The 72,089-nt window shown below is 23.6% G+C and overlaps 1 protein-coding gene across 1 annotated transcript; it reads right to left on the bottom strand.

Moving 5' to 3' along the window:
* Positions 1 to 70,118: 70,118 nt before the first annotated feature.
* LOC145840546 (protein FAM32A-like) lies at positions 70,119 to 71,155 on the bottom strand. Its single transcript, XM_082947843.1, has one exon. The coding sequence runs from the start codon at positions 71,130 to 71,132 to the stop codon at positions 70,800 to 70,802; it is 333 nt and encodes a 110-aa protein (XP_082803969.1). The 5' UTR covers positions 71,133 to 71,155; the 3' UTR covers positions 70,119 to 70,799.
* Between the last annotated feature and the right edge of the window lie 934 nt (positions 71,156 to 72,089).

The raw sequence follows: 72,089 nt of genomic DNA, 5'->3' as shown, positions 1-72,089 counted from the left end.
GTAAATTTTTTGAGCTAAGTATTATAAACATTAAGTATTAAGTACATTAAGTATTATAAACGTTTAAAGTATATAAAAAGTAAACAAACTTTTTAAAAACCAAGTTAAATAATTAGTTATATTAAGATGCAAAACTAAACAGCTATACTGTTAAATTTAATTTCTAATACATTAGGCATATAGTATAATATTTTTTATAGTAAATAAAAACTTGGTTAACAACAAATAAACAATTATGTTTTTATATTCGTATGGTGTTAATCACTGTGAAAAATTTTTATAAACTATTAACAAACTAAATTTTGGTATGTCTCTGTTGCTTTTAAAAGTTTGTTAAAGAATGTTTTAACTCGTTTGCAATTTATTTGTTTGTTGGTATAACTTGATAATTGTCAAATTACAATAATTTTAAATATTACCTAACAATTTATCTAACCAGGAATTTTTTAAAACAAACAAAAATATTTTTATTCAAAGATGCAACAAAAATAAAACTGTATCAAACACTTATAGATAGATTACTTTTTAGACTAAGTTTTAAAACAGTTTCTATACATAATTTCAAAAAAAATAAATAAATAAATACTATTTAAATAATCGATTTATATTTGTTATTAGAATTTAGCAACTTGTTTAGTTTCAAAAGTCTACACAGTTTAAAAATATATTTTTGAATTTTTAAGAAACTACTTACTTTGTAAAAATTTGTTAAAATGAATTGTGTACAAAACTAATTATGTTTTACTAATTTAACAAAATATACCGAATCAGTCAAAAAACCATTAGCTTCTTTTTTTAGTTTAATTTATTAACTCTAGTTTTTAATGAGAAATGTAAGTTTTAAAAATTATATATGTTTTTAACAAGTTATGCAGTATCCTTTCTGTATTACACTAACACATGTTTTTGTGTGTTAACGGATTAACACACTTCGAAGGAGCTCTGTAAAAAAAATTAATTATAGAATAGAAGTTAAAGTAGGTATAATAAACAAAGAATACTGTATCACTTGTTCCTACTTTAATTGTTATAATTTCTAACAGTTTTTTTTTACAGAGTTCCGTTTAAGTGAGTTAATACGTTTACACACAGAAACATGTATTATTGTAATTAGGAAGGATACTGTATAACTTTTAATATTATTTATTCCAGTGAACTTGTTTCGCGAGGATGTTTTGTTAACAAACGATTAAATTTATAATTTCGAATGTTTTTACTTTATTAACACAGTATTAATAGTAACCTTCATTGTTAGATTTTAGTTCTTATGTTTATCATGAATAACATTAACTAATAAAATACATGTTCTAAACTTGAAACAAAAGTTTAGTTTATAATTTATTAAGAAGTATGTGGTAAAAAATAAAACCAGCAAAACTAGTTTAAAATCTTGTAAAAAATCTAATTGGTATTTTATACTTGAGTATATTTTTATGTAAAGTAAGAGTTTTAGAACGACAAAACAACTTATAAACTTCAACTATTTATCAAGGTTTTATAATGTTTCACAGTAACATTAGTATAATTAGTTTTACAACAAACCTCTATTCTTAAGCCTTAATTAATCTTTTTTTAACATTAGATAAAAATTTGAAAATATATAACTTTACAATGTCAAATAACCTCACACTTTTCCTTACTTCTTATATACTTCTTAAAATTGTGTCACCTCTTTTAGAACCATCCTTCGCACTTTAATAGAAGGTTTGCATCTAATAGCTTTAAATTCAATTATCGCTGTCGGAAAAAAAAATTACATCTTTTATTAATGATTATACTTTGAAATATTAATTTCTATAAATACTTTTTTTGTTTAAACATTTGTAAAATTATGAGATGCAGCATTAATGCAATTATTTTAACTTAATAGATTTTTATAGTTTCAAATAAAATTTTTAATAAATATACAGCATCAGTTATACAACAACCTCAGTGGTACGTTGTCTAATTCTAAACAATTTCGATAACTTCATACCAACAACTTATTTCGTCTAGTTGTAAGCTTCCTTTCTTCAATATATTACTATAATGCAATGTTAGTTTTATATAGGTTTTTTTTTTGTTTATTTTCGTTAAAGCTTTATTCAACACCTAAAATTATTTGTAACAGTTTTTTTAAATAACATAGCTAAAAAACTATTTAGTTTCAAACAATTAAATAAAAAATCGAAGGTTTTAATGTTAAATAAATGACCGTTTTAAGACATGCATTTTTTCATATTTATAGTAATATTTTAACAAGCAAGTTTTTTTATAAATCGAATAATAGTTTTATAAACCTAACAACAAATATTTAAGTTGAAAACAAAATTTTAAAAAAACATTTCTTTTTGTTTTAACAAATTTTCTAAGTTAATTAAAATTTAAACATTATTTTAAGTAAAACTACTAAGTACCATATTTTTCAAAAAAAAAAGAAACTAAAAAACATTAAAAACTAAACCTAATACATTTTAATTTAATGCTAATATACACTCATAAGTGGTTTTGTTTTTATGTTCGGTAATAAGTTTATAAAATTGTGCTTATTAATAAAAATAGATAACTAAATTAGTTTTTAATATGATTTAACAACATAATAAAACGTTTAATACAGTCTGATTAGGTAGTAAAATGCAAATTTTATATTATAAACAAAAAAAAACAGTCTTAACTTTTTGTATTAATATTTTTAATCTTTAACTTTGTTTTAAAACTAACTTTTAAGGCTTAAATAAAATTTTATAAGTAATTTATGTTATTGTTTTAAAATTGAAATTCTAGAGTTTTATGGCCTAACTAAAGTCTTAGCAACTGAACTAACTGTATGATGTAAATCTTATTATTTTACATTGAGAATAAAAGGTTCCTTACTTTTTTTCAAATGAAATAGTTTAAACCTTTTTATAAGAAACTTGATTCAAATTTTTTTAACTAACGTTTTATAAATTTTTTTATCTTATTTAAATTTCTTTATAGTTATTTGTCTTAACCAAAAAATATTGATTAATATTTATTTTAACTTCAACAATATTTAAGAGTTTACTTAAATACCACTTAATACATTGAATAAATTAAAATTGTTTGTTTACATTTACATGTATATTAAAACTGAAAATTAATTTATACAATTTAAAGTAAACTGCGAGCAACATATCTAACATAAGTTTATACTTTCATACACAAAATGCTAATTTTTTTTTAGTTTTCTTCATGGTTAAGTTATTTAAAAATTTTTTATTTCAAAGAAGTTAAATAAAAAAAGTTAAAATTTTGCTTACTTTAAACAAAAAAAAAATTAACTTTTAATTTTATTTTATTTAAAATAATTGACACATTTCCTCCAAACTTACCAAATGTTTATAAAATTGCTATAAAATTTAATTAACAATTCTTAATTAGTTACAGTTTCGAAAAAAATATTTATAAAATTAACATACATTTTAATTTACAATTTTAAAACAGTTACTGTTTTTTCTAAAAAAATTTGATTATGTTATTTCGAAGAAAAATCAGAAAAAAAAAATTGTTTATATATAATCAGTTAACATTCAAATTGATACTAGGTCAGAAGAAAGAAATAAGATAAACATAAATAATTAGTTTAATATTAAAGAAGGTGTTGTTTCTTCTTACATAAATGTTACGAATCTGTTTGTTAGAAGAGATTACTTAACGTAAAAAATAAAATAAAAACTAAAGATACCAAAAATCAATTTTTAAAAATCGTAAAAAGCAAAAAATATTAAACTTTATACTCTTAGTGTTAGAATTTTGTCCAATCATTGTGCACATATTCATCAATCTTCTACGTTTGAAAATAAACAAAACAATTGTCAATTTAATATTTATTTAAGGCGTTAAAGTCATAGAAACGTCGTCGACTTAAATAGAAAAGCAAATATTGAACAACACTACTTTCCTGGTTTTCTCAGTACTGCAAAAATTCCGTATAAAATAATAAAAAAAAAAAATTGTAAAAATTTGATCAAAAGTACTGATTTTAGGTGCACAAATATATGTTTAGTGTTTAATATCCTGTAATTACTTTTATTTTAAAATAAAATTTTTCGCATTTTCGAGTATAGATAACAATGATTGGCACAAATATGGTTTTTTGTTCATCGAATGTATTATAAAAATAAAGAAATGATCAAACGACATACACTTTTAAATATTAAGTTATACTTTTTATCATTTGAATTTTGTTGGTTTTTAAAGTTCAAGTTAAATTCTAAAAAGCAATATATAATTTTTAATTATCACGATACTAAAAAAGTAACATATATTATCAATAGAGTTTTATTTAAATTAGTTACAAAATAAGAGAATAAAAATTACAAGATCCTTCCACTAAAATTGATAATTATTTTTTGCCATATAATTTTTTTGAATATTGAGCAATGTAATTAATATTATTTAATAATTTTTTTTTTAATTTATAGAAAGTCTACATAAAACAAGTTAAGCAACCAGTTAAATAAACAAGCAAATTTAAATATATACAGACTTAAATTTAACTTTTATTATCTTTAGCATTCAACATTTATAATTTTATACCCTTTTTTATCGAATAAGAACATAAAAAAGTGATTACCAAATAATCATTTATTTTTAATCAATAAAAGTAATCTATATGAACGCAAACTAAGTTAAGATATTTTTCTGTTGCTGCAAAAATTTTTTTAAAGAATATTTCATCTTGCTCGATTTTAGTTTATTGGTTGGTGTAACCTGACAATTATCAAATTAAAATAACATTAAATATTAGACTAAAAATTTAACTAATTTTCAAATTTCCAAATCAAACAAAATAGTATCTACATACTTACTTTCACATAAATGAATAAATAATATTTAAAAATTTGGTTTATATTTTTTATTAAAATTTAGCAAGTAGTTTAATTTCAAAAGTCTATACTGTTCGAAAAAATATTTTTAAAATATTAACAAACTACCAAACTAAACGTTAGAAAAATTTGTCAAAGTGATTGGTGTAAAGTGTACACAGTTAACTATATAATTACTATATAGTTAACTATTACAATTACTATATATAAAAACATATACAGACTCAGTTTAAAAATTTTTTAGCTTCTTTTTTGATTTAATTCATTTTCGTTCGGTTTTTATTGAAAGTTATAAGTTGAATAATAATATTTGTCACCATTCAATATATTATTCTTCTTTACAGTTTGAGTTAAATTTCTTCTGTTTATAATTATTATAGTTTAAATATAATTAAAATAGTATACTTTTTTTCTTAACTAACAGTAACTTTATTTTTCAAGTTTAGTTTTAATGTTTTAAACAACTTTGAAATAATGTTTTACTTTAAATTATACATATTAAACTTGAAGCTTTGTTGTAAACTTTAAAACTAACTAAGCAAAAGTTTTATTAATTATCTGTACAAAGTAGCTTATACTATTAGCTCAAAATAATTTATAGATACAACACATATTTTAATGTTAATTATGTTTTTATGTTTGATATACTAAAATTATATTTGGAAAATATATATTTTATTCTTTAACCAATAAAATAATACACAAACTTAAGCTTAATAAACTTCTTAAAATAATTTCGAACAATAACTCCACTATAATAAGTTGTAGTGCATAACCTTTAAACAACTATAAACTTTTAATTCACTATATTTACTCTGTATTTACTTAAATTACTTAAAAAAATCTGTTAAACATAATTTTGTATATTACAAAAACAAGTTATTTACTATGACATTTACCAATAAGATAATCATGTTAGTTAATCAAAACAGTACTATACCATAATTAAACATGATTAATTTGAAAAAATAGTTTAAGTTATATCTATTTTTGCATGAAATTTTGTTTAAATTAGTACAAAAATTTAAAAATATAAAACTAAGTAATAAAACTAAATTTCTATATAGTATAAAATTTAGCTTATAACATTATAATTATAAGAAATAACAAGGCTGAACTAAACTTAACAAACTTTTTAAAAAATTTGACAACATCCTGAACGGAATAGAAAAGTTTAAAAAAAAGTTTTTTTCTTAACCATGCTAAACCATAAAACTTTAGTGTTATACTAAAATAATTCAAACTCAAAGAACTTAAACTAGAGCAATTAATTTAACAAAAACTTTTTGTACAACCTAATTCAAAACATAATACATTAAACTGACTGCTTCTATATTCAAACGCGCTTCTACGCCTAAAAAGAAAACAAAAGAATAAAAGAAGTTAATATTTACTTTATAAAATACATTATTAGAAACGCTTTGTTACAAACCTTACAGCTGGTAATAAGGTTTTTTGTTAAATTAGTGTTTGTTTAACTAGTATTAAGTTTTAAAATTGTGGGGAAATTGTTTATGTATAGTGTTAAACTGGTGCATTAAAATCTACAACTAACTTGCAGTTTTTGTTACAGTAAAAATTACGAAGAAAAATTAATTATTAATTTTGATAAGTAAAGATATTGAAATTATTATTAACCCAACAACGATAAAGAACTTGAACAGGTCAGCTTTATCAGAAATTTTTTTCAAAAAAGTGTTTTCAAAGTTACAAGTGCTTATCTATTCAAAATGTCATAGAAAAAATATTATATTGCCTAGAAACTTTAATTGAAAACGACTATCATAAGCTTGAGCTGTTATGTTTTGTTTTATTTTGATTATCTATTTTAGACTTAAAAAAAAAAATTACCTCAGTTTTACATGAAAAAAAAACAACTTAATTTAAAAGGTTTTTTGTACATTAATATCTGATTAGTTCATAAGTTTGCAAATAAAACCGTTCGTAACAAGCGCAAGAAAAGTAACATTTTATTTGTATAAAACTATATGTTACTTTAGTTTAAAAATAAAATAATAAGTAGTATGAAACACTGGTATAGATTACACATTGTGTAGTTGTATACATCGATAAAAAAAACTCCAAATCGCTTTTAATTTAAAGATAGTTTGCACCGGTTTTAAAAATTTGTAACTCACAAAGGAATACAAAGCTAGTTAATTCACTGAGTTCAGCGCAAGTAATTTTGCTTTTTTTACGACATTGAAACGCAGTTCTTTTGCACTTTGTCTATGTTAAAAGTTTGTACATAGCATTGTGTACTTAACTAAGCTCTTACTAGTAGCATACTAACTAATTTTGTAACCCATGAAAGGTTAAGTTTAACACCGATCTAATAAAAGAAATGGGTTACAAATGCACCTACAAAATGGGTCACGTACTTTTGAATAAACCTCCATCTCATAACATCGGTGTTAAACTAAATTTTCGTGGGTTTTAAAATTTTTTTGATACTAGTAAGAGATAGGTTAAATATAAAATGCTTTGTACAAAAACTTTATAAAAAAATTAAGTGTAAAAAAAACGCGTTGTCTTGTTATTCAAGGTGCAAAAATACATATGCTAATTTAATGAGCTCAATAGTTGGGTATTTCTTAGTGATTTAGTTGTAAAATCGCTCGCAAAACCATTAGAAATTTTTCCGAAACTTTTTATCATCAACTTACAGCTTATAACAATGGACAAATGTTTATAAAACATTCTAAATTTTTTAAAACTAAATATTTTATATCCACTAGCGTGTTTAGAGTAATACAACAGCAACTAAATTAATGAAACTTGCTTTATAAAAAAAATGTTAAAACTATTTAAACTTGTTATTTCTAAAAAAACTTACTTACGGAATATAAGGTATTTAGCTAAACCTGAGACATATAGCAGGTTGTTGTAAGTTATTTTGATTTATAAAACATACTAACTAAACTACCAGTAAGAATTGGTGTATTACGTCACAAAATATCTAAATGTTTACTCAGGGTCGGCAGCCTTTTGTAGCTCGCTTTTACTAGAAAACGTTATTCTCAAAATCTTCTTTTTAGAAATAAGTTTTTAGGTCAACAGTTAATAAAAGAAATTGTAGTTAACACTAGAAAAATAATATTCAAATTAAAATTATGACAAAACAAGCAATAAAAGAGCACTATTAAACTGCATTTATTTAATTAAGATGCTAATTGTAATTTTCATTACAATAACTTTTATCTTTATAATAAAAAAAAATCTTTTTACTAAGATTTACCTCTTGGCTTACAGATTTTGACTTCAAGGGCCGCATTTAGTCTGCAGGCCGCAGCTAGCCGGCCCCTTTGTCTACTGACTCAAAGAAACTTAGTTTTTAAAAACAAAATCTAATTTATCACGACTAAAATTGGGCTTTAATTACTATTTACTCAAAATATCATATATATTTTAAAGTTCTACGTCCAAAAGATATATAGTTTTATACAATTTAACGAAACCAATAAGTGTTTAAATATTTTTTTTAGTTTATTAAGTATACAAAAATAAAAATATATTGAACAAAGCAATAAAAAGTGTTATTAAAATTTTGTTTGCAGAGGCTTCTAACATATTTATAAAACTGAAGTTCTTAGTATATTCAAAACTATAAAAACAAAGCAACATAACTCAGTTGGGGAGTATAAATAAATAAAGTTCTTTATTTTCCAAAAAACAACCAATATATATTTTTATATTGTCTTAAGTTAAATTCTATTATTGAGTATTAATTTGCCTCAAATAAAGAGTTATTTTGATTGGATTTTGAAAATGTAAGTTCAGTTTCTGCATTTAAATTATATTGCAATAAAAATCGTTACGATTAAATTGTAGTTAAACGAAGTATATGCGAAAGAGTAAAAACTAACAGTTCTAAATTTAAGTATTTTATTTTACTTGTTTTTAATCAAAAATTAACAGGTTAAAAACACTATTCTTATTGAGTTTATACTGATTACAAAACATCAACAAACTTTTTTATTTTGTTTAACCAAAAAAAAAAGTCAAACATACAGAATAAAGAACAAGCGAAGAAAATCATTTTTATTTTAATCACGCTTTTGGAAGAATAATAGTTGTTTATATAAGTATACACTTTAAAATATTTTTTCTGTATTGAATGAAAAAAAGTTTTTCATACAAAAATGTAGGTTAGTAAGATGTTTTATGTGATAAATGTAAACAAACAACTAAACAGCTCATAAACATTAAACTAAAAAAGAAAGTTCAAAAGTAAACACGTAATAATCGAAGCAATTTTAAGCAAAGCTTTGAATACAATATTTATTTTATTTTCTATTTATTATGCTACTTTCAGAAAAATTAATTAAAAAATACATTTCAATCGTTTAAAAAAATTTATGTACTTTTCAAAACTTTATAAAATAATCACTATACCAACTAAAACAAACTACGAAATCAAGTAATTGATCGTCTATACTACATATACTCTTGTTTTGTTGTTGAATGATATCCATAATCGATTCGATTGAGTCATCTTTTGATATTTGATCAGAATCTTATAGGATAATGTAGATTTTCACTGTTGAAACGTTTTGAGTTAGTAATAATAAAAACTGTTGATTTGAAAACAATCGTAAATTGTATACGTAATTTAATTGTTACAGTGATTTTACTGTTAATAACAAAAGTAGGACAAAATAAAACCTTTTTGACAGTTTAAGTATAAAAATAAAATAAGATGCAGTTTAGTTATAAATGTGCAAACGTTTTTAAACACTGTTGTTGAATATTTATAATAAAGATGATAAAACACATAATATTAAAATTTATAAATTAACAAGATAATATTTGCAAAAAAAAAAACAAGTGGCAACACTCAACAGCTACACATTAACTACGTTTTATAAAACACCGAAATGATAATAGTTGAACTTTTTTCATTCCAACACTTTTATATAACGTAAAGTATCTTTTATTACAAAACAAACTTGATTTTATAAAAAGATGTAAAAACTAACTGATCAATAATCACTGGTGGTTGTCCTCTTTTTAATTTGGCTACAAGTGAGGTAGTAATGAAAAATAAATTGATTTCAACTTCCTGTTTAAAAAAGTTATTTTTTTTTAAACATTTTATAACAATTAATTATCATACACTTATAGTAACTTCAGTACTAAACTAACTAAAATGAAAACTAACATCATTTTTAAACAATGTTTTTTTTAAACATTTTATAACAATTAAACATCATACACTTATAGTAACTTGAGTACTAAACTAACTAAAATGAAAACCAACATCATTTTTAAACAATGTTTTTTTCAAACATTTTATAACCATTAAACATCATACACTTATAGTAACTTGAGTACTAAACTAACTAAAATGAAATCTAACATCATTTTTAAACAATGTTTTATTTAAACATTTTATAACCATTAAACATCATACACTTATAGTAACTTGAGTACTAAACTAACTAAAATGAAAACTAACATCATTTTTAAACAATGTTTTTTTAAACATTTTATAACCATTAAACATCATACACTTATAGTAACTTGAGTACTAAACTAACTAAAATGAAAACTAACATCATTAGAAGCGATGTTGTTTGTTTGGAAGTTTAAAATATTTTCAAGAAATTTTCTACGAGTTCTATATTTTGTTTCATTGTTACGAAGCAACAACTTCTCGATACAAATCTTTTTAATTTGAATTCCATTGATGGAATTGATTAACAATGAAATAGTTTCATCACCAAAATTTTTATCACATGACATTCGCAATAATCCAACCTTTTTTATTATATATGACTTTACTTTGGTAAAATTTTCAAATTCATGTTATATATTTACTAATAGTTTTAGCTTGATACAAATAAAATGTCTTAAATATTGTTTTTATTTATGTTATCAAAATTGACACGATATTTAGTATTATTAAAATGTGTTTTGCCGAAACAATAAAAAACAAATAAATGTTTTAAACCTTTTATTCAGTATTTATTTTTAACTTTACAATAACTTAAACAAGAAAATGAACTTCAATAATAAACATTAAATTATCTAAACAAATATTTGTTCGATAATTTATATAACTACTACAAAAACTAACTTTGATATGTGATGGTGATAAAGCTCTTATCACCCTCCTTAAATTAATTGAACTCATATAAGATAAATCTATCTCATTTATTTGAGTTACAAAGTTTCTTATAAATAATAAGTCGGTTGTGACTTGTATGTTTCTGGTGCAAATAACAAAACTTGACTTAAATTCACTTATTATGTTTTGATCACAAATTTCATTGAAATCTTTTCTGGCTATTTCTGCATGTGGCACTGTTGTAATTTTTTATTGTTTGTTTGTTATTTGTAAATTTATGGTTCATTGAGTTTCATTTTTAATAACAAAATAACTGTGTTTTTTTTTTGCATAAAACAATATTACTATGTTTTTAATTTAAACAAAAACCTTAAAGACTGTTATTTTTATGTATTTTTTCAGTAAATTATTATTTTTATTGTCAGATAAGGTTTTCAAACAAAAAGCAATACAGTTTTAATAAAATTCTTCATATGCTTGTACGATAAAATTATGTATTATATAAGTTGAAGAAACTTAAGTTAAACACGTAAGAATAAGTTTAAAGTAATCAGATAATTTTTTTTTTCATCATTTTTACTGTACTTTAAGTTCTAATTATTACGAGCTATGGATTAATAAAATCATTTTTATCGTATTAGTTCATAAAGTTTAATAAACTTTCAAACTATATTACTAACTATCATATGTTTTATAAACTTTTAAACTATTATACTAACTAATACTGATGCTCCTAATAAATTCTGCCGATTTTTCAATAAATTTTATTTTCTTTATTCTCAGTTCATCATTATCTTAAAGAAATATTTTATAAAATAAACTAGAATAAAAAACTGTTCATTTTATATTGAAACTTGAGACTGAAGAAAATAACCACCAAATTTAATTTAAACCAAAGAATATTTTTCTGCTGTACGAATAAAAGTAAATAAAATGAAACTAACCGAATGCTAGAACGTTTAATAACGAAATGGTGAACATACGAACTACAGCAAAATCATCTCTTCCAACTATATAGCCAATATCAATTTCAGGAATAATTTCTTGCAAAAATTCGCAAAAATTGTTGAAGTCTAGCTTCAGCCAAGCATGTCGGCTTGTTAAATATTCCTATTTGAAATATTCTTTATTCTATGTCATAGTAAAAGAGTTTTTTTAATTAAATAGTTACTCTTACAAGTAAAGATACTAGTTTTATACTGTTTTAAAAAGTGTTTGTTGTAAACATTACAAACATCAAACATTGAAGTTTGCTTAATAAATGTTTAATTGAAGTGTTTAAGACACTTCAATAAAAATGATTTTAGTATTAAAGTACAAACAAATTTTGAAATTTATCTTTACTTATGATAAAACAAAAAAGTTAAACAATACAACAATTTCTGCAACAGAATTAATTTTTTAATAACTAGAAAATTTCTAATAAATGCTTGAAAGTTCTAATGCGTTTTTCATCATAATGTGGATCAATTTAGTTATTTTGTTTAATACAAACTAAAGTTTTGCAACTGTTTAAATACATATGTATATGTATCGAATACAAGTTTATAAAATCAAAATCACAAAAATTACAGCAATAAATTTTAGTATAAACCTTAAAAAATTACAGCGTATTTTATTCTTATTTGTAATAAAATGAAAAACAATAACGTAATAAAATGGTATCATTATCAATTGTTCTGCAAAATAAAATTTTATTAGTTATTAATTCTTTTTTTGTTTTGTTTCACGTAAAACTCTATTTTTATATCTTATTTTAAGTTAAATTTAATTACGTTTGAAAGTTATGATCATACTTGGTGGCAAACGGTTAAAAATTTTTTCATAAAGTTCTAAATTTTCAAAAGTTATAATGAAAATCTAAATACAGTTGAATTAAATATACTTTATGAATTGTAAATTGGTTATCTATTATATAATAATTATGTATAAAACACTGGAAAGAAATATTTAGTAACACTTTTCTTTTGCAATTTTAATATTTTTTTACTCATTATATGATCTTTTTAAAAGCGTTCTTTTTAAATATTCTTGTATTTCTTTAAGTACTAAAGTTTTAGAGTGCGAATTTAAGTTATAATTATTGACTACTTTTAAATTTGAAAGGTTTAAATTGTAAAATATTTGTACTAAGTTTGATAATACCTAATAAAAAACAAATAACTTTTGGTGTAGAAAAGAACTTCGTTTTCGTATTAATATCTAACAGTTTTGAATAGTTAGCTCTAACGGTATGTATCTATATTAAATACAACGTCTGATAAATATCAAAGATTATCATGAATCTAAAATAAACTTAGTAAATTTAAAGTACTTAATCAGAATTAAGTCAGTCGCATTATAATTCAAAACTTATAGTCAAAACCAATTATAAGTATAAACATCTAAAAATAACCTGTACACTTTGATGGGCGAAATAGAACAAACTTGGACCAATTAAAGCTGAGTTTGTATCTCCGTGAACTCCAATAGCGAAATTTTGGACTTTATTTGGATCAATTCTTAAACTAGACAGATCATTTTGATCAATGACAACCGATCTTTCCATTGTCTTTTTGTAAGCAAGTTCCATGATCTTACTCATGACATTTGTGTTTTCAATCTCTCCTGCATTGTGTGCACAATCCTAAAGCCTTCTAAGAAGCTCATCAAAAAGACTTGCAGTTGACCTTATTGTTTTCCAAACTTCATCAAGACCAGATAAGTTGACAAGCATAGCAAATAGCCGTAGAAAAAGTGGACAGTAAATAAGTTGTTGGACTCTCGGAGAATTTTCTTGAAGTTTTGAAATTATTTGCTCAATATCTCCTGTTTGGATATAAAAAGACATCAGAACCTTCATACTAGATTCAGACAAATCGTCAAGATACAATACAAAATCGGGCTTGATCAATTCACTAAAGTTTAAAACAAAATGGGGTCTTGAAGTTAAAATAATTCTCACGCCAGGTAATATTTTTCGTGTTAAAATTAGAAACAAAAGTTCTGAAGGTAGATAACTTTTATGCACGTCTACTTTTGAAAAATCTTTAATGCTAGTTATCCCGAACCTTGCCTGGTCCAATCCGTCAATCACAAGAGTAACTTTGTGTTGGTTGGATAATAACCAGGCAAGTGCTTCATCTATTTGATTTATATTTACCCTGTCGTTAGTAAAATAAGCCATTCCCAAGTTGAATAAGAAATACTTAAGATCAATCGGCTGCCGAGGATCAACAATCATAAGAGGAATGAATAAAGCGTACCGATTGCAATCAAATGTGGATAGAACACAACGTTTGCTTAGGGTGGTTTTTCCTGCACCAGCTGGGCCAATAAGCAAAATGAAGGGGTTTGGATTTGTTCATAGCTGTTCTATATAATAAGACTCATTAGATCGAGAATCACTCGGCTCAGTGGACTTTTGTTTTTGATTTTGACTAAACCTGTTTTAATTTTCTTGATTATTTTAAATTTTACAATTTTGAGGATTTTAGTATCCTTTTATATATGTTTAATTAGACAAAAGTAAAATATTATTATAAAATACCAAAATTAGTTTTGTCTAATGTATTCAGGCGGTAAAATTAATGCTAAATAATAACTTTGTCAAAGAGATTACGAACTAAACTATTATTCAGAACTAAAACTCGGAATAAACTAAAGGGCAGCCATAAAATAAAATAATGGAAGAATAATAATACGGTTTCTAATAAACAATATGTATAATTTTTATAATTTATTGAACGTTAAAAAACATGCATAAAATATTTAGTCCCAGGACCTTGTGCACAAAAAACTCATTCGTTTATCAAGTCACACACCACGGATAACACTTATTATCCATTTACTACAAGCTTTCTAATTTTTTAAGATAAAAAACACTATGTAATATAGTAAAATTCAAAAATATAGTAAATACTTAATTTAATACTTACAAAACTTTATATCTAATTATATCAAGTTACGATAAGCTCTGAATAAAATCTAACAAAATTTCTTCTTTTTTAATACAACTTAAGTTAAATTTTGAGGTTTTATTTAACTTAAGATTTCAAAAACAAAAACTAACCAAACTAGGTCATCAAAATTAACTTCAGGAGCATCTTTGTAAGCTCTTCTTTGTTCTTCAAGCACACGATACCTTCCATCAACAAATGCTGTATTCCTTCTAAAGTGATCTCTACTCACTTTAATAACAGGATGGACCACTGGCACGTTTCTATTCATCTCTTCATTGTCTTTTATTCCCATCGGATCAGCGAGAATTCCACATTTCTTCAAAAGTACATCTTTTATTTTGAGAATAATACATTGTTCTGTAATTAATTAAACTATTTAGTAATAATTTAATTTAATTAAAGAAATTTAAAAAAACAAAGTTTTAGTACTTTTTAACTGTAAGCATAAGAATAGTATGTTGTTAAATTTAAACATTACAAAACTAGTTTTTAAATCGTAAGTAAGAATGGTTTTCTTAACTAAGCCATCTTTACATTTCAGTAAGTTGAGCAATCGTTTTTAGTTCTGACAAATATTTATATTAACTATTTTCAATAAGTGCAATAAGAATTAAAAATCAATGCTACAAAGAAATAAAGTAATTCAGTACATATTTGTCAAAGAAATACTTATAAATTTTAAACAATTTGCCAAAATTTTATAATAGTATACAGTTTTTTTTAATAAAAAAATGTAAAATTAAATAAAAGTATATGTTTTTTTTTCCGTAAAGTCCATCTTTTTCATTGTAGATTGAAATGTCATTAGGACCTGTAAATAAAATTACAGTACAAACTATATTTTTAATGTTTGCTTCTAAAGTTTTGAACATAAATTAACAAGATTTTCATAATAATTATTTACTTGTGTTCTATTATATATCAATTTCAAACTATGAAACCATATTATTACTTTGAAACATCATATAATTAACTTATCCTTTTTTAACATTCTTTTTAGTCTCAAGTTGTACCTTACTCTTTGAATTTTAGAAATTTGTGGTTTTATATTTAAAAAAAACAATCTTTAATATTTAAGTGGCACAGGAAAGAAAACATGAACGAACTAACTTACCAGGTCTAACAACATCATCAATTTCTTTTAAATTGTTATTTTCTAAAGATTTCAGAAGTGTTTTACTCCATCCAGGTAACAAACGACCACATGCTCCAAAATGAAGTATCGATTCCACCATCTTGTAAATACTTTCTTCATTTTGAAGACACTCCATTTCTCGCTGTTATTTTAATGTTAATTTTATTTAACTCTGTTGGATGGATTATATAAACTTATACAACTTAACATATGTTTAGTTCCCCCGTGCAAAACGTCTTTAACATTATATAAAAAATCTTCATAAGATCATTTTAAACTATTAGACTATGGTATAAAAACTTGAGTTTAATATTTTTTAAAGTTTCACAAACTTTTACTTCATCAGTGCAATAATCCATCAAACATGATAAAACTTCTGATTTCTCAACATTCTTCAGTCTTTCTGACAAGCCTAGATCATTTGAGATTTTAAAGACAAATACTTTGTCGTGTAAATCATCAAAAGTTGTTAGTTTCCTCATTTTGTTCTCCATATTAGTTTATTTATTTAATTAAATTTATAGCTTTTAAAATCTGTGTTTGGAGCAGCTTTTAAAGTTTTTTTTAATTAATAAATTAACTAACACAATTAAAATACTCATACTGTTATTTTAATGAAAACAAAAAAAGAAAACTATACTTTTGAAAACAAAAGCTTTCAAATTATTTGTTGTTTCGCTGTTTGTTGAACGTTTTAATTTTTCTTTTGACAGTTTTTAATAGTTTTAAAATTATAATTCTCTAATAATATTTATTTAAATGGAAATTAAAATGCTGTACCAGTCTTTGAATTTCAATAAAAATAGTAAGCAGTTGTTTTTAAAGCATTCACAAATTCGAAAAACAAAAAACAGTCTAAAGTATAAAATTAAAATTTAACAAGTTCATTTTTTATTTTTTTATTTTTGTACTAAAAACCTCGCAACTATTAAGTAATTTTAAAAGTTTTACATAATAAATTTTTCATTCAAATCCAAACTTAGTAAACAAAGTCGTTTTTTCAACTTTATCTTAGCTTAAGATCTTCACCTTATAAAAATTCTTACTAAGTGTAATAAAAAGTATTGTGAGCTAACTATAAATGCTCTCTCATACGTACAAGTTTTAACTTTGAGCGAAATTTATTTGTTATAATTAATAGAAAAACGTTTTTTTTTTATTTATATAAGGTAAGTTCACAGTTATATTATAATAACTTAAAACAAATAAGGTTAACTACTCTGGTTTTTGTAAGTTTTTAAACATCAACTCTCTTGATGCTTAATAAAAATTGTGATCTTAATAGATCACGTAAAACAACTAAAACATAAGAGTATGCTAAATTTATAAATAATGTATGTTTAGATGGTTGATTTCTTTCTATAACTGAAGAAATTAGACTATTATATTAATCGCATTGATTTAGTTGGCTGCTATAACGTATTTTTTAAGTAAGTAAAGCGTTATAGTCAAACAAAAATCAGCTTTCATGTTGTTTACTTAAAATGTTGTCGAAGACTTATTTAAGAGCATCAAATGTTTTGTTATGACAACGCTCTTTATATTTTTTACCATTTAAAAAAAAATTATACTTATATACTTACAAAAATGTAGGAAAATAAAGTACATTCGAAAATTTGTTAGAACAAATATTTACTATCAGTTATAACTACTTATAAACAAAAATTATTAATACTAGCAAATCATTGCATTTTAAAAAACAATATTTAGTTTCGAACTAAAATACACGTTTTCAAAATTACTTCTATTTATTAATTGATTTCAAACAACTAGTTTCATGTAAATTTGTAGTTTTGACTTATTAGGATATATTTTTTTAGACTATTAATGCTAAATACTGTATTAAAGTATGTGCACACTTTGTGTTGTAATGATAAGTCACTTATGTTTAAACATTTAAGGTAACACTAATACTTCTGTTTGTATATTTATAAAGGGACTTTTTTTCTTAAATTATTAATTGAAGTTATAAAACATTTTAAAACAAGACACACTTATTTTTTTTTATATTAAAAATTTCTTTTTTACAGGTAGTATTTTGTTATTTATATTTAAACAACAAAAACACGCTACTAAACATTGAAAGAGTTTTTAACACCAAGTTTAGATTTATAAACTCGAATTTTTTTTGTTCTTTTGAAATAAAGATACAAGAATTTATGCAACAGATCATTTTAATAACAGAGTTTGATAAGTTTAAAACAGAAACATTTGGCAAATACATTAATATTGTTTTAAATTAGTAAACGTCAAATTGAAAACAACCTTAGTTGTAAATAGTTTTTGAAGTGATTTTTGACTGAATTTGCCGTCATAACGAGTGGCAAATAGTAGCTGAGATGAATGTTCTGCAAGATGAAGACAGCTTCTGAAGATTTGACAGAAATGCTTGTTACAGGGATTTGTTGCTTTGGAACGTATAATTGGAGATTGATGACTTTGGAATTTATGAATATTTGGTTGTGAAAGATTTAAATTATTCAGTTTTTGCCTTGTATAAGTTTTGTGTTTATGTTTATTTAATCACTGTAATTTGTTTTTTCTTTTTATGTTAGTGTCTTTCAGTTTAAGTGGCTTAGGTTTTAATGCCTAGGTCCTTCGTTGGACAATAGACTTAATAATAATAATAATAAATTAAAACGATATACTAGTAAATTTTAAACTATCAAAATATTTAAACTTTTTATCTTCATCTTTATTACAATCTTTCATAGTTTTTTTCAACAGCTCATAGACTGTTTGTATTTACTACACCTTCTTGTTACCTGATATATTTTATTAGTTCTTACTTTTTAGACAAATTATTTTTAGTACTTAATAAATTAAATCTGTGGAAAAAAGTATGGATATAATGAGATAATTTTTAAACCCAAGTAAAAGAATAAGTTTTAAAGAAAATACTTAATAATAAGAAACAAGTAGACTTAAATTAGACGTAAGTTTTGTAAAAAAATTACTGGCTTAAATTTCGAAATTTAACAAAATTAACTTTAAAATTTTTAAACATTTTTATAGATGTAAACATAATTTACTAAAATATTAAGTTTTAAAATTCAATTCAATGCTTTATTAATTTATTAACTAGATCAATCAATGAAAGATTATCAAAAAAATTCTAAAACAATTGTTGTTTCGAATCAAAATTATAATTAGGTATATAGGTGCTATATGCTATAGAGAGTCTATGGTAATAAAAAAGATACTTTACATGATATTACAGTTTAGACTATATCTAATATCAAATCTTAGTTTTACGAATATAACCAGTAAAAAAAGGGGTTAGAACTGCCTTGTTTTATTAATACATCATACAAACAAAAACTTTTTAGTACAAAAGATGTAACACAACCTCTTAAGTACTTCTAACTTCTAAAACATGATCTCGTTACTTTCTGTGGAACGTATTCATCTAGTTGTAAAATTCCACGACCTTTGAACACTTCAATCGCTTCCGGTTAAAAAAAAATCTGCATAATAAGTTTTGTTATTTATTTAATTTTGTTGTATATATAACTTGAAAAAAAACTTATTTTTTTTACTTAGAAAAAGTTTAAAGATTAAAAACAATTTATTTTTTTTTGATAGTAAATACTTCTTTTTTAACTTCCTTTTGTTCTTAAAATAATAATACAGTAACCTCTCGCATCTTTACGCACTCGTGACGTTACGTACTCTCGTTTAGTTACGCATTTAAGAATTGTAAAAAATTCAATTAAAATTTTTAATATTTTTTAATGTTGCACAAATTAGGTTTATTTTATATTTTTAATGTAAAATATGTTTTTAAATGCTAACTCACTTCACTATATCTTTAGACTTGGTAAACTTATGTTCTTTGACTAAATGATAAACATTTAGTTATAACTCAGTATATCAGACATTTTGTTAACATTAAGAGTTTAAATTAAAATTCTGAAAGAAATATGACTGTGTAAATAATGAAAGTATATTAAAATAATGAAAGATTAAAACCCAAACCAATAATACAGCACTATTGCCCTATATATGAACAAACATCTAAAAAAAATCTTATGAAACTTCATAGCAAAAAGTAGCAGTGATAGTTAATAAATTTAGAGTTTACATTTAACAAAAATGCTTAATTATAAATTGAATTTGCTAAGTAGAATAGAATATAAAAGTACAGTATCAAAAAAAACCACATAGAAATAAAGATAAAATCTACTTATTATTATTAAAATTAGTAATCATTTTCTAAAAGTATATTGTTTTATATAAATTTAAATCCTTTTTTTAATATATGTACAGTTTTATCTTTTGTTTTCATATTTATAAACAAATCAAACAAATTTTTAAAAAGTAAGAAAGTCCCCAGTCTGCTTTTAACTAGAAGCAGTATAAAAAAGCAGCCGTTATAGTAAATATATTTGGTACCTCTCGTATCTTTACGATCTCTCGTATCTTTACGCAGTTTTTCTGTGGACACAATGTGCGTAAATAAGCGAAAGGTTACTGTATTTATAAACGAAATTTAATTTTCACAGTAAGATTTTTTTGTATTTCATATCTAAAAATAAAATTTACGAACAAGAAACTATATAATAACACAATGATAGTACTAAAACGATTCCATTAGTTGCTACTCTGTTTTGAAATTCGTGGTCTAATATTTTGTATTCAGTAGTCAGACTTTACACAAATACTTTATTAAGCTTTTAGACTAAAATATAAGTTAATAAACAAAAGTTCGTTGAGCTTTCATTTGAAACTAAAAAGAGTGATATTTAAACTATTTATGTAGAGAGTCAGATAAACTGATCAAGTGAAATTAATTTTCATTGCATTTTCGTTGAAGAAACAAATAAAAAGTGCTTTCGTTTGCTTGCAATATAATTTTGAGCAGCTTTACCATTTACAAGTTATGTTTATTTTCTAAGTATGTTTTTTTTTTGTTCTGTTTTTACATACAGCCTTTAAATATCTAACATTTTTTCATTTAGGTAATTAATTTTTAAAGTCAAGCTTTTTATGTTGAGCACACATAAGTAATACAAACGCCAATAAATATCTTATCTTTTATGTTTGCTAACCTCTTGAACCAAGTACAAAGATCGCTTAGTGTTTCAAAATATTTGTTTAGTGATGAAAAGATCTTAAGTTTGAATCGTTTGCCAGTATAATTCATTAGTTTACTGAAACATTTGCTAAAACTTTAAGTTAAAGCGTCTGAGATTTTAGAAGTTTTAATTATGGTTAATTTTTAGTTTTTGTGATTCGTTTATCAAAAAAATTTTGCTTAACTTATCACTAACTTTTTTCAGTATAAACTTTTAAAGTTTTTAAACTAAATAATAAATATGTTTATAAATTTTACAACTTCATAAAATTTATCATATATCATTACAATTTTTTTAAAAGTTATAATTATTGTAATTCGTTGTAATTTTTTGTATTTTAGGCATCAGTTTTTGTTTAATTCTGAAAATTCTCATAAATATAAAAAGATTAACTTAAAAGTTTCCAGTTTCCATTTATCATATGATAATTTTTTTTAACAACAATTTTACCTAGACTAACAATTTAATTTTTAAACCATAAGTTGTAAATATTTTAAAACAGTTTGTAACATGTTAATTTTCATTGTTTAGGATAACTTTAAAAGTTCTAAACTTAAATGTGTTTTGTTGCGTAATATTTATTGATTTATGTAAATTACTTTTTGAAAATCTTTTACTAGATTCTTCAAAATCAATGAACTTTTAAACGTTTTAGAATGAAACTAATCTAATTGTAATTTTACTTTTAAATTACATGTTTTTTTCAAAAGTATCAATTTAAGATCAGGCGGCCCGCAAACACATTTTATAATTTATTTTTCTGTATTATTTTGGCATTCTAAATAAAAAAATTATCCTTCTTTATACTAAAAATAAATTTTATTTTGAAGTATTTATTTTTATAAACTTAAGGTAAAATACTTGTTTTTTTTTTCTAAATTTATATTTACTTAATATTTTAAAGATTATATGCTTAAAAACGCCTAAAACTGCAAACTACTGATATTTAATGAAAATTATTAAAGAAAAGTTAAAAAACGCATATAATTGTCACATAAGTATACAAATAGCAATTGTACTAAAAGAGTTAACATTTATACAACACAATCATTTAATCATTGATAATACTGAGCTTGTAATGTTTACTTCAACGTAGAGTAATAAAAATATTGTTAAAAAAAATTTAAATGATAAGATAATCAAAAACCTATAAGTGGTGGTAAAATCTAAGTTTGTGCATTGTACACCAACACTCTCCGTTGAAATATAATGTTTTAATAAATTCATACCATTAAATAGCAGTTTTTAGTTGTTTTTTTGATCATAATTCTATGAAAATTAGTTGTTTTAACTATATTTGTTCAGTTAATCTGACCACCTACTTAAGTTGTTAATAACTTAGTCTTTTTAGACTCAAAAAAAAAGCTCAATAAAAATTGAAAAATAAAAATTTGCACAAAATGATAATTTATTCATAATATACTGTTTTACTGTATTGTTTGTTACAAGTGATACAAATTCTAGTAAAAAATACAATTACATGCCAACTAATGTATAAAAATATCAGCGAATAAAAATGAATGTTTAATAAGTCTTTGTTTTAATCATTTTTCGTACTCAAAATAAAATTTTATACCTCGTATGTTTGTTTTTACAGCAGTTAATAGTTCACTATTAGCTTTGTTATACTTTAGAAAACTACGTGATATGCAACTTTGGTGAAGAGTTTGACTATGTTCAGAACAAATATCAGACTTTTTTGTGTGAAACAACTTTTTTACACACTACAGTTAATCAAAATTGTACGTAGTATCATTTTTGTTAAAACAATTTGAAAGTTTGAACAATATAAGACATTTAGGTATCAAATTTGAAACTTACTTTTTCAGGAGTGTAAGTTCATCAAAGCATTCACTTTCAGATAATGCAAAAGCGCTTTTAAGAAACAGACTTTTATCACTTTTCTCGAGTTTTCGGTGTTAGAGCTACTTCTTTCTGTAGCAACAAATATTGTTAATTTTTCTTAAAAAAAGCAATATACTATATTTAGAAAAAAAAAGTTTTTTTTACCCAATCAATACTAATAGTAGATCAGTATTTACATGAAAATTGCGTTTTAAAAATCGATCGTTACTTTTGAGAACAGGCAAATTTTCGTCATAAAATGAAATTTTATCATTAAATTAGTTTTTAGTTAGCCTTGTAATAACTGCACATATAAAATAAAACATTATAGATTTTTATAAGCCTTAGTTTGTTTTTGAACTTGTTCTAAGTACTTGATAACTATTGCTTTCAAATAAATAAAAGATTACATCAACAAAAATTGTTTAAATATAAAAAAAATCGATTAAAATTACAACTATTTTTCGTAACTGACAAAATGTTAAATAAAAACAAAAGCTCACAACAAGAATATAATTAATTTATAAAAGTGTTTTGTGGTAGTGATAAAATCATTTGAATAACATAATTTACATAAAGTAAAACAAAACGGTCAAAAAGTTTAATGTTAGGTAAGCATATTTTCTATCGTTCATAAACCAAACTGCATTAAAACTCAAATTATATCAACGGCATAAGTCACGTAAATTTTGGTATTCCCCAAATGTAAGAAGTTTGTACAGCAGGGACATCGATGAATTACGCATTTTGAAAATAATGCACTCGCGTATGGTGCGCACGAGATAATGTACTAGAAAAAAAAAATTTAGATAATTTTTGTAAAACTAATGAAGTTAAACAAACAAAAACATGATCTTAATATGATTAATGCAAATGTATGAATTGTTTTCAAGGCAAGTAACTTTAAAACAAACTATATAAACAGTACTTTTATCATACAAAACTAGATGATAGCTAAAAACCAGTAAATAAAGTATAATTTGTGTAAAAACTGTAAAGTACAAATTTTACGTAAGATACGCACTTCACGAAAAGTACGCACTTTTGTGTGAGTTAGAAGTTTTTGAAATATCAATATCTGTAATTGAGGTACACTAGTTTACATATTCTATGCCATTAAAAAAGTTAAAATGTTTCAAACAAAAATCAATGTTTTAAACAACTAATTTATCAACCAACTTAAATAAAATGTAAGCAACTGAGATTTATAATTATAAAAGTTTGTCGTGTATACATCTAATAAAAAGAAATTTTCGATCATCAAGTAAAGTTTAGAGGTTTGTATAAGTATGTTGTAACTAAATGTATATGCTGAAGAAAGTTTCAAACACTTTTAGATTCAACGTGAAATTACTAATATCAATAATTGTTTCGTCAAAATATTAAAATAAATCTTAAATTTTAACAACTTAATAGTTTTTTTCAGACTTTTACTCAAAAATAAATAGTACATTTTTTAAAGATACTCTAAAGAAATATAGTTTTATGTATTTATCAATTTCAATCACAAAAATTTTCTTTTATATCTTTTGTGACAAAACAAATACGTTTTTAGTATAAAATATATTAAAGTTAAAACATTTTTCCAAACATAACTAAAAGTATTTAGATTACACATTTTTCCGAATGTTTCCTTTAAGTTTTCAACCAAGTTATGTGTTTGTAAAATAAAAACTAAACAACATCAGTGTCTTTAAACAAAATTCAAAAATAACTCATATAAATATTATACAGTTTAAAATGCTTGCTGAGTAAGAATTTTTTAGTTCAGTACTCATAAATATACGGGTCTAAAGTTCAAATAATTTATAATGTATTGATTAATGTAATATGTTTAATGATACTAGTTTTCAATATAGTATAGTTTTCATTTAAAATCGAAATTGTATTTGTTTTTTTCAAAGGTTTATTTCTAAAAAAGTGATTTTGAGCTTACCATTTTTAAACAGTTAGATATAAAGTTTCTTTGATATTTTTAGGTACAAAAGTCTATTAAATCTGTGTTGAGAAGTATTTATTACAACTAGAAACACATTAAAAAAGATAAAATACAACGAGTTATTTACAATTTATAAAACTAGACTAAAAAGATGTACTTTTGAGTATTCGTTTTACAAAATTTGTTAGAAACTACATTACCTAAATTATATAAGATACTTTATTTAAGTAAATCAAATTAATTATGGTTATTGCAAGCATATTTGACATGAAGTACATAAAACAAACTTTAACAAAATATTCCAAGACATACCGTAAATATAGAGCCGTTCCCCATTTGTTTCAATTATTTTTTCTTTTCCAACTTCAACAGGTAGCAACCAACATCTCATAACGAAAGCTGAGTTCTTTAGATTTTAACATAGATTCAGTTTAAATTATGTAACCATTTTAAGTACAGAATATAAACTTAAAAACATCGATACAGAAATTTATAAAAAAAATGTTTATAAACACTTTTCTTACCTACAACAAAAGCTTTTATAAACCTCTTAAACTCTAAAGTGTAACAACGCCAACAATCATGACTTTACTTTACTAATTAAACTGCTCCTTATTAAACACACATCAGCTCATACTGAAGTAAATATACTTTGCTCATCTAGCGTCATTTTATATTTTATTTTGACAAATATTTGCTTTATGACATTGAAACGAAAAATCTCCGATGTTTTTTTCTTTCAAAATTTAAAAAAAAGTAAATATCAGCAAGATCTAAAACATTTTATTTTTAAATTAACAGAATGGTTAAAGCAGACAAAAACTAAGTTGTTTCAAAAAGTTTGATGATTTGTTTTTTTTAGTAAAAGAACTTAAAACAAAAACTTTTTTTTATTAGCTATTGTAGTTCTGTTCTTTGTTATGGTTTGCTTTTCATGTTAATGTTTTTTTTTTATTATCAGCGGCTTTTATTTTTATCTTTTACTGTTGTCATCTTATGTTGTTAAAAACAGGCTTCATACTTATGCTATTTACTCAGAAATAAAAAATATTTTTTTGAGTAATAATAAAATAGTGCATTTTTGTTTTAAATAAATTTTAAAACATTTTTATTTGTCAAAATACGTTTCTATTTGTCATAATATTTGTACTGAAAAACTTTAAAATGTATTTACTCCATTTAGAAACTGTTATTTGTTCTAATCCTCAATTGCAAATTAATAAACTGCAAATCTACGAATTCTATTAACAATTTTTATTTATACAATTTTAAGTAGTTTTTGATTAGTAAAGTACTTGCTTATTTTCTTTATTATTAAGTTGTTCTCCTTTTTCAATTTAAGATAATATAACTGCTGATAAATATGCTTAACTATATAAGTAAATACTCAGATTTTAAACACAAGAGTAGGCATGAACTTTCACGAATCAACCTAAATTTTAAACAGAACTTTTCATTAATTTCTTTTTGGTATTGTAAAATGAGTAATGTTTACACGCATTGAGACTGAGAATACATAACATTTGTTAAAACATACCGGGTTTAAGAATCCTTGCTAACAAAAAATAAAATAAAATATAACAAGGAAACTGTTAGACTTTTTCAGAATGTTTCTTAAGTCAAGGATTGAAAAGTTTTAATGAAAAATAACCATATTTGCAAAACGATTTTTATTCATTAAGGAACAAAAATGGACAACATAATAAGATAAATAAGCTACAACCAAATAATACCATCTGCTGTTTTTATTTAAAAACTGATCCATAAGAGTAGTTAAAAGTTTAAAATTAACTTTTTTCTAAAGTTTTTAGAGTCTGACTTATCTGCAAATAAAGTACTCAATAATCCTTAACTTAAAAAATGAAGTTTCAAAACTAAAAACTTTCAAACTATGCTTTTTAAAAAACTTTATACAACTCGATAATTTTTTTGATGAATTTAGAGCAAAGTTTAAGTCGATTTAAGTAAGGTTTTTATTAAATAAAAGACTAACTTTTTTTTTAATAAAACAAAAAAATATCCCAATCAATGTTTTACTATTGAGAAACATTTTTCAAACATTTTAATATAAATTTTGGGCCTTACTTTTAGTCATGGATCTAGAAAAGTTTGTTGCTTGGAAGTAGAATTTCTACTTTATCAGGAAACAACAAAATTTAAGAAACTTTAGTCAGATAAAAAATAGAGTATAGTTTAATATAATTATTATAAAATTATGCGAGTATACAGGAAGCAACAAGTGTTGAATTTATAGAATGTAAATATTTTAATATCATATTTTTCACACATTTCTCTTAAAAGTGAAAAAAATACTACTTTTTACAATTTAATCACAAATATTAATACAATATATCGTGGTATAAAACATTTGAAAAAGTATTAATAGAAAGTGGAAAAAGCCATATTATATTATAAAAATTTTTACTATTAAAAAAAAACGATTTTGTATAAATAAGATAACTCTCATGTAAGATTTAACTGATAAAATGAAATAATTTAAAAACTTAAAAACCAAATTTTTTTAAAAGACATAGTTCACATCAAATAGGAGTTATTAGAACTTAGATTGTCAGAACTTAAACAGTTGTGCAATCCATATTTTTTGGGTTTTATTTTTAAGGAATTAAGTTTGGCTAAAAAAGAAAAACGTAAACATTAGCAAAAAAAATTTAAAAATCAACAATCTTTTTGTATTTAAAATAAAATGTTAAGCAAAATATTTAAAATGTAAAACAAAAAACTTTACAGTAATAATTAAATGTACCTTGTTTAATATATTTCTCTGATATTTTTTTGTTTGTTCCTCTTACTCCAATAAACTGCACTTATTTTAACCCATTTCATCTTATTGTAAAACTCCAATTCTTTTAAAGGATTAGATCCTTAATGCATTGAAATAAAGTGTTTTTAGTATCGTCACTGTATTATTTTTTAAAATATTTTGCTTAATATAAACATTAACAAATTTTTGTAATTTAGAAGTTTACTTATTTGTCTAACGTTGTGAAAAATCGAAAGTAAATTTTAAAACTTATGAAACTGTAGTATCTAATCAAATTTCTATAAATAGTTTTCCACAATTAAACTTTTTTTTTCGATTAATTTTACTTACAAAATCTTAAATGAAATAAAAATCGGCTATTAAAATTATCGGACCAAGTTTAAAACACGAAGTTTCCTTAAACTTACAAATCTAAATACATAGTTTATTGAGCGACAAGAAAAACACGCTCAAAAAGTTAAGTCTGAGGACGTAGTGCACGAAAAAACATTTCGCTTATCGAGCCGCACACCACGGATACCTTTTATAAAGTTTTGTCCAGGACATACTTTTATTGATATTCTTAAAATAAGTTTTTATGTCTTTCAAAAACAGTAATTCTCGTAAGTTAAGAAAGAAGGGTTTCAATTTTTTTAAACATTTTTTTACATCTATACTATAAAGAAAAACTAAAAATATCGTACAAACTAGTATTTACTTTTTTTAATTAAAAAAGCTACTTTCTATTAAAAGCAGAAATTATACATCAGCCCCTACTAAACTAAATACAATTTGCTCATCTCTCGACAATTCTTGTTAACTCTACAAATGTTTGTATTATAATGTTGTTTGTGTAAACTAATGTTAATTTTATATCGTGATGTTTCAATTTCCAATAATGAAATAAACTTAGTATTCTTAGCTGCAGCATTTTTTTAAACACAATATAACTATAAAGTTTTATTGCGTAGACACATAACTTTATTTCAAATTCTTTAACTATGTATTTATTTAGGTACAAATAAATAACACCTTCTAAGTTTTTAGTGCAACTTTAATATGTTTCACTACTTGTCGTCCGAAGCTTACAGTAGATATTAAACATAAAATAATAAAGGTTTTTACGAAAACAATAGAATTTGAAACTACTTAATTGGTAAATTAGAGTAATAAATAAACATTGTGTTCGTTTTTTAAAGTTAATTGGCACTTTATTATGAAAATATTATTGTTTTTACAACTTTGGTTGTTAGAAACTATTGGTAAGTTTTATTTAAAACTATTAGAAAGTTAATACTGAAAGTTAAACTAGTAAACAACATTCCAATATAAACTTTTCCAGACATAATTAAAAAATAACCTTATAAAAGAATTGTTGATTTTTTTATGTATTCAATTCTGAAAAACCATTGTATTTATAAATGTTAATTCATAGAGTGCTAAACTAAATCATAAATTAAAAGTCATTTAGCAAGAGTCTAAATTTTTATTTTGAAAATGTTTTAAGATTTTATTTTTAAACTAAACAGGTTGACTTATAGATTATGTATATAGAAAAGTTATTTAAAAAAACCTAATGTTGTTGGCAATCAAAGTATCATAACTAAAAATAACTATAGGTGTTCCTCCTTTATAAACGTAATTTTTGTTATAAATCGTTTTGTTAAATATTTCGAATACCTATAACTTATAATTGTTTAGTTTTTAATTTGCTTTTTTTTGGTTAAGTACGACAAATCTTAATAAAAAAAACATTGTAATCATTAACCAACAAAGTCATCGCTTTCAACGTTGAACACAATTTAAGATGTCAAACGTCACGTTTGTTTGTTTTAATGTTTGCTAAAGGCTTAATTCAAGTACAAAAACTGCTTTAAAGTCATAGTTCTAAATTTGTTTTAATGTATTTTTTTGTTGGTAGTTTTTACTGATTACTAAAATAAATACTAAAAAGTTTAATTAAAGAATATTATTTTTTATTGTTACTTAAATATCATAAAGGTTTAGCTTTACAAGCTTTTACAGTTATGTATTCGAAATATGTTGGAATTAGCTTTAAAAACTAATTACTTCTTACATTATAAATAACTTTATGGTTGTATAACTGTATTCAAATCAAAGTTTAATATTAACCTCTACTTCAATTTTTTAAACAATTTAAGACTTCAATTTATGTGTAATTTCTCACATTACACAATCAAAAATGACTTTAAAACATTGAGTAGAAAGCCTATTTTATAAACAGCTGTATAACTTAGAAACTTTAACTTTTGTGTTTTTACTCAATTTATATTTACAAGAACATAAAACTAAACATATTAAAAAAAACTCCATAAATAAAACTAATTAATTTAAAACATTTTGTAATGCAGATAAATCTTTTTGAATGAAAACAGTTATTTAAATTTATTTATTAACTTTAAGAAGCACTAGTCACTTGGAGTACAATTAAGTAATTTTTTTTTTTAACAACAATTGTTTATAACATATTTTTAAGTGTAATTGTTGTAGTTTAGTGATATCAAAACGTAAAATTGCAGATTTGAAGCTTCTTTCATTCAAAATATTTTCTCTAAACTACCATTAAAACCAAATTATTTTTTTTGGTAATTTTATTTTAATCTAAGCTCAGTTTTTTTAAGTATTAAGTATTCAAACTGAAATGCATACTAAAACTACACCTGAAGAAAATAAATATTTTACAAATAAAAATTTGACAGCTAGCTGAACGGTTCCTAAACTTTGAAGATAAATATTTACAAAAAATTTAATTTAAATACACTTCCTTAAAAAATGTCCGAAAATATAACTTAAAGTACTTAGATTAAAATGCAGACAGAAGTTTAACTTTCTAGATTTTTTGGGCTAAGCAATGTATTTTATAAAATCAAACAGTAACAATATTATTTTAACCTTAATTTACAATAGAAAACTTTTAACAAAAATAAACTCTAGTTATCAAGTTTATAACTAACTAGTTTATAGGCATCTGGAATTCCTGAAAATATTTTCTTCAAAAATCTTTTTCAGAAGGACTTTTCTCCATTTCAGGTACTAAACGATTAGAAACAATATCAGTATTCAAAAATATATTAATTTATTTTTAGACGTGATATTTATTTCTTTTTATGTACAAACAGTCTAATTTTATGATAAGTAAAGCTAATCAAAAAAAAGTAAAAAGTGTTTATAAACTAACATTAGTTTGAATATACATGTTTTTGACATTTTAAAATTACTTAATGTAAAACAACCTCCATTCTTTACCTTATTTTAATTTCTTAAGTACTTCTACAAGATCATGTTGTTAAGTTTATATTAGTATTAGCAGTCTGTTAAAACTGTTTTTTCTTTTTGTTTAAGTTCAGATTCAATTAAGATTTAATGTTACTGTTAGATAAAATGTTATTTGTAAAACAACAAAATTAAATTTTCAAAACTAAATCTTATTTTAATTCTAAATGAAATTTTAAATTTAAAATATTTTATAACATGTTATATTTGTCATTTTGTAATTTGTTATAGTTAAGTTTGTTGTACAATTAATTTGTAAGTATAACAATATTAAAAGTACCTATTTAAATCTACATGAAGTTTGAAACTTTATAGCTTTTATGGTATGTTATACTTTTCAATTTTAATTGTTGTTTACATGTTAAGTTTGTTTAATAAGAGTTAACTTGTACAATAAGATTGTAAATATAAAAAAATTAATAGTACTTATTTAATTCTAAATGAAGTTTAAAACTTAAAAGCTTTTATAGTGTGTTGTATTTGTTAAGTTTTTACTTAGTATACATAATTTTTGAATAACAACTAACTTATACAACAATTTTGTAAGTAAAACAATCTTAATAGTACAATTAACGTGTTAGGGTTGTAAGTAACCACTAGAAAATAATGTTTTAATTACTTGTTACTTTACTTAATTTTTTTATAACTTATAGAAATAAAGGTGACCTAAACACATCTTTCAGTTATAATTTTACAATTTTACAGTTAATTTTTTTGAAACAAGGCATAAAATTATTAGATAGATAAAACTTTGTTGGTACATACAAATAGGTAAAATAATTATAGTTGAAGTGTACTTACTTTTGTTTTAATGTAATATGTTTATCTAAAGTACATTGTAGTTACATCATATTTGAATATTATATTTAAGTTTTGTTTTTTATAAGCAAATGTTATAAACTTGATTCTTGAAAAAAAATCCAAACAAATTTTCCAGACACAAAAAAATAAGACAATAAAGACCCAATAATATAACATTTTATGGATTACTCAATTAAAGTATAAATTAAAATATAGATACGCAAAAGTCAGTTTTTTTCAATGATTTGAAAAAATTGTTAAGTTTTTACTTTGTAACTAAACAGGTTTAAATACCAATGATTTTAAAATACATCTATATTATGCCTTCTTTAAAAGCTCTATTAACTTCTTAACAAATTTAATACAACTAGTATTAGTAAAAAAAAAACTTAAAACGTTTGCTTCATTTATATCTTACTTTGTATAAAAAATATTCACCTACTACATAAACTTTACACTATCCTTAATAGTTTTTCTTAGTTCAATTTCTTAAGTCCTTACTAAGTACTGTTGTAGTTAGTAGTTGCACTTTAATAAAACTGTTCCATCTAGTTTTTTAACTTCATGTTTATTCAAAACTTTGATTCCTACTGTCATAAAAAAGTACTTAAAGCTTTTATTAAATACTCTAATGCTAAATATTAAATACTCAGGAAAATAAGTTAAACTTTTCTTATCAATAATGGAGTTAAAAATTTAAAAGTATTTATGATGTGCTGCGTTTGTTATTTTTTTACTAAATATAAAACTTAAATAAGAGTTAACTTGTTCAATAAGTTTGTAAGTCAAACAGTTTTTATAGTACTTTTTAAATTTTAATTTTAGTTTAAAATTTAGAAGCAGTAATAAGTTATATATGTTAACTTTTTTACTTAATATGTTAAGCTTTTTTGAATAACCACTTATACAATAAGTTTCTAAGTATAATAGCTTCAACAGTAAAACTAACGTAAAAAGTAAGAAAACCACATAAGTTTATTGTTTTAAAATTGTTATTAATTCCTAATCAAATTGTAGTAGAACTATACATATATATCTTTTAGTTATTATTTTAAAGTTTACAGCTAATTTGTTTACATCAAGGAATAAAATTATTAGATACATAAATTGTGTTGGTACATACAAATAGGTAAAATTATTTTAGTTTTTGTGTTCTTACTTTTGTTTTAATTTAATATGTTTTTGAAATGACAATGTAATTACATTATTTAGTTATGATACATTATATTTAAGTTTTTGTGTTTTTAAGTAGCAAGTTTTATAAACTTAATACTTGTAAAAAACATCCAATAAAATTTTTCTAGGCAAAAAAGAAAACTTTTAAAAAGCATTATAAAGTAATATTTCAATAAAATAGTATTTATAGAGTACTCAACTAAATAAGTAATTAAAATTAAATAAGCAACAGTCGAAATTTTTATATGAAAAAGTTGTTAAAGTTTTACTTTATAACTAATCAGGTTCAATAACCAATACTTTTAAAATATATCTAAGATAGGCGTTTTAAAAATAACTTAGTACCATTGGGTTATAATTTTATTCATATTTTTTTTTTAAATCGGCAAAGTTTGAGCTTGTAATCATTAATTTTCAAAGACATAGCGTCAATTGTTGGGCACACATAAATAAATCAAACGCCCATAAATTTTTATCATTATGTTTGCTAACCTCTTAAACCAACTACAAATATCGTTTAACATCTCAAAATTTTTATTTAGTGATCATTTTTGTTTAATTTAAGTCTTGTGCACATTAGTTTTGCTAAAACTTTTAGTTTAAGTTACTGGTTTTTTGAATTTTTTCAAAATACTATACTGATAAAGCTTTACTAAGTTTTTCAACTTAATTGTTCAAACTAATTTTGCTTGAAATTTATAATCAAAAGTATAATTTTAACAAAAATGGTTTTAAATGTTTTTAGATACCGTTAGCAAATTAATGTGAATAAGAATAACTTATACATTTAATTTTCATTTTTTATTTGTAGTTATAAAACATGCAGTGTAGCAATCGTGACATCATAGGTTGAATATTCACTTGGGCGTTATTTTCAAAAATAAAAAGTATTAGTTTTTAAGGATTTAACAAAAATATAAAAAATTACCCTTTTTGTAAGTTAAGTATAAATAAAACAAACCAAAAAACTCATTGCAAAAATTCTTAAAATTTACAAACCACTAGTTTTAAAAACGCTTCATTCATAAACTTTCTGATATGCATTAAGAAAATGGCAAAAGTGGTTTAAGGACATTGCTGGTGTAAGGCATAAATAAAAATCAGTTCACAATATAAACACTACTATGAATAGTGTTGAGTTTACATAATATTTTTTTTTTAATAGAAATACAATTCAATTAAAACTGTTGCCTTAAATATTTATGCAATTACAGTTTTGTTAACCAAACATTTTAAATTTAAACACTTAAAAGCCAAACAAAAATTGCGTTATTTTAATAAAGCTTCAACATACCTTCCAATTTGTTTATTTGATTTGTTTTTATTACGATGAACTTAATTATAATTTATTATTTCTGAAAAAACCAAACACTATAGAGTAAAAAGCAAGACAACAACTGTATGTTTTTTATTATTAATAAAAATTTTTTAATTTAATCAACTTATTAAATTGTATCTTATTTTTTAACTTTGAAATAGATCAAATCTTTATGCTTATTTAATTAATTTACTAAATACTTAAAAATTTAATCATCATCAAGAAACTATACAGTTTTAAAAGTAATGTAAGTTTGTTACATTAGATTGCTTTAAAATATTCAAAGCTTATCATTTTAAAGTTTAGTATTAGAATATTAACGCATAATTTTCTAAAGTATTGTTACTACAGTAGTTTTTTGAGTTTTAATCTACATGTTCATGTTTTACAAAAACTAATAAAAAAATAGTTTAACTTACAAAAAATAATATAGATGTTTTTAAAGTAAGTATGTTTTACAGTCTATCAAACTCAGACAATTTTAAAACAATAAAAAGCTAAATCTCAAAAATCAATTCAGTTTTAAAAGCATAACACATACTCTTTTAAATCATATGAAGAAAATTAAAACGTTAAAAAAATTACAAAAAGCATTTCTTTAAAAAGAACTTTTTAGCTACTATACTAAAAAGAGCCATATCTTATTAAATCTTAAATATATGTTTACCACTTTGCAAAAACTACTTAAAATTTCAAATGTTTAAAAAGCGGTCATGTAGGTCTAACTAAAATGATGTAAAATTTGAATAAATAAAAATAAAGTTTGTTAAAAAAGATAGCTCAAATTAACTATGAGTTATTAGAATTTGAATTATTATAATTTTAACAGTGAAGCACCATATTTTTTAGGTTTTATTTTTAAGAAAGTGAATTACACTAAATATGACTAAACCTTAAATAGAAGCAAATCCTTTACAAATCAACAAAGTTGTTGCATATAATTTAAGACAATAAGCACAATATAAAAACAAAAATCAAAAAACAGAAAACGTACCGTGTTCGGTAAATGTTTGTAAATAGTTTTGTATATTTTCCTCTTACTTCAATAAACTGCACTTTTCTTTGATCCAATCCATCTTTTTGTACAACTCCGACTCTTTTGAAGAGCTAGATTGTTGCTGTATTGTAATAAGTTGTTGTTAGTACCGTCACTATGTTATTTCTTAAAAGTATTTTGTGGATATTAACGTTGATACACTTAAGTTATGCAAATTTTAACTTGTTTATCTAAAGTTTTAGCAGAAAAACTGAAGTAAATTTGCAATATGATTTAATGTTTAGTTTTTATTAATACTTCTTTTGAACGGTTGTTGCTACAATAACAATTAATAATGTTTTACTTACAAAAACTAAAATGAAACTAAAAAAACGGTTTTTACAGTTCAAAACGCAAAGTTTCCGTAAAGTAATTTAATAAACTAACTCATTTTTGTAAATATTTAAATGAAAATATATTGTTCAACAACCAACGTATGTTTTTATTAATTTTAGATAATTTCTTTGTAAGTTACTTAAAGAAATAATCATATTATAGGTAGTTTAACTAGTTGTTGTTAGCTTAAAGATAAGTCGTGAGCCGTATCCAGTTTGCTGACTTGTTTATTTTATTATTCTTACTAACTAATTCATGATTTTAGCATTTTACTGTAAATCACATTTTCAAAGTCAGTTATAACATTTACTTTAAAAATATACTACGTCACAATTAATTAATTCCGTTTTTGGCCGCCAATTCCTATCTTAAATGGACTTTTCGCATTTTTAAAAATATTATATCGATACAACTTAACAAATTATTATTAATTGGTTTTGCTTAGTACTTTATTTTATAATATAATTTTTTTATTAAAGTAAGCGTCGTAAACTAGTACTGAAAATTTTGTAACAATAGAAAATTATCTATTTTTTTCATTAACTCTATTGTATTTATAAACTAATGACTTAATAAAAAAAAAAACTTTTTAGATCAACTAAATTACTATAATATTTTTATTTTATAAACACAACTAGTTTTTATACATACATTTTCTACAAAGATTAAAATAAACTGTTATGATAGATATAGATATATAGACCTTGTATTTTATCAATTAAAATGTTTTAAATATTTTATCAAGCTCTGTTATAGATACTGTACTTCAGTATGAACAAATACAATCACTTTTTAAAATTTAATTTTTAAAACTATCAAAAACTTTAAAACAGACGGAGATAAGCCACACCAGATGATAAGTCAAACAAAAATATTTTCTAAATAATCTCAATTAAAACACTTTTTAAATAAAAGATCATAATATTTACTGTCTATTAAACTGTTAGTGAAATTTTAAACTTGTATTTCTATTGATAACTAGGCTACAATTATTTCTATGTACTACTAAAGGTAACATAGCCTACTGTATATTTTCAGGTTAGGTGGGTTATAATAAAACTCTGATAACTCTTGCTTTAATGCATTTTAGCTATAAAAATAATCTAAAATAAAGGTATAACTATATTTATATTTCAAAATCTGTTAGAAAAATTAATCAAAGATATATAATTTTTTATTTACTATAGTGCTTATAAACTGAGAACAAATTACATTTTATTTTTTTAAATACAACTCTAAAAAGCTTTAAGTTATAAAATAAAAAAAACAGTAAATTTGATTTATCTTTACCGAAAATAAACAAAGCTACTTCCTACACAGCTATAAGCAGCAAACATAAGTATATACATGTTTATATAAAGGAGTTTTAAGTTATGTAATAAATTTAAAACACTAGTGCTTATAAAATGCAACATAATAGTTTTCAACATTTAAACAAAACTTTCTTAAATAGGTAGTCAAAATAAAAACTTGTCTTTACAACTAATCAAACTACTTCTGAATAAACGCGGCAAACATATATCAGCCCATACTGAAGTAAATTTAATTTGCTCGTCTCTCGTCAATTTTTCGTTTAACTTTGACAAATATTTGTTTTATTACAGCATTTATGTAAATAAAAGATCAATTTTCCTCTTGGTGTTTTAACTTCCATTACTTTAGAAATTTAACTTTTTATACTGCAACATTTTTTCAAACACAAAATAACCATAAAGTTTTATAGCGTAGTTAGAGTACTCTATTAATAATTATTTATCTACATATTTGTTTATGTACAAGTAAATAACACTCTCTAAGTTCTAGTGACAGTTCAATATGTTTCACTACTTGTTGTCAAAAGCTTACAATAAAAACTAAACATAAATTTATAAAGGTTTTTCACTAAAAATAACATAATTTGAAACTAATTCACTTCTCATTTAGAGTAATAAATAAACAATTTGTTTGTTTATAAAGTTATTTGGCATGTATTAGGAACGATTTTAATTTTTATATTACTGGTTGTTACAAACTATTGGTAAATTTAATTAGAAACTGTTAAAAGGCTGTTAGTAAAAATTGTACTGATAAACAAAATTAAACACAAACTTTTACAGACATAATACATAAAAAAAATTTTAGATGAATTTCTGATTTTTTTATGTATTCAATCCTCGAAAAATATTGTGTTTATTAATAAAGATTCGTAGAGTACTTAGTTAAATTATAAACTAAAAGTTATTTAACAAGAGTCTAAACATTTAATCATAAAAAGCTTCTAAGATTTTAATTTAAAATTAAACAGGTTAATTTAAAGATTTTGTATATATATAATAAAACAATTAAAATAAATCTAATGTTATTGGCAATAAATGTAGTATAATTACATATAACTATAGGTGTTTCTTGTTTATAAACATATTTTAGTTATTTAACTTATGCTTGTTTAATTTTAATTAAGCTTTAGTTGTTTGGTTCGAATAATTTTAATAAGAAAACATTTGAAGAAAGAAGGAAGTTTTTTCTTGTGATCATTAACCATCAAAGTCATAGCTTTTAACGTTGAACACAATTTAATATGTCAAACGTTAAGTTTGTTTGCTTTAATGTTTGCTAAAGGCTTGATTTAAGTACAAAAACCGCTTAGAATTCATAATTTTAAATTTGTTTTAATCTAGATTTTATTGATTACTAAAATGATTTTTTAAACTTCTAATTAAAATTTATGACCTGTTTTAAATTTTATTAAAATATCATAACGGTTTAGTATATAAGCTTCCAAAATTATCTATTTGAAACATGTTCGAATTATCTTTTAAAACTAATTACTACTTACGTTATATATAACTTTATAACTACATAACTTGATTCAGTTCTAAGTTTAAGACTAAACTTTAATTAAATTTGTAGAACAATTTAAGCCAGACTCTAACATTACACAATCAAAGAAAGCTTTATAACAATCAGTAGTAAGCTTATCTTAAAAAAAGCAATAAAATTTAGAAATTTAAAGTTTTGTTTTTTTACACAGTTTATATTTTAATTAGAATGAAAAAAAGGAGGCACTTAAAATCTTTTACCAGAACATAAAACTTAAACATTTGAGAAAACTCTATGTCTAAAACTACTTCATTAAAAACATTTTGTTATGCAGCTAAAATCAAATAAAGTTAAAACATTTTTTTTAAATTAATATACTGGCCTTAAGAATTCATATAGTCACTTGGAGTACAATAAAGTAATTTTTTTTTTAAACATTAATTGTTTATCATCTTTAATATCAAAACATACAAATGTAGATTTAAAACTTTTCTTATTCAAAATATTTTCTTTACGCTATCTTTAAAATCAAATTATTTTCTTTGGTAAGTTTGTTTTAATCCTAGTTATGTTTAATTTTTCTTAGTTTTAAATATTCAAACCAAAAGTCACACTAATACTACTCCTGAAGAAAAATAACAAATAATAATATTTTTTCACATTTTATATTGACAGTTAGCTAAACGGTTCCTAAATATTGAGGATAAAAGATTTACTAATAGTTTACCATATTATAACTTATTTTCATAAGGAATAACTAAAATTTTTTTTAGTCTTTATGTCAAATTTAAATCAACTAAAAGCATTAGAGATCGAAAAATAAAACGTAAGAACATGAGACAGCAAACTATAAAAAAAATACGTTCTATGATTTTTGCCTGATAGATATTTTAGTTTTTAAGGCGACTTTAAAAATAAAAAAACTTATTAAATGCTAGTAGGTTGGTATTTAAAAGATAAGTTACATTAAATAAAAAACATAAATATGGCTAAACTAAAATAAAAATATGGCAATGCTGTAATTTTTTCGCAGAACAGGTAGAAATTATAAAACAATCAAAGTCGACTTTTAATTGTTTGGAAACGTTTACAAGAACACAAAGTAAACTTATACTTTTTAAGATAAGTGGCAAATCACTAACATAATGTTTACATAAGTTTAAAAACTATATGAATCAAAAAGCACAATAAATTTTAATATACTTAAACTTTTACATTTTATAAAAACATGAAAAACTTGGAGCATTTAAAATAAAGAAATAAATTGCAAATTAGAACTGCAAAATTCATTACAAATTATACTGTTGTAATGTTTTCGTGTAAAAGTCTTGTTAAAGTATTAATCTATAATTTTCTGTTGCTTTTGAGCTTCTGCTGAGAACAGGTGTTAAAAGCAATTACATCTTTCCTAATTATAATATTTCTTTTTGTAGGTATTTAAAAAAATAAATAAATCTTCGAAAAAAAACATCAAATATAACTATAAAAGATTAACACTTCGCTTTTAAACTATGCTTTCATTTTAAAATACTGATAATTAATTAGCTTAAAAACTTTAAATGACCACAACTTATATTGATGATAGGCTAAAAACATCTTTTAAAAACTAAATTTATACCTATTTATTCTTAAACAACCGCTCTTTAATAACAATAAATTTTTATTCAAATAAATTTTTGTTAATAAGTTGCCAAAGTTAATAAATAAAATTTTAAATAACAGTTAAACTGTTACAATTAGCTAAGCAATACCCCTCTAAAACTACGTAGTACATAACATTTATCTAAAGTTTACTACTATTTGTTAAACTGTCTAATTTATATACACTGTCTAAAAGAACTACCCAAAAATAAACTTTAAAGTACTTAGATTAAAATGCAGAAAAAGTATTTAAATTTGTAAAAAAAATTTGCGTTAAGTAACTTATTTTATAAAAACCAACAAAAGCAATTTTTTTGTAAATTTAATTTAAACAAAAAAGAAGTTTTAACAAAACGAAAATTCTAGTTATCAACTAACTAGTTTATAGGCATCTGGTTTTCCTGAAAATATTTTTTACCAACATCTTTTTCAGATACATTTTTCTCTATTTCAGGTACCAAACGATCAGAAACTATTTCACTATCTTAAAAATATATTGTTTAATTTTTGAAAAGGTATTATTTCTTTGTAGAAAAAATAATTTAATTTCATTTTAAGTTAAACTAATTAAATAATCCTTAAACAATAACTCTACAGATGATTTATAAATCATAGTGAGTTAACATGTATATTTAGTTGTATGAATTTAAAATAAGGAGTTTATATGCAGATTTGTATCGAATATCTCGATTCAGACGTTTTAAAATACTTTCATTGTAATAAAACACTGATAGTAAATAGTTACCAACTCAAACGAAATTTTAGAAATGTATTTTTTAGTAACTGTTAGCTGTAAATTTTCAGTTTCTAATATATTTTTACTACAGTACAAAAAGTTATGTCTTTCAGTATTGCACCAATAAGTTTTTGTTTATTTCATAGTTAAAATTGAGCTAACGCAACTAAACATTATCTTTTAGTTTCTCTTGAAATAGTAGTTTATTTTGAAAATTTTGTAAGCTTACAATGATGAAATCATTATTTAGAAAAAAGATCCCTAAAACTAATTATTTTATAAATAATTTTAAAATTATTTAGGTAACTGTAAATATATATGATGAATTGATAAAAACCTATTGAATTATCTTTCCATAAGCATTTTTGCAGGTTAGCAAATTACAACTACATAAAAATGAATAAACGCAATTTACAATAAGTTAAGTTTTACTAGAAATAACTACTTTGTTTAAACCAATAACTTTTTGAAATGTGATTTCATTTTATTTATTTAAAGTAATTTTGTAAAGTGTCGTACAATAGACAAAGTTTTAAACATCGAAAAAAGGTAACTTAAGTTTGACTTTAAGTTACTAAGAAGAGTTATAAAATATTAACTAACTTAGTTATCTTAACTTATTATTAACTAAGTTAACTTATCAAACGATCATAGCACTGTTAAATCAAAATTTTAGAATATGTTATGTATTCTATCTAGTTTTGTAACGACATTGCTTAAATTTTTATTTCTATTTATTCTACACAATTTAAGCAATGTATGTTGAAAATTTTAATTATTCATAAAAATTATATTTTAAAAGAAAAAAAGTTCTGGTTTTCTAAGTTTTCGATAAAAGTTTATTGATCAAATCAAATCCATAAGTTTGTATATTAAAAGCTTTTTATTTTGAAAACTTTAATTTTTGTAAAGACTGACTTTTGTTTGTATTTTTAGGTTTCATGAAACAGCAAAAATATACTGTTGATAAATATATATTATTATAAGTTGTAAATTCTAGATACTCTCCATCTCCACAACAATAAGAAGTTTTGAGGAGCTTCTGCAATCAGTTTTAACAAGTTGAAGATAAATTCTGATCTCGCTTTAAACAAACATATAGTTGCTGGTACTGGCTTATTTGAAACGAAGCGTTCATCAAAAAAAGTAAAGAAAAGTTTTGTTTGGTTGTACAAAAAACATGGATAATTGAAGTTAAAAGTATGTTTTTCAAAGTTTTAATACTTAGTAGTTTGCATTAGATGCTTTGTTTTTTCTACATTTAATTGAGTTTAGTAGAAAACCAAGATATTTTTTTCGTTTATTAATTTATTATTATTTGGTTTATTTATTTGATAAAAAGTCTACAAATGCAAAAATAAGGGAAAAAAAGTCAAACAAACTAATTAATATACATATAAATATGTATTGCTAAAATATTAGTAACCGGTAAGGATTTTAAGTTAAAAAAACACAAGCAATGTTAAAAAAAGTGTGTATTTAAATTTCGAAACTTTTTATGTAACTGTTCAAATTTGGATTTCAAAACCAGTAGTATTAGGTCGCATGTATGAACTGTAAAAATTAATAAATTAATTGACACATGCACAGTTTTGATCAAAATTAATCGTAACACTTGGCTTATAATTTCATCTACTCCAGATGTCCTTAAAATTACACAGTAAAGGTTAAACAAAATTTTAACAATCTAAACAAAGCGTGACACACTTGGTTGTAACTATATTTCAATTCTACACTTAACTTAGTATTATTGTGTTTGTGTAATATTTTTAATAAATATTTACATCCAACCATTGTCCGCTTACAATTATATGTACTTTTTTAGTTATTTTGTAATTTAAACTTTTATTTAAATTTTTGTTTCACGTTTCATGGGTTTTATTCATTTTAAAAATTATATTCATTCACTTTTTAAAAATTACAAGTGACCTTGATTGCAGTCTACACAAATGTTACCAAATACGATTTAAACATTTATAGTATACAAAACTAAGAGTCGGCAACTTTTATAATTTGCTGGTCAAGATTTTAATATAAGCAGCAGTCGCAGATTTTTGAAATGAAGAGTACTTGAAAAGAGGTGTTATAAATTTAAATCATAATTGTAACTTTTCACCACAAAGTATTTTATAACTGTTTTAACAAACTATGTTTTTAGATAAAAAATATGTAGCAAGCCGCAGTTTTCAGACCATGTACTTTTCCATTTTAATTTTTTTAATCATTCATACTTTTCGATAATATATGCATTCTAATCAATTTAGTTACGTCACAAATAAAGTTTAAATACAAAAATAGACCAGTTTTTTACTACCGTAATAAATTAACTGTCGCTGAGGGGAGCCGATCATTTCTAACCCGCTATCATTTCTAACCCGATCACTTCTAACCCGATCACTTCTAACCCGATCATTTCTAACCCGATTAATTCTAACCCGATCATTTCTAACCCGATCATTTCCAACAAGATCATTTCTAACCCAATCACTTCTAACCCAATCAATTCTAACCCGATCGTTTCTAAACCATTTTACTTATGTCACGTTTTAATTTTTTTATCTGGATTTCATGCAAAAACAAACTAGTCTTAATGAAATTATTAAAAAATATAAAAAAAAATAAATTTTCTAATTACTTTAAAGCATAATGATTTTAATGTGTTACGTAAATTTAGTATAAATTTTAACTTTAGTATTAACTTAACATAATCTTAATATATTTTTATTACCTCATTATTTTTTTTTACGTACACAAAATTTTAGTTTTTTTCTATTATTTTTTTTGTTTTTTCAATTCACTTTAAGAGACCTTTTTTGCTAATCATATACAAATTACTAAATTGTTTACTTTAAAGTATTTTAACTCTTCTTTGTAAGATTTTAAAATAGGCAGTGATAATTATATTTTAATTTGATTTTATTGTAATTAACGTGACTACAATAGTTTTAACATTAGCAAGTTTTAAAAAGTAAATTCTTAAAATTGTAATATTCAGTTACAAAAACTTTTATATTACGGTTTAAAAACTACATTGAAAGTCTGATGTATGTTTTATTATTGCTTACTAAAGTATTAACCTTTTATAGTAGAGTAGTTTTAAATTTCATCTTAATAACTTATACAAATTGTTATGCAACTTGCATAGGCCTATTAAGATAATGGAATTCAAACAAACATTAGGAAAAGTTAAAAACTTTTGTTATATTAAGTGGAAAAGCCTGGTTTTAATAGAAACTAGCTATTAAAACAGTTATGTCATATAACTAAACCGCAAAAGTTGTTATGTCGATTGACCGTCTAGATTTCACATCATTAATAAATTCCTACTTAGTTTTAGAACAAAAAAAAATGTTTAACACTTATAGTTAATAAGACAAGTTTGTTTGTATAAAAAGTTCGAGGGTAATTAAATCTCGCTTATGTTTAAATTGCGACTTAAATTAGTACTTTAATTGACAAAAATTTCTTTAAAATTACTTTATTATAAGCAGTTGAAATAACGAAAGTAAAAACAAAATAAGTATTAAAAATAAAACATTTTGAAATAGAATAATAAATTAATTATAGTTAAATTAAGTATAATTAGGAGCAGAATTTTATAAAAACTCAATTAAGTTCTTTGTTTCTTTTAATAAAATTTTTTTCCAGACGATTATTACACAAAACATATTTATATTTTATTAATTACTTTAAGTTTAAAGCCAGCTTGCAGTCTATTGACTTTATTCTCGGTGGTTTTTTGCACCTCTAAATTTCTATAAATATGATAAGTTTTTTCTTTATTAAAAATTGAAACCTATATAATAGGTTTCACAATACAAAATGGTTTTATTATTTTGTTATAAGTTTTTAAGTTATATAGTTTACTCTAATAATTTATACTTACATTTCATATCAATGATCGCTAAAAAATCTAAAGTTTTTGTGTTTTTGAAAACCTGTAAAACAATAATTTTTAATAGATATCAAGAAAATTATTTTAGAAATATTTACTATTAATCGTGAGAATAATCGTGTTTTTGCAATTTAAAATTTTGAAAACTTTTAAATTTTTATGAAAAATCTAAATTTATATGCCCTACATAAATTTTATTTCAAAAGAAAAAGAAAAAAATGCGTAATAATGAGTTTTCGAAACTAAACTTTCATAGTTAAGTTTTTTTATAATTAATTATAACTTAATTACAGTTAATCTTTATATACAATTTACCAGTTGATTCAAGAATTAAAATTAAATCAAAGTTCGAGTAAATGACAAGTTCTGAATATTTAAAAAACCTTCTACCTCTACTTTTGGCTTTGTATTAAACAGTATACACTTTAATTTAAAGAACTTAGAATTTAATGATATTAATTTCAAATGAAACCACCATTATAATTACAATTACAAAATTTTATCAACTGTATTAATTAAAGTTTCATAAACGCTGATATTAATATTTTCAAAAAGTTCTATTTCATATAAATTCTCCCTGAACTTGAAGCAAATTAGTAATCTGGTTTCTACATTTTAAAATATATATTTACCATATAGAATCATTTCAAAAGAAAGTACAGAATAGACTTTAACCGCTGCGATACTCATTATATTTCTTACATTGACGACTATCAAAACTTAATATTTAATCCTTAGAATACAAAAGACTAATATTTTTCCTATTGCTTTTTAAGAATAATTAACTGCACTTAATCAATAATCCAATTTTAAATCTTATTGTCAAAACAATAAATAAACCAATTAATATCAACAATTTAATTCTAAAAAAAGCTATCTGAATATTAGGTTTTATTTTAAACAAAATAAACTAAACTTCACAAAAAAACAAATTTGTTGAGATTAACTTGTTTTTAAAACAAATCCTTATCTTAAAAAAAAAGTAATATATTAATACAGATCAGCTAAATAAACTTCGGGTTAGATATGATCGGGTTAGAAACGATCGGGTTAGATATGATCGGGTTAGAATTGATCGGGTTAGAAATGATCGGTATTAATTGGGTTAGAAGTGATCAGGTTAGAAATAATCGGGTTAGAAGTGATCGGGTTATAAGTGATCGGGTTAGAAATGATCGGGTTAGAAGTGATCGGGTTAGAAATGATCAGGTTAGAAGTGATTAGGTTAGAAATGATCGGGTTAGAAATGATCGGGTTAGAAGTGATCGGGTTAGAAATGATCGGGTTAGAAGTGATCTAGTTAGAAGTGATCGGGTTAGAAGTGATCGGGTTAGAAGTGATCGGGTTAGAAATGATCGGGTTAGAAGTGATCGGGTTAGAAGTGATCGGGTTAGAAATGATCGGGTTAGAAATGATCGGGTTAGAAATGATCGGGTTAGAAATGATCGGGTTAGAAGTGATCGGGTTAGAAATGATCAGGTTAGAAATGATCGGGTTAGAAGTGATCGGGTTAGAAGTGATCGGGTTAGAAGTGATCGGGTTAGAAATGATCGGGTTAGAAGTGATCTAGTTAGAAGTGATCGGGTTAGAAGTGATCGGGTTAGAAGTGATCGGGTTAGAAATGATCGGGTTAGAAGTGATCGGGTTAGAAGTGATCGGGTTAGAAATGATCGGGTTAGAAATGATCGGGTTAGAAATGATCGGGTTAGAAATGATTGGGTTAGAAGTGATCGGGTTAGAAATGATCAGGTTAGAAATGATAGCGAGTTAGAAATGATAGTAAACCGTCGCTGAGGTATATAGTCAGATTGTGTCTAATAGCTCGTCGGAATGTGAGTTTTATAATTATTATTCTAAATGTAAGTTAGGCGGCTTGATTAGCTGTTTTTGGATTTTGTTATACAAAAGTCAATAAAAACTTTCAAGAGGTTCAGTTCAAACCAGACCGAGAGTTAGAGGTAACAGTGAAAGTAAAAAATGAATAAATAAGAAAAAATAAGTGGGAGTTGTGAGTATTCTAACAAGTAGATACCAATTCTATTGTGATCAATATTAGAATAGAATGTACTAGAATACATAATAATATTTTTTAAACTAATGAATTTAAAACTTTTATATAAAGTGCTTGTCTTTGTAACGTTCGAACTATACTGGTTTTTAAATGAAATTTTTTAAACATGTGAAAAGTTCACCACTGAAGTATTTACAATGTTTGCAACTGCTGAAACATTTAAAAAGTTTGATTTAAAGCAGTTGAAAACTTTATTGACAAATTACTGATATAATTAATTTGTGTAAGCCAAAATATTAATTTACGATAGGCATTTTACAAACACTATACGTTAATTTTTTTAACTAAAATTCTAGTTGAAATAATTACAGTTAGTAAAACAAATGTTTATCCTTCACAAACAATCTAACTTTATTTTTTTTTTTCAAAAGGAATTTCAATAGTAGTAAAAATATGAATGTTATAATTTAATATACTATTCGGATTTTTGTTAAGCTTCTTTAATCATAAGCGAAGTTCTATAATGGACGGAGGTTTATCACAAAAACAAGGTATTATGCTTCAAATAGTTAAAAGCATGGGTACATGCATGGTATTTTTCTGTAAAATTTAATGTGTTAGTGTTTATTATTTTTTACTTGTGAAAAGAACTGATTCTATATAACTAATCTCTATTGTGAATCAGTTTCATCAATGAAACAGCTAACAGTAGTGCATAAGTTTACTTTAATAACTGCAAGTCTTGTATTATTTTTTAAAGTATGTAGGTAAAGAAAAAAAAAGTTAAAAATATATTTAGTAAACCTTTAACTATAAACTTAAAAATTTACAAATACAAACAAAGTCTTAAATTTTTCAAAATTTGAACATTTATGCATTCTGAACTGTTTAGTGACGTCATTAACAATATTATTGGAAAAGCTTAAATTTAATTATATTTATATAGTAATAAATAGTTTGAATGTTCACCGCACAAAATATAATTATGTAGGGCAATTTGACGCTCGTTTAATGCGAGCTTTTTTAATGTTGTTAATACGAAATTCTAAAACAATTGCTGTGATAGTAAACGATATTTCAGTAAGATCAGATACAAAACTGCTCTATTTAAATAAAAGTTTTCATATGGAAGTTTACTATTGTTTTTTACAGTATCATAAACAGAATGATTTATCAAAAGAACAAGTTAAAAACATTTTTAAGATTAGAACTTCCCTTGTTAAGATCACAGATTATGAGAAACCATATGTAAATTGTTCAGCAAAGTAACTTTAAACAAAACATAAATATTAATCAATTATTGTTTAATGTTTACAATTTTTTTATTTCATACTTTATACAGTTTTATTTTCTTATACACATAGATTAATTAAACAAAAATGAAAGACTGAGCTGGGCTCACGATGGTATTTACTGTTTTTTTAATCTGAAGTTTTTCAAAAAGCGTATTTCTAAAACGATTTTTGTTGTTTTTATACCTTATATAAATTAACAAAGTTAAGTTTTATCATTCAATGAAGACTAACACAAGTTTTTAAAAGCGTTATTTTTACAGCATCAAAAAAAACAGTGAATAGATTTTCTAGCAACTATAACATTAGCATTTACTGTAATGTGTTGAAATTTTTAAAACTAAAATTTGTTTCTAAGACTTGTAATTCAATATAAGATTTTCTATCATGATACATATTGTATCTAATCTGCGTTTATATTTAGTTAGTGTTTACTAATAATAGGTTTTGTTTAGTTTAAACAGTCTTATTTTGTCAAAAATAGCTCATATTAAACCTTTGTTATATTTTTTTCCTTGTTATAAAGAACTGAAAACTTTAAATTAAAAAAAAAAACACTTATCTATTCGTACTATTCCTAAACACATTTGTGGATACCCGAATTTATCACCAAAACTAAGATTATATTGTATTTGAAAGCTGATTTAGAGCTCATGGTGCAAAAACTACAACTAAGCTGTTTCAAACTTAGCAAAAAGTACGTGGTTTAGATAAAAAACTCACTTATAATGAACTAAATAGGCAATCAATTCACGTAGTTATTGAGCAATTTAGCGTATCTAGCAGTACCTAACTATAAAGTTTATATTAAACCTTAGAAAAATAGATTTATAATTTTTTTCATTTTCATGAGCTTATCAAAGTCTAATTTGATGGTTTTGTTGTTCTCTAAAACTGAGTTTTTTGCTTATGTTATAAAGAAGTGCTTGTTAAAAATGTTTGTTTTAATTTTTTTAAAAATGTAACTTGTTTCAAACAAACTTCTTAAATTTTAACAAATATGCCAAATGGTATAATGTTTGGTAGTTTTGTAAAATATTTTTTTCATTGAAAGATTACTTTATTGTGACTAGAAATACTTCAAAAGTCAATAATTTACCAATTGACAAGTATCTTATTTCTCAAGTATTTAATTTGATATAACTGTTAGTTTTTAATTAAAAATTTTAAATTACATTCATTGATTTTTTTTAGCTTTTATTAACTACTTAAAGAACAAAAAAAACTTGTTTGATTAAAAGAGTAAAACGTTTTCCAAACTAACTCTTTTACGACAATTAGGCTTTTTCTAAAGGAAATACATTTATCCAAAATCGTTTAAAAAACAAATTATTATCTTCCCGCATATTTGTTATTTTATTAGTTTTGATGTTCGGTTTTTATAAAACTCTAACTAAATTATAAATATTAACGCTTAATACAAGTAATCTTACTAAAATTGTGTTAAAAAAATTACGTCAGGGGTCGGAAAGTTTGGCCCGCCAAGTTTAATATTTTGGCCCACAAATCTACAAGTGTACTCTTTTGGTTTACTAGTGAACTGTGCTGCCTATTTGTGTTTATCAGATTTGTTGTTGTATAACGTTTTTCAAGTAAAGTGTTTCCAAAAACTATCAACCGTTAAGAACTTTTTTATCATCTAGCGCTGCCACTCTGAATGCTAATGAGCGGCCAACTGAACATGAAAGCTTAATAAGTTTGTTTTTACTTAAGTAGAATGCCACAGTACTTTTTGTAGTTTTGTTGGAATGACAAATGACATGTCTGCTGCAGAATCATGTTACGTTCTTTGCAGTAAAATCAAAAGCTAAATTGTCAAGCGCAGTCAACAAATTTAGGTATAATTATGCTATTTTAATAAAAAACGTGAATACTTATCTTATTTTCTATGGCAACGTAGTAGATTTTGTTGATAATTTAAAATTTTAACAAATTTTCACACAAAATTCAAATTCATTGGAGTTAGGTAAGTGTTGGGTATTCTATTTTCTAGATTGTTGATAAATGTTAGTGATAAGTTATTTTTTAAGCTTATTTAGGTAGCTTGTTTAGAAGTTAGTTCTTTGAATGAGAGCACATTTAAGTTTAAAACCAAAACGTAAATTAAAGAAAAATATATAACAACGCATACAAAATTAGTTGTTCGTAAATAAACTAGTTTTTTAATAATTTTTAAAAGACAAAATTTTTAATCACAGCTGTATAACAAAGAGTCATGTCAAAAGTCAACCAGACAAGTACTTACGAAGAACAAAAAACTGATGCAAACAGAATATTTCCTGAAACTAACGAAAGTTATTTTGAAGACAGTTATGGTTAGTATTTTAATAATCTTATCTAAATTTTAGTTTTTTAATGTAGTAGAATTTCTTTTTAATAAAATTTTAACTAAGTAATTTTTATACAAACTAACACCATTACTGATTATTGAAAATGTATTTATGTCTGCATACAAAACACTTGAAGTCGATGTTTCAGTAGCTTTTATAGTTTTATTTTTTAATAAAAGTTGTACATACAATAAAGCTACTTTATCATTTTTTGTGTTTACATGAACTTTTGTTACTAAATAAATGGTTTTATAAACAAAAATATTTGACAAGGCTAAAATTTTATTTATTTAAGAAGATCACGAAGTAAGAAAACGAGAACTTACCGCTTCAAAAATGAAAATCTATCGATACAACTTACACAATAGTTGGGCCGGTTAGTTTTTTTAATATTTGTATAGAGTTTCAGTTGAAGTTTATTAGTATTATAATTAGACTCTAATAGGCATATATTATTTTATTCATTAGTGCCTATAGAGTTTACAAAATTGCTGATAAATTAAATTTAATGAGTAGTTGTTATTTAAAAGTTTTAGGTAACAAAAGTTTATGATTTTTTCTATAAGAAACTTCATAAACACATCTCTTAAAAAACTGTTTGCAGGTAAATTAAACCTTGTCAGCATGGTTCTTGCCTTTACTACATTTATCTTGTCGATATACGAATCAATTATCACATCTTTTGAGGAAGGATATGAAATTTTCTACGTATTTTCATTTGTAAATGTTGTTTTCAGTGCTTCAATGTTTCAAGTTTACAGAAGTAAAACTGCTTCAATGTAAGTTCTTAACTTACCTGTACTTTTTAATCTTCAATTCATAAGCAAGCACATTTAGTAAAAATACTTAATTATTTCGTTCAGTTGAGTTTTCGATTATTATTTTTCTTGTTACTAAATCTTGCACAATTACTTTGAATCTTATATGTTTGTACTCTGGCAGATTACTTATAGTATTTAATACAATTAATATTTATAGTGATGTTTTACTTTCAGGGACCCACATTTTTGGAATTTTGTATCTTTATCAGGAAGTGTTGTGTTTTTTATTATTCAGGTTTCTATTGGAAGTGTAGGAATTTCCAGACTATCTACTGAAGGTTTAAAAAAAATTCAAAGTTGTTAACTAATACAACTAAGAAGTCTAAATCCTAAAAACTTATTTTAATATTTTTTGCTCATTTGTTTCAAAGAAAACTGTTGATTAGTTATTTTCGAAAAAAAAAACAATGCTTGCTAAATTAAGTTAGACGTGTATTGAAATCTGTATATGTGGTTACTTGTTATAGTAATAAGTTTTTAATATAAGCTATATTGTTTTAAATGAGATTTCTTAAAAGACTGTTTTATATTTAAGTAAAAGCTTAGAAGTATTAAACTTCATATTAATAAACTACTTTTATGTCTTTAAACTTAAAGTTGTGCAATACAATAAATCATATTTCTTAATAGTGGTAAAACTTTTTTTATTCCCTTTTAGCAACCTACTAAGCATTTTTAATTTCAATAAAAAATTTATAAGTTTTAACTTTTAGCAAACAGACATATAATTATATTTCGAAATTGAAAATCTGTTTTATTTTACAGATATTGACAGCAAGATGATACTAACTTCAGTCGTACTCATAATGTTGAACGGATGTTTATTTTGGTTGAGATTTCTAGTACACTTGCTCAATGTCAGCTTTAAACTGGTTGTGAAAAAACTGAGAACCAAATTCAAGTTTGTAAAGAAATATGAAGGTATGAACTTGAGCATTGCTCGTCCAGAGTTGTCTGTTTCACAAAGTCAATCAAACACACAATCGACAATCGATTCGGCTTGAATATTTTTTATACAAGTAGACAAAAAGAGATGTTATAAAAAAAAGCTGAGAAAACAACGAAATTAACACTCGCTTGTAAAATTCACCACAATATTTAGAAGATACCTATATTAAAAGTTGAAAACAAAAAAAAAAAAATCTTAATTTTTTTTTGTGTAAAATCAACAAACTTTTGTATCAATTTCAAACTGTTTATTTATTGATTACTATTTTAGTTATAATAAAGTATTTAGTGCTAAGGTTGACCTAAGTCTGTATACATTAACTTTTCTGTTTAGAAATATAAACTAGATGTAAATGGTTGTATAAATAAAATAAAAAAAACTTATCACTATTTATAAAGCGATTTAAGTTTGTATAAATCAGTTTTACATTAAAAATCCGTAGCACATTTTACCAAACTTTTAACAGACTTAGAATTTTGTACAATAAAAAGTTACATAGCTGTGCTAAGCAGTTAGCTAAGCTTAAAATGTTGATTATATAGTAGTAACAAAGTTTTAAACGTTAGATAAAATATATAACTAAAAACTGAAATTCAAAGAATAGCTACCAGTAAGTTGAAAAAAAAATTCTTACATGATATGTAAACTGACTTATTTGAAAAAGAAAAAAAATATCAAAAACTTCAAACTTCAATAAAGAAGAAGTGGTAATTTTGTGATTACTTTATTCTTAATAAGTGTTTTCAAATTTAATCGTGTACTTATTTTGTTTACATAGGTAAATAATCGTATTCTAATATATAACTTTTTTCTCTGCATATAAAAACAAGTGTTGAGTAAGCAGCGATCAGTTATGAAATTAAGTATTAAAAACACAATAATAAGCAACGAAAAACTCTACACAGGCTTGAGTATAATTTATGCTCAAGCAGTTGTGATAATTAAACAAAACCCATTATTAATTAGTACTTACCTTTTATAATAAGGGTTCGTGCGTTTTTAAATTCAGCTTGAAGTTCCTCAATTTAGACTGAGGTTTTTCCATAGTGGGCAACATTGTCTTTTTAGGGCAATTTTGGCTATCAAAAGGTGTTAATTTCTAGGACAGGAAAAAAAGTAATTATGTAGTTAACTAATAATAAGCAATATCTGTAAATGGGGGGAAGTATTAAAAACTCTTTGAAGACGTTTTATAAAACCCTGCTCTAACTTTTTCTGGTCCGTATGCAGTTAGTTTAACAACCACATAACCTATTAAATAGGTTGTAGCTATATAGCTTATAGATGATAAAACTTTCTAATGTGTAATTCTAAATTGAAAATATCTAAAAATATATAGTCCCTGAAAATTTCATAAAAGTTTTAGTTTACGGAACTTGAGTTGTTGTGTAATTGATAAAATATATTTAACCTCTTACTTTAAAATGCTAGCTCACTAATTCTTTGATCTTTTAAATAACACTAGTAATCTCATCAAACTAAACATCAAACAAGTAAATCTCATCAACACTAGTAAATTCAACTTACAACAACTCCCTCTCGCTAGTAAATGTATACTCGTTTGTCTGCAAATAGTTATTCAGCTCTCAAATAATTAAGGTTAATTTAGAAATAAATTCAAATTTTTATATTAAATCTTCTGAAGACAAAATGAAAATTAATTTAATGTTTCGCACGGAAATTTTCCTAAAAATATGATTTAGCCTGACGCACACGAACGCAATTTAATAGAAAACTCATCCTACAACTGCTTAGAATATGTAATAGTTGCTTAAAAAAATTAATGTTTAAATTAATTTAATTTTACTCAATACACGTTTTTGAGTTTTAAAAATTTTACACAAGAAAAAGACCGGTAAGCTTACACTTGGACAAGATAATTACACAAAAAATCTTATTAAGCTACTTCACTGTTTTTACTTTTATCACATAATTGCTAGCTTGCGAAAAATTTAAGAATGGCTTAAAATTTGTTTGAAGATATATATGTTGAATATACTTGAGACGAAATACTATTGTTATTAAGAACTTGGTAACTAAGAAATAATTTGTTACTTAGACACTTGATAAAAAGACTTGGTAGTATTTTAACTATTGAATAAAGAAATTATAAGCTTGGTTGATAACCTGGAACAACTTTTTTTCAAGGATTCAAGTCAATAGACTTATTCATTATTGCAAAAACACTATTGGAAATATTATAAGTAAATTCGGCAAGTAGTTTCATAAAGTCAAAATTAAAATACTTCTAACTTATTATTAAGAACTCGAAACATTAAATAAATTGGATTTAATATTGAAAATTTGACGGATAAATAAAGAATCAAAATTTCTTTTATAAGCTAATTTCTACAATAATCCAGGCCAGTGGCGTAGCGTGGTATTTTGGTCAGGGGGTGCGCAAATTTTTTTCTCAAAAAATCCTCTAAATTAAAACTTTTGTAATTAGCTATAAAAAACCTTTTTATAAGTAATATAATTGAAATAAATTTATTAAGTAAAATAAGTTCGTTAGCCATTTAAAAAAATATTTATATATTACAAAATTAAACAATTAAATAAAAGTATAAACTTCATTAGAATTACTTATACTTGCAAAAATTTAAATTTACTAAATAAAAATTGATTATATCACTTACAGTAAACTTTATATCTTTAAAAAATAATATATTCAATAAAACAAAAGTATCTGTTTTATTTACGAAAAAAATATCAACCTCTTTAATAAACAATACAACAGTTATAACAACACCTCATTGCACATAATTTTAATAAAGTTACATAGAAGTTAAAATAGACCAACTTTATAAGTGTTATTACAGTTTATTAAAACTTAGTAAAATAGTTAAAAGCATACTTTTTAAATTTAATTCATTTGATTGTATTTGTTTAAAATAGAAATCACAAACAAAGTTTATTTCTCATAGGCCGACACGCTTTTTCTTGTATGTTTACAAAAATAAAGTTCAGAAAACTAACAGTAGTCTTAACAATGTAGCATAAAAAAAAATGTAAAATTGTTTAATTTTTCTTTAAGCTTGACGTATTTCTGTAAACTTTTTTTAGAAAAATAATCTGCCATAGGGTTATACTACAGCGGTGCGCTATATTAATTGCGTGCTTTTTGAGTATAAATTCTTATGAAGTTAATGAACTTATAAAATTTTTCTTTATGGAGTTTTTCATCAACATCGGTGCGCATTTGCAATTACGCACCGAGTTAGTATATTGAGTAATAACATATACTTTCATAACTTGTCACTAATTGGTATTCAAAATTTCGTTTAACTTTTTGAATACTAGATAAACATAGTTGAAAAAAGGCAAATTAAGCAGAAAAAATAAACTATAAAGGATAAAGATATTACATTCTTTTTTTTACATTTTCTTTTTTTGGGTGGCACGCATGCGCCAGTGTCCCTCCCCACGCTACGCCCCTGATCCAGGCATATTAATTTTTGAAAGAATAATTATAACTTTTTAGAATACGTGAGATTAAAACAAAAAATGATATGAAAATTTATACACAAGTACTTTTAGAATCTAAGTAATAAATAGACGAGCATAAAGTTATTGTTATAGGAAAATTTATTAATTTTTCAAAAAACATAAAACTTTAATGTCAATTATTTTCCTTATCTTAAAAGCTATCTAAAATTTTTTTTTTGATTTTAGAGAACGCACCTTTGCCTTTAATTTTAAAAAAAATTATTTAATTTGGGGTTGGAATTATTTCATGGGGTCCCTCCAAAAATAAAGTTTTTTTTTCGTTTTTTTTTCATCAAATGGTATTAGAACCAAAAATAAATATTTTTTTTTAATTTTTTTTTTTTGATTTCCCTTAGTTTGCATGTTATAAAAACTCGTAAATAGTTATTTTATAAATAATGTTAATATCTTTTACGATTTGGCCCAAAATCAAAATGTAGTATATTACACTATCATTTGCCTTGGCCATTTCCTAGATAAAAAATTGATAAAAGGAAAAAAAAAGTTAATAAGAATGTGAATTACATCAAACTAAATTAAAATAAAATAATTTAATTAAATTTGTTGTATATTCACATTCTTATTAACTTTTTTTTTCCTTTTATCAATTTTTTATCTAGGAAATGGCCAAGGCAAATGATAGTGTAATATACTACATTTTGATTTTGGGCCAAATCGTAAAAGATATTAACATTATTTATAAAATAACTATTTACGAGTTTTTATAACATGCAAACTAAGGGAAATCAAAAAAAAAATTTAAAAAAAAATATTTATTTTTGGTTCTAATACCATTTGATGAAAAAAAACGAAAAAAAAACCTTTATTTTTGGAGGGACCCCATGAAATTATTCCAACCCCAAATTAAATATTTTTTTTTTAAATTAAAGGCAAAGGTGCGTTCTCTAAAATAAAAAAAAAAATTTTAGATAGCTTTTAAGATAAGGAAAATAATTGACATTAAAGTTTTATGTTTTTTGAAAAATTAATAAATTTTCCTATAACAATAACTTTATGCTCGTAATAAATAGACTAGTTCATCGAGAAAAAGTAAACTAACAATAGCATGACTTAAAACTTAAGAATGTTCGAATTTCAGATTGTTTAAAAGTACTTGCTTGTATAACAGAAAAATCAACAGGCGGGACATTAAAAGCGTTACTAAAATCGCAAAAAATAAAAAACAACCGAAATTTTTTATCAGAAAACCAAAGTGAAAAATTATAAACTACTTCAAAAAAACCAAATACCTTTAGTTATTTAACAAATAACTTTCAAAATTTTATTGAAATAACTGGAGTGCAAAACTAAGTATAAACTTCACTGTGTAAATTAATTTTGAGATTTAAATTTATTATTAATAATGTTTTAAAGACTATATAAGGTATGATAAAAAAGTCAACAAAATAAAAATAGCTGTAAAGTTATATGTTTATACCCATTATGTTTAATTTAATTTATTTTTCAACAAACATATATGCAAATTATATATCACAAAGTACAGCTTGTAAAAACATTTAAAACAAGAATGGTTTTTTGTAATCAAAAATTATATTATTCCGCTTTAACTAAACTATATAAAAAAATTTAAAATATAAATTAACAATCAAAAATAGTTTTAAATAAACAAAAGTGTTATTTTCGTTCTCTAAATTTTTCTTCTTTATAACAATCCTAATTCACCAGAAACTTTATTAAAATTTTTATAAAACAATAATACTTTCAAAAATACAAAGAAGTAATATATAAACAAGTTTTAAAAAAATCAACTTAATACTAATATTTATTTTTAACTGCTTTAGTCGCCTCTCTCTTACTTAAAATTAATTTAACTGTTAAGAACTGAGAATCATGATTGGTCAATTCGGTTTTGATGCAGATCTTCACAGCACTAGAATTTTTTCTAGACGGGCTTCTGTTGATAAGTTGAATTATTATCATATAAAATAATATTTTGTAAGAATATTAATTATTGAAAAAAAATGACAAATAACTTACTTTAAATTTAAAACAATAAAATTATGACATTCAAAAAATTTAATGCGATAGTTTTTATAAACTAAGAACTATTAAAATTTTAAGTGTTGGAATTTGAACAGTCGTGCACCAAGTATTTATGATCTAAAGGGTAAACTTTTAGATTCGTTATATAACATTGTTTGTGTAATATAGATCATTGTTAAAAAAAACATGCTTATACAATATAAAAATCAAATAATTAAGTTTTTCTAAAACTGATCTCACTGGATTTTAAAGTTAAGAATCCAGTCAATTTATTCAAAAAAAGAACAATCAAAACATAAACCTTTTTACTGTAAGTTGTCAACAATCATAACTTTATAAAGCAATACAAATTTTACCATACATAAAAAACTAACTTTTTAAACTACATTGTATCTTAGGAGTGAAATCACTTCACTGTGCTCTTTATACTTTTAGAGTGAATAACTTTTATTGCTGCAACATCAAATCATGAAAGTTCAAAATTGTCTCCTTTCATTGAAATTCTGACCTTCTTCTCAAAGTCCATTCTCTTAAAGACTTGATAGTATAAAAACCAGATAGATCTCCATTGTAAACATCATTTTGCCAGCTTGCTTCGTGTTGCCACGACCTTCTGTTTATTTAATTTTTTAGTTTTTTGACGTTTTTGTAGATTAAATTTTGGATGAAAACTAAAAAACTATTGCTTTTTATACTGCTGAGATTTTAGTTTAATTTTTTTTTTTCGTAATTTTTTCTAGAGGCTTAAAGTCTTAAAATAATTCTAATACTACTCTGTCAAAAGTAAATACAATAGGCTAGATACTAACATTTAAGTATGTTGGAAATTTTAAAAAGCATTTAAATTTAAGATTACAGATATTAACTTTTTAAGTTTAAATAAAAAATTAAGAAAATAAATAGTTTGAACTTTATAAAAACGTAATTTTATTTATAAAAATATTTACCATTAGTTTAGTAATATTGTGCAGCAGCAACAACACCTAAACTAAAAAATCAATTTTTGTACTTTTTACATCATGCTAGCCTGACGCGTATCAACACTAAATACACCGTGATTTTAATAAAACTTTCAAAACTAAAATGACAGTTGTTACAAACAAAAAATAATGTTGGTGACAATTTAATAACATTTTAATAAAACTTTAATATCAGTTTGAATAAATACAATTTTTGTAGCTTAAAAATTAAGAGGTCTAAACAAAACTGAACAACATTTTAAATGTTATAAGTAACAAAATATTTTCAAATTTTAAGCAAAAAACATATCAAAATTTTTTATTTTGAAACTTTCAATGTAAAACTCATCTTAATTTTATATTTGCAGAGTTTTAATTTAAAAGAATCTCAGTAAAAAATAAAGTTAAAATAAATCTCTATATATTAGAAAAAACTTCATTTTTAATTGCTAGAAGCTATTCAGTTTTTCTCTGACAATTTAATGTAGTTTCATACATCAACTGTAAAAAAATATCCAATTTGAAATTTATAAGGAAAAGTATACTAAAATAGGATATGCTTAGTTTGTTTATATTTTATTCCGATTACTTGATTTTAACAATGTTCGCATTTAGACGAGCTACAAATTGAGGAGTCCCAATGCGATAAATTAAGTTGCTGAAATTTTTATTTATTTTTATAAAATAACTGTGGTCAATTTCTAACCGGATTTAATTGGTGACGTCATTAAACTAATTAGAAGGTATAAAGTTTACAATAGTTAAAATGATTGAAAAATTGGAGAATTTTTTACTTTTTTATTTACGTTTTGTAACAATGATAAAAACTACAGTTATATTTTATAATAAACTTCTACTTATTAAAACGTTGTATATATATAATGACAGGTTTTCTAAAGTATGTTACAAGAACTTAAAGCCATAGGGGGGTAAAACATGTTTTTTACAAGTTGATCTTATTTTAAAGAATTTTTTCTAAGCTTCAAGATGCTTTTTATCGTTTTTAAAAATTCAAATTATTATTTGAGATATGACTAGTCAAAGTCGGACCGCATAATAGGTCCCCTTTAGAAAGGGAAAACTAAAACAGCAAAAAAACACTATTTCATTTAAAATCTATCTTCTCCTACATTTTTCAAGCAATCTTCTTCAAACTTTTACAGTCTAATCTTTGTACAATAAAAAAAAAACGTTACTTTGGAATTTATAAAAAAAATTGTAAAAATATAATTTTTTTGAAAAAAAAACACTTTTTTTTTAATTTTGTGTGAATATTTTTTTATTTTTTTACATTATTTAAATTCTAAAGTAACGTTTTTTCCTTTTAATATAAGGAACATTTCCTGAAAATTTGAAGAAGATTGCTTGAAAAATGAAGGAGATAGATTTTTAATGATTATTAAAATTTCAAAGAAAATTGACCCCAAAAATTTGCGGTCTATACATTTGTATTGGAAACTTTTTACAAAAAATGATTTATCTCAAAAATAAAAGGATATTTTCGAATTCTATAAAAACTGGCTTATAGTTTGTATTTAAAGCTTTCATATAAAAGCCAAAGTTAGTTTTTGTAAAAAAAAAAGTGGGGGTAACAACGAACAATACATGAAACATGTTAATAAATATAATTTTAAGTCTAGAAGAATAGAAACAAGCAACAAGCTCAATATATGAAAAAATATTTAGGCTTGTTGACGTGTTGTATTGAACTTGAAGTAGAAGCTAGCAGGATTGCCAAAGTTGTTTTTGATTTTTTTTCAGGTTTTCTAAATCTCTTCCAGGGTTTTTAAAATATGTTTTTATGTCTACTTTTTGTATAAAATTAAGAAAAGGCAAATCCAAAGTTTTAACTATTATATATAATTATAAAAATAAATACTGTAATGTCAAATTTGGTTGAAAAAAATGTATATGTAAATGAAACAAGTATAATTAACTTAAAGAAAATTTTTTGGTATATAATAAAGAATTAATTAATCTACATGTATAAATTATTTGAAATTCCATATTTTTTATCGATTTTTAACTGAAAATGTTACATTAAATTGTTATAATTTTTCTACGTAACCTACAAACCTCCTAATTCTTTATTCAAGCTCGAAAGGTAATTTTAAGATGCATAAAACATTTGAGGTTACAGTTTACAACTCATCTATATTACACAACCAAACAAAGTTTCAATCCAACAAGTATTCTTAATAAATTGTATGCCTTTTTGTCAATGGATGAACTTACTTTAGCAACTTTTAAAAATATATAAAAACAGTTGAATACATTGGCACAGGGGATAAATTTGATTTTACAATAACTTTATTCAAGGCAGATTTGTTAAATACAGCTTTTACAAATATAGCGGTTCCAAATGTTAAACTCTTTTGCACCAAGTCTTATGTTTTCTTTGTAAGTTACTTACAGTTTAAATACTTAAACTTTTGATGTTTTATATAAAACTTAATTTGAAATAAACGTATTCTCTAGTACGTATCTTACAAAAATTAGTTGAAATATATTTTACTTTATAAGAGAACGATGTAAGGCATTATTATACCAATTCGATCATCAGACCACAAGCTTTCGGTAGACTGAGACCGGTTTTGTCCTTGTTAAGACTCATCAAAACCGAAAAATTTGCAGTCATTAATCAACAAATGGTTTACAGTAACCTCTCGCATCTTTACGCACTCGTGACGTTACGCACTCTCGTTTAGTTACGCATTTTAGAGTTCTAAAAATTTTTTTAATAAAAGTTTTAATTTTTTTATAGTGCACAAATTAGGTTTATTGTATATTTTTAATGTAAAATATGTTTTTAAATGCTAACTTGCCTCTCTATATCTTTAGACTTCGTAAACTTATGTTCCTTTTTTAATTGGTAAACATTTAGTTATACTTCAGTATAATAGAAATTTTGTTAACAATAAAAGATTAAATTAAGGGCATAGGGGGGGTAAACACCCTTTTTTGGTTTTTGATCTTATTTTATATAGTTTTTACTAAGCTACAAGATGCTTTTTACAGATTTAAAAAATTCAAAATAATTTTTGAGATATAGCCGGTCAAAGTCGGAGCCAACAATAGGTTCCTTATGGGAGGCGCAAACTAAAACGGCAAAATTAGACTATTTTACTAAAAATCTATCTTCTCCTACGTTTTTTGAGATAACTACTTCAAACTTTCAGGAAATGTTCCTTGATATATTTAGAAAATTCTGTCGGAAGGAATTTTGAAAAAAATTAAAAATAAAAATTTTATATAATAAATAAACAAAAAAAACAGTTTTTTTTTTTTGTTTTTTGTTATAAAATTTTAATTTTTTAATTTTTTAAAAATCTGTTCCGACAGAATTTTCTAAATACTGCAAGGAACATTTCCTAACAATTTGAGGTAGATATCTCAAAAAACGTAGGAGGAGATAGATTTTTAGTGATTTCTAGTTATCTGCCGTTTTAGTTTGCGCCTCCCATAAGGATCCTATTGTTGCCTCCGACTTTGACCTGCTATATCTCAAAAATTATTTTGAATTTTTTAAATTTGTAAAAAGCATCTTGTAGCTTAGTAAAAACTATATAAAATAAGATCAAAAACCAAAAAAGGGTGTTTACCCCCCCCTATGCCCTTAATATTCTGAAAGAAGTATGACTGTGTTAACTTATAAAAGTATAATAAAATAATTAAAGTTTAAACAACAAATAAATAAACAGCACTCTTGCCCTATATATGAATAAACATCTAAAAAATAAATCTAATAAAACTTCCTAGCAAAAAGTAGCAGTGATACTAATAAATATAGAGCTTACACTTAACACAAATTTTAATTGATTGTTTTGGTAAACGTATCACTAATTTTCATTTGACGTTTTTTTTTAGTTTAAGTTCTTCTTCTGTAACACTTGCTTTGCACACAATGCAAGACAAGTTTATCCTTATATGAGCAATAGTCAAATTAAAAAAAGTTGTAGAAACAAAAACTATTTTTATTAAATATTTTTCTTATATTTTATATATTTTTGTTCAAAAGAAGAAATTTATTACAGCACCAAATACATATTTTTGTAAAATGCTATAGAAACTAATTGTAATAGAGACGCCACACCATTTTTTTAATGTAAACAAATGCTTAATTATAAATTGAATTTGTTTAGTAGAATAGAATATAAATGTTAAGTATCAAATAAGTCACATATAAATAAAGATAAAGACAAAACCTACTTATTATTAAAATTAGTAAAACTTTGCAACAAGTAAAGTTTTTTTTATAAAAATTAAAATCCTTTTTTTTATATATATGTATAGCTTTATATTTTGTTTTTATATTTATAAATAAAGTAAACAAATTAGAAAAATAATAAAGATAAAGAAAAAAAACATAAAGAGTGATACTAGTCTGCTTTTAACTAGATGCAATATTAAAAAAACAGCCATTATAGTAAGTATATTTACGCATTTTTTCTGTGGACACAATGTGCGTAAATAAGCGAGAGGTTACTGTAAATGCTTTTATATAAATCCGTTTGTAGATTGATGACAAAAAAAAAAACTATATGATACATTTTTTGTGTCAAATCGACATTTTACTACTTTAAATGTAAAAGTCAGTTACAATTTCATATTTTCCGGGTTTTTTAGTGATTATTACTTAAAATTCCAGACTTTATTGTGATTTTTATTTAAAATTCAAGGTTTTTTTCATCATTTCTCAAATTCAAGGTTTTTCCAGGATTTCAGGCTTCTTGGCAACCCTGTTTTATAGTATAAAATATTGAAATATGTTATGATTTGCACCCGTTTTAGTAAACTACATGATAGATTTTATCATATTCGAATGTTTGTATTATAAAGTTTAATATTAAATAGTATGTGTAAGTAACTATAAAATACTCCTGGCAACTACTTTTCACTAGATGTCAAATGTAAGCCAAATTTTCAGTTTCATATATTCAAAAAAACAGTAATAGAAACCTAAATTTTAAAACAACAAAAATTATTTTAACGTTATCAAGCAATACTGACTTTACATTATATAACAAATCTTTAAAAGTCAACTTATTGAACACCAACATAGTATCTTACCAATAAAAAATTTTCAATGTGCCTTCTATAATTTTTGAGTAACTGACTTTTAACAATTCAGGTCATGAATTCATCAATTCAATTCATCAATTCAGGTCTCCTCCTTTTCGAAGTTCCTCCTCTCAAATATCTGACAAATAAGGTTGATTTTTGAAAGGGTGTCGTTTGCCAGCTTGTAAAAGGGTTGACGTGACATTCACCTGCTGGTAACAATAATTGTTTTAAATTTTATGTTAATCACAGCTAATTTTTTTTTTGTAGAATAAACGTTGGAAGGTATTAGTAATTTTCTTCTTTTTTTCTCAGATTTTTGTAACAAATTTATACTGTATATTTATGAATTTAATGTATCTAGATGCTTAAAAACTGAAGAAAGTTTAATAATATCGTGTTAATTGCTTAAAAAATAAAGGAGGATATAGATTTTTAGTGAAATGGTCTTTTTCCAATTTTTTAGTTTGCTCCTTCCATTAGAAACCTTTTGAGGTCACCAACTTTGATCTCTTATATTTAAAAAAACACTTTAAATTTTTTCAAGTGGTTAAAAATATCTGATAGCTCAATCAAAACTCTATAAAATAAGACCAACTTGTAAAAATCAAGGTGGACACCCCCCTATGCCCTTAAAAAGTTCTAAATTTGTAATGGTTTGTTGAAAAATATAAATTACATTCAAGCATTTATGCAGCAAACTACAGGATGTCTAATGACCTTTTCCTTTCTGATTTAAAAACACTCAATTATAAGTAGTAATCATGCTTTAAATAAATAAATTTTTATGGCATCATCATACATTGACACATAAAACTAATTGACCAGTATAATTTTTAATAATTTTTTTCTAATTTATAAATGTTAATTATGAATAGAAATAACTTTTTAATTTAAGGAAGTACCCCACATTTAGATTTAAAGACAGATAGAAGTACATTATTTGACTGCTGACAATTATATCTAAAAATATTCAAAACTTTATATACTAGACTTAAGCTTCACGGTTTTGATAAGACAAGTTAGTCTGGGTTGCTTTATAATAAGTTTAATACTTTTTTTTAAAAAAAAATATTTAACCAGTATGACAATATTTAATCAAATATAATCTGAGTCTAAATTTTACTTGAATTATAAAAAGCAACTCAATTGAAACTAATTTGTTAAGAATTAATAAGTAATGGCTGCAATAATTTTTTTCCTTAGAATTCTGCAAAACAAAACAAAAAACTATATCATCAAATAATGGGCAACTGGCATAATGTATGTAACTGTCATTTTACTATCAAAACTGCCTTTTTTCTATATAAAACAATTTTCTGATTAAGTGCAACCACGGTTTGACTTTTATAGTGAAATCAAAGTTTTAACACTGTGTATTTCCTTTATGATTACTTTAAAAAATTTATTTTCTTATAAACTGATTGAATAAAAATGTTTTTCTAGTTTAAGGGCATAGGGGGGTGTTAAAACTATTTTTTAAAATTGAACTTGTTTTATATAGTTTTTACTAAGCTACAAGATGCTTTTTTCAGATTTTGATACTTCAATATAACTTTTGAGATATAGCCGGTCAAAGTCAAATGCAACAATAGGATCCTTAAGAGAGGCACAAACTAAAACGGCAAACAACTAGAAACCACTAAAAATCTATCTCCTTCTACATATTTTTGAGATAACTACCTCAAATTGTTAGGAAATGTTCCTTGATATATTTAGAAAAGTCTGTTGGAACAATATAAAAATATAAAAAAATTTAATTTTATATCAAAAAATTTAAAAAAAATATTTTTTATATAAGACTTATATTTTATTTTTTGAAAATTCTTTCCAACACAATTTTTAAAATATATCAAGGAACATTTCCTGAAAGTTTGAGGTAGTTATCTCAAAAAAGATTTTTAGTGAAATAGTCTATTTTTGCAGTTTTAGTTTGCGCCTCCAATAAGGAATGTATTGTTGCCACCGTCTTTGACTGGCTATATCTCAAAAATTATTTTGATTTTTTTCAATTTTTAAAAACTATTTTGTAGCTTAGTAAAAACTATATAAAATAAGATCAAACTTCAAAAATAGTTGTTAACCCCCTTATGCCCTTAAACCTATTCCAACCCATATGAAACACATGTAGAAGGAACCTAGTACACTTTAAAACACTTTTACTATGATACTTACAAATAATTTCTATAGTATAACATATTACTGCTATGGCTCATAAACTGATAATTTTCTTTCACAAAAACCTCTTAAAATAATTATTGTTTCTGAAACAAACAAAAAAACTACAAAAAAAAATAATCATATTTAATTATTAAGTCATCATAAGTTTTTAGATTCAGTAAAAAAAAGTACAATTATAACAAGGCTGCATAAAATTTTACCAGGATTTTCCCAAGTACAGCGCTATTGACTATAAGAAGGCAATAACTAGTAATGCCCACTTTTTTTTGCAATGTGGGCATATGAAAATGAGATTATGTTACCCTGCATTAAAGACTTGGATAGCCCTGCTAGAATTTACAATTCTAATTTTATAACTTATTTGTAAACAAATATAAAACATAATTTTTTAAATAATACATTTTTAACAATATTCAATTTTAATAAGAATATTTTGCTTATTTAAACAGAAACACTATTGATTATAGTGTAAATTAAGTTGTGTTACTAGTTGATATCTATATGTAAAATGATTCTTAAATATTATTAAGATAAAGAAAATTAAAAGTATCTTGAGAAAAAATTATATTTATAATTAGATATCTTAAGATAGTTATACTTCTCATGGAAAATTTTCTTCAAGTTTTTAAGCAACTCATTCAAATTCTCTAAAACTTCTTCCACAATAAATATTAATTAATTTTAATAAAATATTACTTTTGAAAACTAAGTCTGATATTAACTTATACCAATATATTTTCAATTTTTTTTAAACAACTGTTTACATTTAAAGATTTTGGGTTTATAAGATTCATGGTAAACTGCAACCATGTCAAAAAAGGAACAATTTCAATGTGCTTAAAAACAAAGATTTTTTCTTTTTATTTTTTGAACAAAAATAATTACGGCAGTAGCTTATCTTTTACAGATAACAATATTTTTTTTTTAACAAAATCATATCAAATTAGTTGAAACAAAAATGTTAATGTGGCCTGCGAGCAATAGTTTGCCTACCCTTACTATAGTGGATCTTGTATTAAACAAATTACTTTATCTCAGCTACCAGATAGTTTAAAAGATATAAAAACTAAAAGAAGTTTTTTATATAAAAAGGATCAAAATTGCTTATTTGAGTAAAGAGAAACTAAAAAGGTGAAAAAACACTATGTTGTTAAAAAAAACTTTCTACAATTTTTTTGTAGATTTTCACCAAAACTTTTAAGAGTTGTTTTTTTCAAGTTGTCAGTAGAAATTCTTAAATTCTAAGAAAAAGTAACTTCGATTCAATTGATTAAAAATATTACAAACAACGTATTTTAATTATAAGAAGTTCAATAAATACAAAACTAGACATAATAGTATTAAAAAGTCTTTTAAGGTCATAGGTAGCGGGGGGTCCACCTTAATTTTTACAAGTTGATCTTATTTTATGAAGATTTATCTAAGCTATAAGACATTTTTAACCAATTAAAAAAATTCAAGGTATATTTTGAGATATGAGCAATTAAATTTGGTGACCTATAGGTTCTTCTTGGAAGGAGCAAAAAAACTAAAAATGCAAAAAATAACCATTTTACTAAAAATCTATCTCCTTCTCCATTTTTTAAGCAGTCTTCTTCAAATTTTCACAAAAAGTGTATTATTAAATTTTAAAAAAATTAAATGCAGGATTTTTTTTAATTTTAAAAAACAAAATTTTTATTGAAAGCAACCAACTATTTTGTTCTGTTTCCATTCTATTTAAAATTTCTCTTTTTTTTATATTTTTAAATTTTCAACATATAAAGTCTTTTAAAGTATAAAAGGAAAGTTTCCTGAAAGTTTGAGGTTTCTAGCTCAAAAAATAAAGAAGTAGATATATTTTTTAGTGATTTTTTAAATTTAGAAGAAAATTGACCCCAAAAAATGTGTGTTTGTATCGGAAACTTTTTACAAAAAACAAAAATCTCAAAAGTTAAATGATATTTTTGAATTCTATAAAATAAAAACTGGCTTGTAGTTTGTACTTAAAGCTTTCATATAAAAGCCAAAGTTAACTTTTGTAAAAAAAAGTGTTTTACCCCCCCCTATAGCCTTAAAAATCATTATAAAACTTAATCTAATTTTTGTAAAATAATGCTCTGATTCTTTATGGCCTTAATTTATTTTTGAACTATTTAATTAAACATTTTATTTATGTCAGATAAGACATAAAAATTGTTAACTATTCTTAATACATACAGTTAGGCATTCAGTTTACATAACCTACATTTTCAGTACTTTTCATTCTCTCTGTAATAACTGTTACAAAGTTGCCAAAGGTTTTTGAGGAATTTCTTCCAGATTTTTTAAATACAGGTTTTTGGTCTACTTTACAGACAAAATTAAATTTAAGTTTGTCTTAATTATTATAGCAACATTGAAAAAATATTGTAAAGCTACTTTAAGGCTATAGAGGGGATAAACCATATTTTTTACAAGTTGATCTTATTTCATAGAGTTCAAAGTAAGTAGATATAGAAGATTTTTACCATTTAAAATAATTCAAATGAGTTTTTTAGACATGACCGGTCAAAATCAGGCCGTATAATAGGTTTCCTATAGGGAGGGAAAACTAAAACAGCAAAAAAACACTATTTTATTTAAATTCATCCTCCTACATTTTTAAAGCAATCTTCACAGTCTAATCTTTAAACAATAAACAGGGTTGCCACTCGTTTTTTCAAATTTTTTTCCAGGTTTTCAAAATTTCTTCTAGGTTTTTTAAAGTACACATTGTTGGGTCTATTTTAAGTTTAAAGTTAAGTTTAAGGTAAGAAACTGTGTTAGGTAGTATAAAAACATCAAAAAGATACTGTAAAACTACTTTAAATACGTATTTTGATATATAAACATTTGATGATGACAAACATTTTTTTATTTATATCATAGATTATCTGAGTCAAATCAAAATTTTACTTTTGAACATGTGAAAATTGTTAAAATTCAAGGTTTTTTAGTGATTTTTGTTCACAAGTTTTTTTCAAAATTTCCCAAATTCCATGTCTTCCAGGATTCCAGGTAAAGTGGCAACCATGAATAAAAAAAAATTATTTTAAACTTTGAAAAAATTTAAGTAAAAAAGCCTTCTTTTTTTTTTGTCATAAAATTTTTATTTTTCTAAATTAATATAGTATATAAGTAATTTTTTTTTATAGTGTAAGGAACATATTCTGAAAATTCGAAGAAATTGCTTGAAAAATAAAGGTAGAGATAGATCTATAATGGTTTTTTTAATTTCTGAGAAAATTAAACCCAAAAAATTTGAGGTCCATATGTTTGTATTGGAAACGTTTTACCAAAAAATTAGATATCTCAAAAGTTAAATGACATTTTGAGTTCTATAAAAACTGGCTTGTAGCTTGTACTTGAAGCTTTCATATAAATGGCAAAATTATTTCATGTAAAAAAAGCGTTGGATCCTCTATGGCCTCAAATGTGTTATTCAATGAAAAAAATTAATGATAAGAAACATTTTATCCATATCTCCAATTTTTTGTGTCAAATCGAAATTTAATTACTTTATGTGTAAAAATTGCTTAAAATTCCAGGTTATTTCATGATTTTTTTTTTCAAATTTTTTTATATTCAAGGCTTTTTAGCATAAATTGTCAAAATTTAGATTTTTCCAGGATTCCAGGTATTTTGGCAAACATGCTATTATTTTTATATTTCTTGTTCTTATAACTGACAATGAGTTAATAAAAATCTAGTTTATGCATGAATTTTAAATATATTTAGTAGCCTTTTTTTAAAATAAGATTTTTTTGCACTTACATTGGCAGTTATTAAAAAGTATAAAATCAAAACTAAACTTTTTCTAGTAGATAAAACCTTCAATAAATGTGCAAAATAGTTGGTTTTTATAATAAATTTGTGGTCAAATGGGTTTTATGGGTTTTATCGAGATTGTCAAACTTTTAACATAGCTAAAATAAAGATATCTTATTTAATATTTCATAAGCTGGAGGCTTAAAATCTGTATGAATGTTTCTTGCATGTTTGAAATAATTTTTCATAAGTTATATATATATAAATAAGTTATAAATAAAGAGAAGTCCTTTTATATTGATCAAAATTTTTTTTTTTTTAATTTGTAAAAACATGTGTGAAAAATGTTTAGGATTGAACAAAGAAAGTGTAAAAATGATTGTTTTATAAATGTAACAGAAGATAAAAAAGTTTTTTTTTTTTACTCTACTAGTTTAATCATTTCATATTGTACTAAACAAGCATTTTAAAATTAACTTTTTAATCACAAGTATAAGAACTAACATATTTCATTTACAATTTTTCTAAACACTTAATTTAAAATTTTGTATCAAAAACAAAACATTAACTAACCAAATTGTCCAGATTAAAAATTTGATGAAAATTTATATTATACAAGTCATTTCCACTGAAACATAGTAGTAAGTTTAAATAAAGTACTACAATTTACAAAAATTAACTTTATTTTTCTTATAGTAATACTTTTATTATAAAACTTTTCAAATATTGTAGCTAAGTACAAGAAAACTTCAGTTTTTGTATTTTATTCAGAATTAATAGCACTGTAAATATTTTTTTAAAGTTATGAGCAAACAAATACTATTGTCAAAAATTCTACATTTATTAATATGCATTATATAAAAACTATAAGACCTACACATTAAATTAAGCTCTTTTTAGCAAATTTGTTATATAGTAAAAAAACAAAAAAAAATATTATTTTGGTCAGTTGATGAGCTACATTTAGAAAAAGAAATAAATTTATTATTCAAACTTTATTACAACTTTTCCAAAAAAAAAAAATTATAAATATAAATTCAAGTCTTAAAAATAAAAAAAAATCATGAAAGTATCAAAACTATACATGAATAATAAAAACTTTATTATAATATAATTTAAATGTTCCATTGAAAAAAAAATATCTTGCTTGCTTTACCAATCAATAATACAACTATATATGCATATTTATTTTAGTCAAGTGCTAAAAAAACAAATACAATCAAGTTATTAAATATTAATACACAAAAAACTCCACAAGTCCAGTTTATCATATGTTGCTGTTGATGAAAATGAAGGCAAAAAATCTACTTGGTCCAAGAAACCTTGGGAATGTCGTTATGCTCACTGAGCTCACTCAGGTGCCTGTTGAAATCTTCCACCCGCTCTCTGTGCGACTTCTCCGCCTTCTCCATGATCCTCTTCAGCTTCTGCTTCTCCAGCACCTCCCTGTGCTTCCTCTCCGCCTTGGTGAGTGTCGAGTATCTCGGTTGCGATTGGCTGGTTTCTTGAACACTGGGTTTCGATTGGCCCTTGTCCTTCTTGTGCTTTTTGCTCTTCTTCTTCTTGCTGATCTTGGAGCCGGAGCTTTTGAGCTTCAAAGGTTTGGAGATGACGTTCTGGTAGTCTTCCTTTGTCATTTTTTTATTAGTTTTTTAATAATAATGCTGTAGTTTGAATATTTTGTTGATACTTGTTATAAGTTTTTATTTTATAAGTTTATTGTGATTTAAGTGCTAACTTTTTGAAAACAATTTTATAAGCTAATGTGTATGTGATTATAAGTAATATATAGATATAGTTGTAAACAATTTTTTTAAAGCTTTAGAATATAATAAGTATCAAACTACATTTTAATGCTATGGACACTATATACATGCAAACTCAACAGTTAAATAATTCACAAAATCAAATGCACTGAAATTAGTCTTATTTAGTATATTGTTAAGTTTTAAATCATTTTTTGATCAGGATATAAACTATGAAAATAAACAAACTACTTTTAAGATGATACCAAAAGAAGAGTATAGCCATATGGGGGCAGTTTTTTTTTTACTTTTTACACAGTTACTTATTCAAGTAGATACTTTTTATGGATTTTTAAAATTTTATAATCAGCAAGCAAAGTCAGACAGTTTCATAAACTCTTTATGGCACTCACATACTAAAAAAGTAAAAAAAGAAACTTAAAACTTATTAACTAAACATTTACTAAAAATCTATAACTTCCAAATATTTTTGATCAATTCTTTTATAACTTATCAAATATAATGAATGTTAAAAACATTTAATTTAATAAGAGCCAAAAACTAAAAGAAAAGATAAACAAGCTAGCTGAAATACTTAACGATTTAAAAAAACACCATATTTAAAAAGTATACATATATCACACACACAAACTACAAAAATTTTTATTTTTGTGGTTTCTAAATATTACAAAGGCTAAAAATTAAACAAGTAAAAATAGAAATTATAAATAACAATGAGAATAACAATTTTTGCGTTAATTCCAACTTTAAAATAAAATATTTTATTTAAAAAAAAGGGAAAGGGCATAAAAAATTACTAAACAGCTAATTATAATTGTTATAATAATA

Source organism: Thalia democratica, chromosome 7 (assembly GCF_965202585.1).
Source record: "Thalia democratica chromosome 7, ktThaDemo2.hap1.1, whole genome shotgun sequence".
In the NCBI taxonomy this organism is placed as follows: Eukaryota; Metazoa; Chordata; class Thaliacea; order Salpida; family Salpidae; genus Thalia; species Thalia democratica.
Note: the sequence above shows the minus strand (reverse complement) of the source record. Positions and strands in the feature narration are given on the sequence as shown.

Coding starts and splice junctions, on each gene's coding strand:
- LOC145840546 (XM_082947843.1), bottom strand. CDS start 71,132: ATGACAAAGGAAGACTACCAGAACGTCATCTCCAAACCTTTGAAGCTC.